Here is a 72,089-nt window from a genome sequence, read left to right as displayed (position 1 = left end):
GTGTAGACGCAGTGATCCGAGTTGCATCTTGTGAATCCATGATCCAACATCCATCGATCAAACTTCAAGTACCATTGTCTTGATGCTTGCTTTAAACCATACAAGCTCTTCTTTAATCTGCAAACCATTTTCTCCTTACCTTTTACTTCATACCCCTTTGGTTGAAGCATGTAGATTTCCTCCTCTAAGTCACCGTGAGGGAATGCCGTATTTACATCCATTTGCTCGAGATTTAGATCATGAGCAGCCACAAGGCTTAAGACAAGCCTAATTGAGTTCATTTTTACAACAGGAGAAAATATTTCATTGAAGTCAATACCTTTCTTTCGAGAAAAACCTTTTACCACAAGCCTAGACTTGTACCTTTTCTTCCCACCTTCTTCTTCCTTTAGCTTGTACACCCATTTGTTTTGAAGTGCCCGCTTACCTTTAGGCAACTCAACCAACTCTCATGTTTGGTTGCGATGTAGTGAGTCCATCTCCACTTGCATGCTCTTCGTTTATTCTTCTTTGGATTCATGTTGCATAGCTTCTTCATATGATTCCGTCTCTCCAGAATCTGAGATCAAGAGATGGTTGAAGGAAGGAACAAACCTTTCTGGAGGTCTACTTGCTCTTGTAGATCTTCGGGGAATAGGTTGAGGCTCCTCATTTGGTTGACGTTGTTGCACATTGTCACCGTTTGCAGTCCTTGAGTCTTCACCGTCCTCAAGCTCCATGTACTCATCACCTGTTTCTTTTGTTTGTTTTCTTTCCACGTAATCTTTGTACATATTTTGTTCGTTAAAAATTACATCCCTACTCCTTAAGATTTTACCATCTTCAGGATTCCATAGGCGATACCCAAAGTCTCCTTCTCCATAGCCAATGAAGAAACACTTTTTGGACTTTGCATCTAACTTTGATCTTAGGCTTCTATCTATGTCCATGAAAGCCTCACACCCAAACACTTTGAGAAATGCATAATTCACCGGTTTACCTGTCCATGCCTCTTCTGGAACTCCCCCATCCAATGCCGTTGAGGGTGACCGATTGATTAAGTACACAGACCTACTTACAGCTTCCGCACAAAGCTCAAGCAGTAGGCCTGCATGTAGCCGCATGCTTCGTGCTCGTTCCATGATTGTCCTGTTCATCCTTTCCGAAATCCCATTTTGTTGAGGTGTCCTTGGGGTTGTCTCTTGCCTCCGAATGCCATTGCTAGCACAAAAGCTTTCAAAAGCTTGGCTGCAATATTCGCCTCCATTGTCGGACCTGAGGCATTTAACCTTGGTACCTGTTTCATTCTGCACAAAGGCTTTCCACCTTTGAAATATGGAAAATACATCGGATTTATTCTTCATGACATAAATACATGTTTTTCTAGTCGCATCGTCTATGAATGTTACATAGTACAATGAGCCACCAAGTGATGCTGTACTTGCAGGACCCCAAACATCAGAATGAACCAACTCAAGTTTTTTTTTTTTTTTTCATTTCCTGATTTTTGAAATTTTACCCTCTTTTGTTTACCATAAACACAATCTTCACAGAACTCTAAGTCTACTTCTTTCAAACCTGGTAGAAGCTTCTTTGTTTGAAGGATTTGCATTCCTTTGGCACTCATATGCCCAAGTCGGTAGTGCCACACCGCACTGTCAACTTCTGTAGTTGCTGCAGAAGCTGAAGGTTGCGTGCTAATAGTACACAAGTAAAGTGTACCAACTTTTTCACCCTTGGCAACCACCAAAGATCCCTTTGAGATCTTCCACCGTTTGTTTCCGAATGAAATGTTGTGACCTTCATCGTCCAATTGTCCTGTAGAGATCAAATTTTTGCGAAGAGAAGGAACATGCCTAACATCTTTAAGCTTCCATTCATTTCCGTGAGCAGTTTTGACAGAAACTGTACCTTTGCCGACAATCTCACAAGCTTCATCATCTCCCAAGTATACATACCCAAAATTACCTTTGGTGTAGTCTTGGAAATGTTGCTTGTGTGGTGTCGCATTGAATGAAGCCCCGGAATCTACTATCCAGGAATTAGACACATTGTCTAATGAGAGAATTAGAGCATCTTGCTCTACTTTACCTGCCACATTGGCCTCCGATGTTGGCTTGTTGTCTTGAGACTCTGTCTCCTTCTTCTTCTTGGACCAGCAATCCTTCTTGACGTGGCCCTTCTTGCCACAGTTCCAACATTCAAGAACTGACTTTGTGCGTGACTTGCTCCACCTTGAGCGATCACGACCCTTTTGGTTTTTGAACCTCTCCTTAAGCCTTCCTCTTGTTTCCACTGATAGTGCAGTACTTGATGATTCTCCTGTGCTTCTCCTTCGCATTTCCTCGCTTAGGAGAACACCCACAACATCATCAAACTTAAGAGTATTTGTGCCAGAGATAGAATTACTTACAGCCATCACAAGGCTATCCCAACTATCCGGTAGAGATGATAGTATAAGGAGAGCTCGCACTTCATCATCGAAATCTATTTTCACTGATCGAAGTTGACTTATGTTTGTGTTAAAGTCATTTAGGTGTTCTTCAACTGAACCATTCTCTGCCATCTTTAGATTGAACAAGCGCTTCATAAGAAATACCTTATTGGATGCCGATGGTTTCTCGTAGAAGTCGTCAAGTGACTTCATCAAGTCCTCCGTGGTCTATATCTCCGAAACATTGAAGGCCACCGTTGACGCCAAGCTTAAACGGATTGTTCCCAGTGCCTTTCGATCAAGGAAAATCCATGCTTTATCTGCCATTGTTGCGGGCTTCTTCGCAAGACCGCCTAGTGGCAAATAGAGGTCCTTCTGGTAGAGATAGTCTTCAATCTGCATCTTCCAATGTTGGTAGTTTTTTCTGTTGAACTTCTCAATCTTGAGCTTCCCTTCCTCCGCCATAACTCCCACTCAATTCAAGGAATCCTTTCCTTGAGATAATTTAGCTACGAGCATACCTTTCTCTGATACCAGTTGTTAGGAAATAAGACGTAGCTAAATAGATAATTGAGTAGATTACTTAATGGAGAGAGACATATTTATATACACGAGATTATAGAGTAGAGAGAGAGAGAGAGTACACACGATATACGTGGTTCACCCAATGTAGGCTACGTCCACGGGAAAACAGCCACTCAATGGCTTTAGTACTTCAAAACAAGAAGTAGTTTACAAAGGGATTATACCCTTAATGGATCTCCCGCCTTGCTTCACTCTCACCACCTCACACTCACCTTGTTGCATCAACTTCACACTATGAAATGTGTGTCGAAATGGCCTCCTTTTATAGGCCAAAAGGGCTACCCTCTCTTATGAGAGACAGCCATGTGTAGCCGCCCTTGTGCGCATAAGTCCAAATCGGACCCTCCAATCCGCCCATGTGTGGCCGCCCTTGAAAAGACAAGTCCGCTTTTGAATTCGGCCACCGGCCATTGAATGCGGCCACCGGCTTTAGGGTAGCCATGTGTAGCCGCCCTTATGCGAATAAGTCCAAATCGGACCCTCCAATCCGCCCATGTGTGGCCGCCCATGAGAAGACAAGTCTGTTTTTGAATTCGGCCACCGGCCATTGACTTCCGACCACCGACCACCGGCCATTGACTTCCGACCACCGGCCAACCGACCGGTTGTTTTCCGACCACTTTCCGGCCGCCGTCCGGCCATAATATTCCGGCAAAAAAGTATATTCCGGCAAAAAAAAAGTCTCGAGGGCCTCCGCCCTCGAGGCCTTTAAAGTTGCCCCTGATTCTTGTCCATGAAAATTTTGGTTTCAGGTGAGTGATTTTCCTTCACGCACGATGGTTTCTCCTCATAATGGGGGCCTTACAAATGTGCGCTTTTACCACTGAAAATTACAAGGGTAAATCAGGCTCCATACTTAACAGATAGTGCCCCTAGGTGTCCTAGACCTCCTCCTAAAGTTTCGTTGCATTTTGAGTCCGTTCGAGTACCAAAATGGCGTGATGACCTAGAGCTGTGAGAAAGGACGTAGGCAGATTTCCCCGATCACTGAGTGTTAGTTTGCTTGTAGAGTTGTTGTATTTACTTGTTAAAGGTTCACTTCTTGAGATTGAAAATCTCAAAAAGTCTCCATGCCCCATCCAAGTCACTTCCCTGAGTATTGACATTATGCTAGTGCTCGATAGCTATGCTATAGACGTCTGTCGCGGCGACCCGCAAACATTGGCGTCGCTGTCAGGGACATGATCCTTAGATGATGAGTGACCTAGTGCATATTTAGAGTCTTCTTTTTCAAAGATTTCTCTCTCCATTCCATTTACACTTTAGCAGTGAAGCAGTTAGACACGGTGCTTAGTGCTTGGTAGAGTCTAGAGGTCGAGGACTTGCTAGATCTATTCTAGAAAGGTAAAGAGGGTTGTGAGTTAGATAGCCAAAAGAATTTCATCCTCCAATTTTCTCTATTCTTTCAAAGTGTTGTTGTGTTTTTTGTTTCGACTGTATTTTGTACCATTCATTTTGTTTTTGTTTCATGTTTCATTTCAGTACTTAGGAGTAGGATAAGTAGAAACTACCACCATCAAATTTGGGCTAAAAGATTGAGGAAAAAAATAGGGTGAAAACCATATTTTGGTGAAAATGGCCATAACGCTGAAATTCTGAAAATTTGATGGTAGAGAACTCAAAAGTGATCCAAATTCAAAAAGTTGTGGATCAAGGGCATCAACAGACTCTCTAGAAGCAATCTAGAAAGTCTGGCTAGATTCTATGGAGGAACATGGATCGCAATCTGTGTCAATTTTGCAAAAAAGTGATTAGTGACATTGTGCATCAGTGGGATATTTCTTTGATCAAGTTTTCTTGAAAGAAAAACTCAAAAATCATATCAAAATTGAGTGTGAGGGCAAAAACAGCAAAAAAGGCATTTCAGACACAAAATTTGAGATTTTTCAACGTTTGGGGATCCAAATGGATTGCAATCCATGTACCTTATGACATTTGGGGCTGATATTTGACAAGTATATCCCTGATATCATTTGGAGCAACTTTTCCAAAAGGGAGTATAGCAAAAAATTGAAAAAAATTGGTCAAAATAGCCAAATATAGAAACTAGTCAAAAACCGCAAAGTAGACAGAAAAACTCACTATTGACTAGGAAAAAATTGTCCAAATTCGAAAAGAAGTGGTGGAATAGACTATTGACACTGCAGGTAATCATCAAGCCAAATTTGGTGTTCAGTAGTGATGGAACATGGATCACGATCCATGTACCTCATGAAAAAATTTTGAAAAGTTTTTGGCTGAAATTTGAGCAGTAGGTAGCTGAGACATAGAAAAACATTTTTCCCAAAAGAACCAAATGCAAAACATATGTAAAAAGTGGTCAAAAGAGCAAAAAAAGTTCATTGTCAAAATTGTCACAGCAGACTATAGAAGTCAGCTGTGGTTGGGCAAAACTGATCCAAATCCATGAATTATTTGTGGAGCAAGCTACAAAGATCATAAGCTATCAGCACACCAAAAATTCAGATCCAAAAGTGATGGAACATGGATCGCGATCCATGTACCCCTGAGAAAGTTTTGGACAGAAACTTTTCCAGCCTAGCAGAGACCATTATGAACAAAAGTCTCCAAAGGAGGTTTGTCAAAAAAGTTCAAAAAGTGGGTAAAAAGGGTCAAAAGTGACACACAAAAAATCGATGTGCAGACCTTGTATTGGCATTTTGACCTATGAAAACAAGTCCAAATCCAAAAAGATTTGAGATATATCTTATGGACATAGTCACGAACAGACTCCTAAGAGATCAAGTCCATATGTGATTGAACATGGATCGCGATCCATGTACCTCAATCTCAGAATTTGATGAACATTGATACAGAGCCTACATATGACCTTGTCTAGACACATACAGTCAAAATCTATAAAAATTTGGAGAAAAATCTTTGATAGAGGAACATGGATCGCGATCCATGTACCTCAGTATAGTGGGGGTATCTGACTTGGTGATCTTGTAAACATACTTGAGAACATCCCAAATCTCAAGTTTGAGAAAAAAATACCTTTGGGAGGCCAAGATACAAGCCAGAGTTCTTGTGTTTTGGCTCTAACTTTTGATAGACAACTCCAAATTGAGTCAGGTATAGCAAGGAAGAAAGATTGTGGGCAATAAGACACACCAAATTGAATTTTTAGAGTTGAATTCTTCTAGGTTTCCTAATTCCAAACTTTTAGGGTACCCAGAACTAGTTTTCAGAAACCAAAAGAGTCAAAGGTTGTGTCCAAAGGTCAACCCTAGGGAAAATTGGATGCTTTGTGTGTGCCCTAAAAGTCTTTGCACATCCCTACATGGGAGGGGGCTCCTGACTTTTGAGAGACCTGATCAAGGGCAAAAAGGGATAAGTTGCACTAAGACAAAGTGGTATTGTCAACAAGGACTACTTTGAGAGTTTTGAGTGAGCCTTAACCATGATAAATCATCCACCACCACGGTTTTCAAGTCCACTCAAAGACATGAAAAACGCAAGAAACGCTGCAATGCCTTCAACAAAGGGATTGAGAGAATACACAGAGGAGAGGCATCCTCTGATCAACAAACCAAACATGAGATTCATTAGAACCAAAGCCATGCGGTTTCTTACAAATTACACTTATGAGGGCTTATATAGATTCACAAACGAGGATCAATATATCTTCTACAAGTGTGTAGAACCCTATGCTGGAGAGATGCCAATCCATAAGAACCTGTATGCATTCGCGTATACAGATGCCCATGAAGTGCAAGTTTTGATGGTAGATAAGTATGAACGTGAATACAAACTTGTCAATCCAATTGACTTAAAACAATACACATACAAGGGTACTCCGATCTCTACTCACTTTCAGCCAAAAACAATGCCAGAGTACACATCAAAGAGGATTCCACCAACAACAATGATTAAGACCATATCAAGTGGCCCAATGTGTCAAAACAAAGTACAATGGGTCAAGGGATCCATATGCTCATGTTTCACTCTTCAAACAAGTTTTGAGAGCTGAACAAATTGCAGATTTCCATACTCGGTATGAAGGATTTGGATTGACATTAGAAGGAATGGCTTTTTTTGACTTGGTTCCAACCATTGAATAGAGATGATTATCCCAACATAGCACAACTCTTGCAAGAATTTACGGAGGAGTTCTCAAAAAGGGGAATGGAGTACAACACAGTGTCACAGAACTATGCATTTAAACAAAAAGCAAACGAAAGAGTGAAGGAAGCTTTGCTTCGCTTCAAACAGGACATAGACAGATGTCCCGTGAGAGAGCTACTGCAAGATGAGAGATTATATGTTCTCTTCATAGAGGGCTTGAGGAATGAAACTCTCAAAAAGGACCTTTATTTGAAAGGGTGCATGAAGTTTGAGCAAGTCACTAGAGAAGCTCTATATTGAGTTGACAATTGTAAGGCCTACAGAGAGGTGATTGAAGATACAGATAACACGACTAGTAGTGCTTCATCTCCAAAGAGCGAATCAACAATAAAGAGAGATGTTCAAACTCCTTGGGAACCAGTCATTGAACAAGTAGTTGAGGGGGTAATCAGAAGAATAAACCAAGGTTACAAACAAAACCTGGATGTACGACAATCTCAATTGAGGAGATGTTATACTTGTGGAGGGGATCATCCCACTCCATGGTGTAACACTCAACCAAAGATGCAACAAATGCGAGGGTAGCAACCGCATCTTCTAAATGATGGTAGAGTAGTAGTCAACTACACTCAACCAACACATGTGCCACAACCTACAAGAAATCAGTACTCCATGGATGCAAATACACTCATGTTCATAGCCAATCATGAGTATGATTCAAAGAACATTCGAATTAGGCAAGAACAACCATTGGTTGTATCACCAGCCATGAAACAAGGAGGTCCATGCTATGAATGTGGAGGTGACCATTGGGCAAGAGGTTGTCCAAACAAGGGTCCACAAATAGAATTATTTGTATTCTGTGAACGTTGTGGAAGAGACCATCTACGCCAACACTATGCTAAAAATCCAAACTACAGGGGGAAAGCAGCAATGAATGTTGTAGGCATGATGCCTTCTTCAAGCGGATCTCAGATAGAACCCGCCATTCCTTTAAAGGTGATGACTCAAGCTCAAGCTCAAGAAGTGGCCAAAATTGCAATCTTTGAGGAGGAAGTCACATTGCCTGTTCAAACAGAAATCAAAAACTTATCGAGATGAGAACAGGAAGAAAATCATGGAAATCCAAATGAGACAAAATGAAAGCGAAGAGGCTGCAAGAGAAAGATGCTTTAGAAACTAAACTAAATCAAACAAGAGAACAGCTTAGACAAGAGCAAGAAATCAAGAAAAACTCAAAGGGACGTAAAGAGGCAAAGACTAACTCGGGAGGTTCAGTCTTGGTGGACAAAGTCTTTGAACCTTTAGATGCAATTTTCAAGGCCTATGAAGCTAGGCTAAAACCCAAGAGGGTAGATGGCTAATATATCCTTATCTAGGATATGAAAAAGAGAGGTTGCAAATGTGTAAGGAGCTCATCTGGGAGGCCCAAGCTCTTATGGAACCACATGTTCCAGATGCTTCAAAAATGGAGGTGCTAATCCGCAAAAAAATCCAGGATTTGGAAATTCATGGTATTGTAAACAGAGAGGAAGATCCAGGACTTGAGACACCTTTAGATACAAGGGAAGTAGCCATTACCATAGATGGGGTAGACTCACAAGCAATGATGCCTATTCCAGAGGTAGAAGAACCATGGCCACAATCCTTATGGGAATCGATCAGAAACCAAAAAGATGGTAGTGCTACTTTACAATCAGAACCTATCCCTGAGATAAACATGGATCAAGAATTTTCCTCAGGGGATATAAGATCTTTATATGGGGATGAAGAGAGCAAACCACGCTCTCTATACAAACTTTGTCATCTTTCATAGGAGAATTCGAAACAAAATTGGAGGTTAAAATGGTACCTTCTTGGTGGAAAGCCACACCAAAAATGATGGATACCAAGAGCTTGCATGAACTAATCTCTTCTCATATACAATGCATACTTTATCTCTCAGAGCTACTAAAAATTAGACCGCATCTATGGGACCAAATGGGCAAAAACCTGGAAAACATGGGGTTGAAAATCCCTTCACATGACCAACTTGCGAACAAAAACATGGATGACACCTTCCCTAAAAGCCAAGACAAAGCCAGTACCAGTAAATAAGGTGGGTGACTACTGTGAAGGAGAAGAAGGAAACACCACCTTACCACTTGAGTAGAAAGGAGTAAAGACGATTGCTATATTAAATAGTGGGGCAGGAATTTCCATTGCAACCAAAGAAATATGGAAAAAATGAGGAAAGCCTTCTCTTACAAAAACTCGACTCAAATTGCAATTAGCGGATGGATACGTGGAGAAACCGATAGGAATATCAGGACAAATCATTGTATCCTCGTCTAGCATAGAGTATGAGCACACCTTTGTCATAATGAATTTTGACAAGAGCAAAAACTTTGAGATCATATTGGGTAGACCATTCATGCGTCAGCTCAAAATGGTACAAGACTGGGGCTATGACTATATCTACTTGAGACACAAAGAGGTCACAACGAAAATCAGTGTCAAAGATCATAGTTATAGAGATGTAGAGTGAACCCCAGGGAAAGAATTACACTCCACAACTGAAGAGGAAAACGAGGTACCTACTTGGTTGCAAAGCAAAACGCATATTTGGATGTGCAAAGCATCAGGATGCCGGAGTCTTAAAAAGGAAGATTGCATCCTAGAGCGTTCAATAGAAGATGAAACTTACATTAAGGAACCATTCCTAGAGGAGTTATTTGAACCCTTTGGATGGGATCAAATTCTTGCCACTCTTGATGTTTGCGTAAATGAGGTGACCAACACCAAACTTTGCAATAAAGATGGCTATGATATAACTCCCTTGTTTACGATAAAGATGTTGCAGGAAGCTTGTGAGTGTGAAAGCAAAAAGGTGAGACGGATGCCTACGTCTTGGAACATGATACCAAAGTGCAAATGAAGGAAGCGGAGCAACCACAAGAACATGTCATCATTGACATACCTGAAGAATTGACAAAATCTATTTCAAAGAATCCGATTCTATAAAGAGCGCAATCTCAAATGCTCAACAAACACAAGATCAAGACAAGAACAGGAATAAGGAAGAAGATCAAATGTCTCCTACGACGATCAAATTCAGCATATGTGGAGAAAAAAGACTCGAAATCACATTTTTTAGCTATGATAGATCCAAAAGCAGCAAAGAATCTAATGACTTATGGAACGTGGATCATGATGGGAAAGCCACCAATCAAAGAGCTAGAGGAGATAGTGTATACAAGTTCAAAAATACCGATTCCTAGCTTTGGCATGGTAGAAGCCATACTCAAGTTGAGTAATTGCGAGTACAAGGATACTTTCCACATAATTGTTGGAATTAGGGTTGCAAAGAAACACACACAGCTTGGAGAAGACAAAGGAAGCTCAAGGCACACAATAGAGAGTGTGTTACTTAGTGTGCAATGGAAAGATAGATAGCCCTAGAGCGATGGGCGTATATACAATGCACGGGGGAAAAAACCTCCTAAAGAGGGAAAAAATGCCTCGGCGGTCCTAGTGTGTTCACACACATCACTACCACATGTATATGGTAACAAATCCCCCCTGGAGTGATGCGGTGAACGAGAGCTGGCACATGAGTAAAGGGAAGTACCATGCCCTGAGGACAGGATCAGTCCACAAAGGGGAGTAAGCCCAAAGCTTTGCGGAAAGCTTCAAGATTATCATGAGACAATGCCTTTGTGAAAAGATATGCAAGGTTGTCCTGTGTTGGCACATAAGCCAAGCTGATCTCTCCTGCTGAGAGCCTCTCCCTGACATAGTGGTAATGCACCTCAATGTGCTTTGTGCGAGCATGAAAAACTGGGTTCCTCACAACTGCCAATGCGCTCTGACTGTCAGTGTAGATAGTGTTGGCAGTGTCCTGTCCAACACCCAAATCAGCCATAAGGCGTCTGAGCCATACACACTCAACCGTAGCTGTGAAGACTGCCCTGTACTCAACCTCACAACTCGAAGTGGCCACAATAGGTTGCTTCTTGCTCAACCATGATATACATGAACTGCCAAGCATGAAACAAAAACCACTTGTGGACACTCGCGTGTCAAAACAACCAGCCCAATCTAAGTGCGAAAAAGCATGTAAGTCTGGCGGCAATGATCCCCCCTTGGGATAAAACAAGCCAAGATGTAAAGTGCCACTAAGGTAGCGGAAAATCCTCTTGACAGCCTGCCAATGCTTAGACCCTGGGCTATGCATAAATCTGCTGACCTGTGAGACTGCAAACTGAATATCCGGCCTCGTGTTGCATACATAAATGAGGCAGCCAATAGCAGTTTGGTAAAGAGTGACATCAGCAGGATCGCCAGCATCATGTAGACTCAACTTCAAACCTGTTTCCATGGGAGTGGCAATAGGTTTGCAATCCTCAAGTCCAAACTTACATAGCAATGTCTCTATGTAACTTTTCTGAAACAAGGCAATACCACCATCACACTGCTTAAACTGTATACCCAAGTAATGATGCAACAGCCCCAAATCTTTCATCTTGAAAGTAGCATTCAAATCAGCCTTAAATTCAGCAATATGTCTCTCATTTGGTCCAGAGATGAGAAAATCATCAACATAAAGAACCACGATGAGAAATACATCACCCTCACGCTTTACATACAATGTGCTTTCTGCTGGACTGTTACGAAAGCCTTGTTTGACCAAATGAGTGTCAGCTTTCACATACCAAGCACGAGGAGATTGCTTCAACCCATGCAAAGCCTTGTTACATTTGCACACTTTGTCCTCTTGTCCTTTTATGACAAAACCGTGAGGCTGCGTTACATAAACTTCCTCAAATATGTCACCATTCAAGAAAGCAGTAACAATGTCTGATTGATGTACATCCCAACCAAAATGAGCTACCAATGCACATAGAAAACGCACAGTAGTCATACGACAAGTGGCAGCAAAAGTCTCTTCATAATCTATGCCTTTTTGTTGTGCATAACCCTTTGCAACAAGTCGAGCCTTATGGCAATCGATCTCACCATCCGGTTTGCGTTTCAACTTGTAAACCCATTTTGTACCAATGTCCTTTTTGCCAGGAGGCAAATCACATAAATTCCATGTGTCATTTTCTATAAGTGCATCATATTCTGATTGCATGGCAGCCATCCAATTTTCTGAATTCTGTGCTTCATCAAAAGACAGAGGCTCCTCAACATCATGTAAACTAGACAAAGCCAAAGCATGACAATCTGATGCATAAGATGCATGGCGAGAGCCTGAACGAGCACGACTAGACAAAGGTGCATCCAATTTACTGTCACGCAAAGTGTGCACCAGCCATTTTGGCATACCTCTAGCCTGCTCATTTTCAGCCCTTTCCTCATCAAGTACATCATGTACATCTGCATCAGTAATAGGCTGATCTAAAACATTTTCAGAAACCCCCATAGGCTGTACATTTCCCTCATTGGAACTTACATTCGTATTTCCACCACTAAAAAGAGGCAACAAAGTGTCATAAATGTCATGTGAGCTTACATTACTGTCTCTAGTACATGACAGCAAGGGCTGAACAGAATCTTCCACAAACACTACATCCCGAGAAACCAGAATACGTTTTGTTTGCGGATGATACAACCTATAACCTTTGCTTTCAAATCTATAACCAACAAAAATACATTTGACAGCCTTATCATCCAATTTTCTGCGCTACACTTGTGGCACCAAAGCATATGCCAAACAGCCAAAAACACACATGTGCTCTATAGAAGGTTTTCTATCATGCCATGCTTCATATGGAGTAATAGACTGCAAAGCTTTCGTAGGACACCTGTTAAGTACATAAGTGGCACACATGATGGCCTCAAGCCAAAAAGAATGCGGTAAAGCTTGACTTTTGACCATACATCGTGCCATTTCCGTCAGTGACCTATTTTTCCTCTCAGCATGCTGATTTTGCTGAGGTGTATAAGGCACTGTACATTGGTGTTTTATCCCACGACTAGCCAGAAATGCATTAAATTCATGAGACATATACTCCCCCCCTCGATCTAAACGGAGGGTGCCCATAGTACATTTCGAGACATTTTCAGCCATAGCCAGAAATTGTTTGAAGCACATAAAGACTTCGGACTTCGCTTTAAGCGGAAATACCCATGAAAGTCACGAAGTACAGGTAATTGCCCAAGGACGGAGCTTGCATGGGCCCACAAACATCACTATGCACGAGCTGCAACCTGCATGTGGCCCTAACTGAACCATCCTTTGGAAACTTAGAACGCTGCATCTTACCCAAAATACAGCCTTCACAAACATGTTTGACAGGTGCTTCAAGAGGCGGCAAAGAAGCAACCATATCAGATTTCTGCAAACGCAGCAAACTGGCAAAATTCAGATGAACAACACGTGCATGCCAAAGTTTTGCATCTGAAATAGCCCTTGAATCTGCAACAGCACTTGCATAATTTTGTCCACACTTGTCATACACAGTGAGCTTATACAGCCCACGGCACAGAAGCCCAGATGCAACAATTTCATCACCAAAACTGATATCATGAACTGTACATCTGTCATCCACAAATTTGACTACAAGTCCAAGTCTAGCAAGTGCGGATACAGATAAGAGATTCTTCTTGATCCCAGGTACATAAAGTGCATCAACAAGTGTGAAGGAACTGCCATTAGTAGCAGTGAGCACAATCTTTCCAACTCCCTGAACTGGATAAGAGGCGTTGTTGGCACAAGTGACTGAATTCCCATGAGGGACAGACTCGAGAGAGGTAAACAATTCACGATGTGAGGTAATGTGCTTTGTAGCACCACTGTCGAAATACCACACATGTGAATCTGCAGCAACTGACAAGTATGCATCATGGACAGCAGGATTGTAAGTGCACTCTATGCTAAAAGCCCATTCTGCATCAAAATTAGCAACACAGTCTCCTTTCACAGAAGACTCAACAATGGTTGCATTTGTAGTGGAACCAGCATTTGCAGTGGAACCACCCTCTTTCTTCTTAGCCTCTTTGGCCTTCAACTTAGGACACGACTTGCTCAAGTGATCATTGGCTTTACAATAATGGCAACGCATCTTCTTTTTTCCCTTATCACCAGAATTGCCAGACGAAGTACTGCCAGCAGAAGCATTAGGAACATAATTTTTTCCACTCGCAGCAGAACCATAAGAAGTGGCTGCATTACTGTTACCACCCTTTCTTTGAGAAGCAATAAAGGCCTGTTCAACTGCACGCTACCTAGTCCTGTTTTTTCTAGAAAGTGACTCTTGCAACAGCAATGTGCATAATGCATCAAACTTGACAACTTCAGGATTTCCTCGGGTCATCAGTCTCCAAGTACTAGCAAATGTCTGGTAGGAATCTGGTAAGGCATCAAGAACCGTCTGCACAAGGGAACTGTCTGAAAAGACTTCACCTGCAGAAATAAGCTGCTCATTGATATCCTTGACACTAGCAAGGAAGGTGTCCATATCATCTTCCTCATGCATAATCTTCGACTCCAGTTCTTTACGCAGCAAAGCAATTTTAGCCTCATTGCGGCTTGCATAAAGACCTGCTAGAATATCCCAAGCCTGTTTTGCAGATTTTGCAGAACGGATGTGAGGAACAATGGTGCGCTTCACAGACAACGCAATCAATGCATGAGCCTGCGCATCCTTGACATCCCAACGAGCTTGTTCTGCCGTAGGCAAAACAACTCTAACAGCTGCAATCCTTGCAGCAAGACCTGCAACATCCTCAACATCGCCTACATCCTCAGAACCAGGACGTACATCAATGCCCTGCACAATGTTCCAGACACCCTTTGACACAACAACAGGTTGCATCATATAAGCCCACATAGGGTAGTTGTCCCCATCCAACCTGTCCTCAGCAGCAAACATCTTGAACACATCTGTGTTGTTGTTGTCAGCCATGGTAAATGCTGCACCTGATGTGAAAACTGCCCAAAAATAGGAGAAACGGAGCGGGAACAACCTGTGCTATATAGCACAACCGTAGAAGACTGTAAGGCACCTGTTATGCAGAAAACGGCACTGACAAAAATTCTGCACAAAATGACGAAATAGCTTGTGCAGTACTGCCTGTAGTGGAAACGGAGGACGAAATGAGCCCAAATCAAAATTCTGAGCAAACCTAGCTCTTCGAGTTGTCCCAAAATTTTTGTCGACCTACAAACACTCGCCAAAGCTCACTGAAATCGGAGAAGGTGAGCAGGCGTGTGCTGGAGTAGCTGGCGACTAAGCCCGGGAGGACGTGTCCTGCTCTGATACCAATTGTTGGAACTAGGGTTGCAGAGAAACACACACAGCTTGGAGAAGACAAAGGAAGCTCAAGGCACACAATAGAGAGTGTGTTACTTAGTGTGCAATGGAAAGATAGATAGCCCTAGAGTGATGGGCGTATATACAATGCACGGGGGAAAAAACCTCCTAAAGAGGGAAAAAATGCCCCGGCGGTCCTAGTGTGTTCACACACATCACTACCACATGTATATGGTAACAATAATTGAATCCCATCATATCAAAGAGAGTCTGATCCTGACAGAAAGCTGGAGGAACATCTTCTTTCAACAACAATCAAAAGCCTCAACAACGACAACGGTAAGACTCCATGAAGCTTCTTAAATCCATGTAGAGAAGAAATCGCTAACCATCGTGGAAAAAGGTACAGCAAAGGTAACATTGAAGTATATCAATCTCGCAAAACAACTTTACCTTCAATGAGCCTCCATCAAACTTCTCGCAAAGACTCTATATCGAGAGCCAAACCATCAACAATGCAATGGATACTGAAACAAAAAGTCTATCAACAGAAGTTTCCATCACATCAAAGCATTAGGAAGAAGCCAAAGAAGGTCAACCAAGTGTTGGTATCCAAAGAGTACATCAAAATCAAAAACCTAGTTTGGATACATGAAGCTCAAGTTCAAACCTCAACAACAAAAAGTGACACGATGGGTAGCATCAAATGAGTCAATCACTGCTTAGAACTACTTCTAAGGAAACGATAATTTTTGGGCCAAAAAGCCTAAAGTAACAGCTTGGATCTACTCGCCTCAACCAAAGAGTTCTACAAAGAGCAAGACGAGCTATAAAAGCAAGACAAACAACTCAACCAGGAGAAAGAACTACCACAAAACGCAAAAGCAAAAATCAAAGCAGCAAGAAAAGCGACAAGTTTGGGTACCAAAGTTGGAGATCGGCCAAGCTACCCAACACAAACAAGTGAAGCAATGGATGATACCAGTCAAGCTACTCAAAGCACAAAAATTTTATGAAGGTAACACACAAATATGGTTCCAAAAATTCTAGCTCAACCTAGAAAAATGAAGATCAATTAGGAAACACAAGTCTCCACCCAAAGGCACACAATCAATAGGCAGAGCCAACAACCAGCTACCACTAAGGGTGCTAAGACCTCTAGATGGATACTTCGTCTTCAACTACAAAAGCAAGGCTTTTACAATGAAAATCATCAAGTCTCGATATCGAAGCCTAGTGTCCATCAAATTATACAAAAAGGAGCAAATACAAACGACGGTCACACACGGACCAAAGACAAGGTGGGTTCCAAAATTGCTCGTGGAAAATCAATCACAGAGAACCCACACATCTCGACAACCACTTCTCATGCAAGATAAAGAAAAGGCTATATCATTCCCTACAAGAGATGAAGGACTTGTTTCACAAGGCAGTGTGAACCTACGACAAGTAAGTCAACATGAGCCAAAGTATGCCAGCCTAATCGACAAAATGGTGGCATCCAATGACCAACACAATGGAAGAGGCCTACATTTCCAGAACTTATGGAATTGGGTTTCTGGCCTTGAACAGGTAAGTCCAAGTTGCCATTAAAAATACATGGCATAAAAGTCAGAGTCGAGCAGCTAAACCACTAAATGAGCGAGATGTTAGTTCCAAACCTTCATGTAATATTCTCTGTGGTCTAAGCGTCTTAGCTATTTTAGGTACTACTCAAGCTGGAAGATTTGAGCATAATTACATTGTGTCGTTCATGCTGGTATAGGTGAGCATAAGAGTCGAAGTCATTGTAGTATAGTGGTGAAGTAAAGGAGGAAGTCCAAAAGACACTCACACACTCAACACAGTGAGGTATTAATGGACAAGCTTCTACATCGAGAACCCTTCCATGAAACGTGGAAGCTCTCGAGACATTTTTTGATGTCATATGTGCTACATTTGTTCCTTTAAGCACCCATCAACTCCATCTCTTACATTACATGCTTTTGTTTGACATATTTCTCATATGCATATGGAGTGTCCCATAGTTGGCACTTGCATTAGGAATTCTCTCTTTGTTTCCCCCAAGCACTCACCTTGCATGACAGGTATGTCAAGTCTACATGCTCAGCTCCAATAAGAGTGTATACCAAAGGCACTTTTATTCCACTGGGGTTTTTCCCTTTGGTCATCCAAGCTTTAAGACCCTAATCTAGAAACCCTCATCACCTTGTATATATTCCTTCGATATCAACAATAGAAAAAATGCTACCCAAATCAATCGATAACGACTTGGAGCTACATCTGTAGATCCATTGTACTTATCAAGAGCATATCTTACATTCAAGAAAACAATAAATCTTCAGCAACCACTGGAAAAATAAAGAATAACAAGCGATGGAAAATTCAGCAAAAGCGAGCTATACACAACAACCATATGTAGCACACACTATGCTTTTAAATTGGCTACTTATTGTAGAAAGCTCAAATTGCAATGGACCTTGAAAGCAAATCAATTGGCAACAAAGAGGTGAATGCACAATAAAAGAAAATATGCATCAAAAATCAAAGGTCAAATCACGTATCCACAACATGGCAGATATGAATCACTCAAGGAAGGGGGGAGCGTCATCAATGACAACGCACTTCCCAAGATGAAGACCAGCCTTGAAGACAAACAACTCAACCAGGAGAAACAACTACCACCAAAGGCAAAAGCAAAAATCAAAGCAGCAAGAAAATTGACAAGTTTGGGTACCAAAGTTGGACATCAGCCAAGCTACCCAACACAAACAAATGAAGCAATGGATGATACCATTCAAGCTACTCAAAGCACAAGGATTTTATGAAGGTAACACACAAATATGGTAGCTCAACCTAGAGAAATTGTAGCTCAACCTAGAAAAATGAAGATCAATCAGGAAACACAAGTCTCCACCCAAAGGCACACAATCGATAGGCAGAGCCAACAACCAGCCACCACTAAGGGTGCTAAGACCTCCAGATAGATACCTCGTCTTCAACAACAAAAGCAAGGCTTTTACAACGAAAATCATCAAGTCTGGATATCGAAGTCTAGTGTCCATCAAATTATAGAAAAAGGAGCAAATACAAAAGACGGTCACACATGGACCAAAGACAAAGTGGGTTCCACATTGCTCGAGCAAACTCAATCACAGAGAACCCACATATCTCAACAACCGCTTCTCATGCAAGATAAAGCAAAGGCTACATCATTCCCTACAAGAGCTGAAGGACTTGTTTCACAAGGCAGTGTGAACCTACGACAAGTAAGTCAACAGGAGCAATAGTATGCCAGCCTAATCGACAAAATGGTGGCATTCAACGACCAACACAAGGGAAGAGGCCTGCATTTCTAGAACTTATGGAATTGGGTTTCTTTCCTTGAACAGGTCAGTCTAAGTTGCCATTAAAAATACATCGCACAAAAGTTAGAGTCGAGCAGCTAAGCCACTAAATGAGCAAGGCGTTAGTTCCAAACCTTCATGTAATATTCTCTGTGGTCTAAGCATCTTAGTTATTCTGAAACTCCTCAAGCTGGAAGATTTGAGCATAATTACATTGTGTCGTTCATGCTGGTATTGGTCAGCATAAGAGTCGAAGTCATTGTAGTATAGTGGTGAAGTGAGGGAGGAAGTCCAAAAGACACTCACACACTCAACACAGTGAGGTATGAGTGGAAAAGCTTCTACATCGAGAACCCTTCTTGGAAACGTGCAAGCTCTTGAGACGTTTTTTGATTTCACATGTGCTACATTTGTTCCTTGAAGCACCCATCAACTCCATCCCTTACATTACATGATTTTGTTTGAAATATTTCTCGTATGCATATAGAGTGTCCCATAGTTGGCACTTGCATTAGGCATTCTCTCTTTGTTTCCCCCAAGCACTCACCTTGCATGACAGGTACTTCAAATCTACATGCTCAGCTCCAATAAGAGCGTATACCAAAGGCACTTTTTTTCCACCGGGGTTTTTTCCCTTTGGTCATCCAAGCTTTAAGACCCTAATCTAGAAACCCTCATCACCTTGTATATATTCCTTCTACATCAACAATAGAAAAATGGCTACCCAAATCAATCGATAACGACTTGGAACTACATTTGCAGATCCATTGTACATTTCAAGAGCATATCTTACATTCAAGCAAACAACAAATCTTCAGCAAGCAATGGAAAAATGAAGAATAACAAGCGATGGAAAATTCAGCAAAAGCGAGCTATACACAACAACCATATGTAGCACACACTATGCTTTTAAATTGGCTACCTATTGTAGAAATCTCAAATTGCAGTGGACCTTGAAAGAAAATCAATTGACAACAAAGAGGTGAATGCACAATAAAAAGAAAATATGCCTCAGAAATCAGAGGTCAAATCATGTATCAACAACATGGCGGATATGAATCACTCAAGGAAGGGGGGACCTTCATCAACGACAACGCACTTCCCAAGATAAAGACCAGCCTTGAAGAAAAACAACTCAATGAGGAGAAACAACTACCACAAAAGGCAAAAGCAAAAATCAAAGCAGTAAGAAAATTGACAAGTTCGGGTACCAAAGTTGGACATCGGCCAAGCTACCCAACACAAACAAATGAAGCAATGGATGATACTAGTCAAGCTACTCAAAGCACAAAAATTTTATGAAGGTAACACACAAAATTGATTCCAAAAATTGTAGCTCAACCTAGAAAAATGAAGATCAATCAGGAAACACTTGTCTCCACCCTAAGGCACACAATCGATAGGCAGAGCCAACAACCATCCACCACTAAGGGTGCTAAGACCTCTAGATGCATACCTCGTCTTCAACTACAAAAGCAAGGCTTTTACAACAAAAATCATCAGGTCTGGATATCGAAGCCTAGTGTCCATCAAATTATAGAAAAAGGAGCAAATACAAAAGACGATCACACACGGACCAAAGACAAGGTGGGTTCCAAAATTGCTCGTGGAAAATCAATCACAGAGAACCCACACATCTCAACAACCACTTCTCATGCAAGATAAAGCAAAGGCTACATCATTCCCTACAAGAGCTGAAGGACTTGTTTCACAAGGCAGTGTGAACCTAGACAAGTAAGTCAACAGGAGCCAAAGTATGCCAGCCTAATCGACAAAATGGTGGCATCCGATGACCAACACAGTGGAAGAGGCATACGTTTCCAGAACTTATGGAATTGGGTTTCTGGCCTTGAACAGGTAAGTCCAAGTTGCAATTAAAAATACATTGCATAAAAGTCAGAGTCAAGCAGCTAAGCCACTAAATGAGCGAGATGTTAGTTCCAATCCTTCATGTAATATTCTCTGTGGTCTAAGCGTCTTAGCTATTCTAGGTACTGCTCAAGCTGGAAGAGTTGAGCATAATTACATTGTGTCGTTCATGCTGGTATAGGTGAGCATAAGAGTCGAAGTCATTGTAGTATAGTGGTGAATTGAAGGAGGAAGATACTCACATACTCAGCACAGTGAGGTATGAGTGGACAAGCTTCTACATCGAAAACCCTTCTTGGAAACGTGGAAGCTCTTGAGATGTTTTTTGATGTCACATGTGCTACATTTGTTCCTTGAAGCACCCATCAACTCCATCTCTTACATTAGATGATTTTGTTTGAAATATTTTTTGTATGCATATAGAGTGTCCCATAATTAGCACTTGCATTAGGCATTCTCTCTTTGTTTCTCCCAAGCACTCACCTTGCATCACAGGTACTTCAAGTCTACATGCTCACCTCCAATAAGAGCGTATACCAAAGGCACTTTTTTTCCACCGGGTTTTTTCCCTTTGGTCATCCAAGCTTTAAGACCCTAATCTAGAAACCCTCATCATCTTGTATATATTCCTTCTATATCAACAATAGAAAAATGGCTACCCAAATCAATCGTTCACGACTTGGAGCTACATCTGCATATCCATTGTACTTATCAAGAGCGTATCTTACATTCAAGCAAACAATAAATCTTCAGCAAGCAATGGAAAAATGAAGAATAACAAGCGATGGAAAATTCAGCAAAAGCGAGCTATACACAACAACCATATGTAGCACACACTATGCTTTTAAATTGGCTAACTATTGTAGAAAACTCAAATTGCACTGGACCTTGAGAGCAAATCAATTGGCAACAAAGAGGTGAATGCACAATAAGAAGAAAATCTGCCTCAAAAATCAAAGGTCAAATCACGTATGAACAATATGGCAGATATGAATCACTCAAGGAAGGGGGGAGCGTCATCAACGACAACGCACTTTCCAAGATGAAGACCAGCCTTGAAGACAAACAACTCAACCTGGAAAAACAACTACCACCAAAGGCAAAAGAAACAATCAAAGCAGCAAGAAAATTGACAAGTTTGGGTACCAAAGTTGGACATCGGCCAAGCTACCCAACACAAACAAATGAAGCAATGGATGATACCAGTCAAGCTACTCAAAGCACAAGGATTTTATGAAGGTAACACACAAATATGGTAGCTCAACCTAGAGAAATTGTAGCTCAACCTAGAAAAATGAAGATCAATCAGGAAACACAAGTCTCCACCCAAAGGCACACAATCGATAGGCAGAGCCAACAACCATCCACCACTAAGGGTGCTAAGACCTCTAGATGTATACCTCATCTTCAACTACAAAAGCAAGGCTTTTACAACGAGAATCATCAAGTCTAGATATAGAAGTCTAGTGTCCATCAAATTATAGAAAAAGGAGCAAATACAAAAGACGGTCACACATGGACCAAAGACAAGGTGGGTTCCACATTGCTCGTGCAAACTCAATCACAGAGAACTCACATGTCTCGACAGCCGCTTCTCATGCAAGATAAAGCAAAGGCTACATCATTCCCTACAAGAGCTGAAGGACTTGTTTCACAAGGCAGTGTGAACCTACGACAAGTAAGTCAACAGGAGCAATAGTATGCCAACCTAATCGACAAAATGGTGGCATCCAATGACCAACACAATGGAAGAGGCCTACATTTCTAGAACTTATGGAATTGGGTTTCTTTCCTTGAACAGGTCAGTCCAAGTTGCCATTAAAAATACATGGCATAAAAGCTAGAGTCGAGCAGCTAAGCCACTAAATGAGCGAGGCGTTAGTTCCAAACCTTCATGTAATATTCTCTGTGGTCTAAGCGTCTTAGTTATTCTGAAACTCCTCAAGCTGGAAGATTTGAGCATAATTACATTGTGTTGTTCATGCTGGTATAGGTGAGCATAAGAGTCGAAGTCATTGTAGTATAGTTGTGAAGTGAAGGAGGAAGTCCAAAAGACACTCAGCACAGTGAGGTATGAGTGGACAAGCTTCTACATCAAAAATCCTTCTTGGAAACGTGGAAGCTCTTGAGACGTTTTTTGATGTCACATGAGCTACATTTGTTCCTTGAAGCACCCATCAACTACATCTCTTACATTACATGCTTTTGTTTGACATATTTCTCGTATGCATATAGAGTGTCCCATAATTGGCACTTGCATTAGGCATTCTCTCTTTGTTTCTCCCAAGCACTCACCTTGCATCACAGGTACTTCAAGTCTACATGCTCAGCTCCAATAAGAGCGTATACCAAAGGCACTTTTTTTCCACCGGGTTTTTTCCCTTTGTTCATCCAAGCTTTAAGACCCTAATCTAGAAACCCTCATCATCTTGTATATATTCCTTCTACATCAACAATAGAAAAATGGCTACCCAAATCAATCGTTAACGACTTGGAGCTACATCTGCATATACATTGTACTTATCAAGAGCATATCTTACATTCAAGCAAACAATAAATCTTCAGCAAGCAATGGAAAAATGAAGAATGACAAGCGATGGAAAATTCAGCAAGCGAGCTATACACAACAACCATATGTAGCACACACTATGCTTTTAAATTGGCTACCTATTGTAGAAAGCTCCAATTGCAGTGGACCTTGAAAGAAAATCAATTGGCAACAAAGAGGTGAATGCACAATAAAAAGAAAATCTACCTCAGAAATCAAAGGTGAAATCACGTATCAACAACATGGCGGATATGAATCACTCAAGGAAGGGGGGAGCGTCATCAACGACAATGCGCTTCCCAAGATGAAGCTCAGCCTTGAAGACAAACAACTCAACCAAGAGAAACAACTACCACAAAAGGCAAAAGCAAAACTCAATGCAGTAAGAAAATGGACAAGTTTGGGTACCAAAGTTGGACATCGGCCAAGCTACCCAACACAAACAAATGAAGCAATGGATGATACCAGTCAAGCTACTCAAAGCACAAAAATTTTATGAAGGTAACACACAAATATGGTTCCAAAAATTGTAGCTCAACCTAGAAAAATGAAGATCAATCAGGAAACACAAGTCTCCACCCAAAGGCACACAATCGATAGGCAGAGCCAACAACCATCCACCACTAAGGGTGCTAAGACCTCTAGATGGATACCTCGTCTTCAACTACAAAAGCAAGGCTTTTACAAAAAAAATCATCAAGTCTGGATATCGAAGCCTAGTGTCCATCAAATTATAGAAAAAGGAGCAAATACAAAAGACGATCACACACGGACCAAAGACAAGGTGGGTTCCAAAATTGCTCGTGGAAAATCAATCACAGAGAACCCACACATCTCAACAACCCCTTCTCATGCAAGATAAAGCAAAGGTTACATCATTCCGTACAAGAGCTGAAGGACTTGTTTCACAAGGCACTGTGAACCTACGACAAGTAAGTCAACAGGAGCCAAAGTATGCCAGCCTAATCGACAAAATGGTGGCATTCAATGACCAACACAATGGAAGAGGCATACGTTTACAGAACTTATGGAATTGGGTTTCTGGCCTTGAACAGGTAAGTCCAAGTTCCCATTAAAAATACATGGCATAAAAGTCAGAGTCGAGCAGCTAAGCCACTAAATGAGCGAGGCGTTAGTTCCAAACCTTCATGTACTATTCTTTGTTGTCTAAGCGTCTTAGTTATTCTAGGTACTACTCAAGCTGGAAGAGTTGAGCATAATTACGTTGTGTCGTTCATGCTGGTATAGGTGAGCATAAGAGTCGAAGTCATTGTAGTATAGTGGTGAAGTGAAGGAGGAAGTCCAAAAGAAACTCACATACTCCAGCACAGTGAGGTATGAGTGGACAAGCTTCTACATCAAAAATCCTTCTTGGAAACGTGGAAGCTCTTGAGACGTTTTTTGATGTCACATGAGCTACATTTGTTCCTTGAAGCACCCATCAACTACATCTCTTACATTACATGCTTTTGTTTGACATATTTCTCGTATGCATATAGAGTGTCCCATAATTGGCACTTGCATTAGGCATTCTCTCTTTGTTTCTCCCAAGCACTCACCTTGCATCACAGGTACTTCAAGTCTACATGCTCAGCTCCAATAAGAGCATATACCAAAGGCACTTTTTTTCCACCGGGTTTTTTCCCTTTGGTCATCCAAGCTTTAAGACCCTAATCTAGAAACCCTCATCATCTTGTATATATTCCTTCTACATCAACAATAGAAAAATGGCTACCCAAATCAATCGTTAATGACTTGGAGCTACATCTGCATATACATTGTACTTATCAAGAGCATATCTTACATTCAAGCAAACAATAAATCTTCAGCAAGCAATGGAAAAATGAAGAATGACAAGCGATGGAAAATTCAGCAAGCGAGCTATACACAACAACCATATGTAGCACACACTATGCTTTTAAATTGGCTACCTATTGTAGAAAACTCAAATTGCAGTGGACCTTGAAAGCAAATCAATTGGCAACAAAGAGGTGAATGCACAATAAGAAGAAAATCTGCCTCAAAAATCAATGGTCAAATCACGTATCAACAACATGGCAGATATGAATCACTCAAGGAACGGGGCAGCGTCATCAACGACAACGCACTTCCCAAGATGAAGACCAACCTTGCAAACAAAGATGAAGACAACCCTATGAAAAGACCGCACAAGGTCGTGTCAAGGGACGACACGATTTAGGAAGGGGGGAATTTTATGAGACAAACCGAACGAGCGTCCACCTGGCCGGACACATAGCTGAACACCACATTTTTAGTTTGTTATTTTGTCGAGCTAGTGTAGTGTTACTCTCTATGTAAATCTTGATTCTAAAGTAGCAGGTCAATTCCCTGAGTTGTAATTCTGTCATGACAATTGTAAAGGTTTATGTGAGTCAACCACTGGCCATTTAGAATACCCTAGGTATAATGGTCAATAACCTTAATGTGAAAGGAGGCTTATCTTTAGAGAGAAGAAAGAGCTCTGTTGTACGTACGCTTGAGCTACGAAGCTACTCTGACTTGTAATCAACTTTTCTAATGATTGGGTAATCAGATTTCAATTTTTAAACTTGCATTGTGTTCCTCTCTCTTTGCTCTCTCAATTTGTGTGTGCATTGTCAGTTTTGTTGTGGTTCGTGACTACGTGTCTATGAGCCTAATCTTCAAATTTGAGTGCTTCAATCATTGCTTTTAGTCATTTTGACCGTACAAGAGTGTTCCTAGACCATCGGGCGACATTTCTAGATAGTTCTATTGCAGTTCTCAAGACCTTTTTCATGATGGATTGTGATTTTGGTACCTTGTTGGATTGCAACCAGACTTGCTAGGATAGTGCCCCTAGGTGTCCTAGACCTCCTTTTAAAGTTTTGTTGCATTTCGAGTCCGTTTGAGTGCCAAAATGGCGTGATGACCTAGAGCTGTGAGAAAGGACATAAGCAGATTTCCCTGGTCACTGAGTGTTGGTTTGCTTGTATAGTTGTTGTGTTTGCTAGTTAAGGTTCACTTCTTGAGATTGACAATCTCAAAGAGTCTTCGTGCCCCATCCGAGTCACTTCCCTGAGTATTGACATTATGTTAGTGCCCGATACCTATGCTATAGGCGTTTGTCACGGCGACCTGCAAATAGTGCATTTAATCAGTTTTGCCCAAGAACCATAAACACAACAACATGGATCGTAACTGAACAAGAGTGGATGCTCGATAACCAACCAGAGTCACAGCAACCTTAGTATAATCTCCACAGTGACCTTACCAGACCATACAGGCCGATGTCTTACACCCCACAAGTGGGTTACCCCCACTCTAAAGGGTCATATCCCAATCAGCCCCTCTATATAGGAATAGTAAAATAGCCATTGTGGCCACAATCAATCATAACCCAGTACACAACCACCCATTCATGGCTAAGTGAGCAAATGTTAAAGCTCTATATCCACACCATTAAAATAGTATAGACCAAAATTGAGCGGTGATGGTAAGCTCGATAACAAATTTAGAGGCACAAGATTAGTATTGTACCAATCATGCCAGCCATAACAGAGTAAACTAGGTCATATGATTACCCCAAAAGAAGCCAACCCTATCATATAGGGCCATTCACCAAGAGCTTATGTCATTATATTTAGCTACAAAAGCAAATCAAGGCAACATTTATCCAGTGTATGCAAGATGAAACCACCTTTTAAAGTTACTGTAAAAACATTCTTAAAAAAGCCCGTAGATATGCATTGCCAGGTATCCCTAACCTCAAAGGGAATTTCAAAGCCGCAAACAAAAGGATGCACATATATATGCCAATGATAAGTTAATCATAAATTGAAAGCCTTTCCTAAACTCGTACGGTGAAACAAACCAGTGTCGTAAATGTTACAGTAGTAGTTGCCGTTCATGTATATTCCGGTATAATCATGAAGAATATAACCATAACAACAACTGAATCATATTACATCAAACAGCACGAACAGTAGTCCATATCAATGCCATAGGTCACCTGAGATTGAGTCAGAGCAGCCAGCTCCACAAAAAATCATGCTTATCCTTGCCTTTTGCCATAGAGCCAACAATGTTAACACTACACCTCTTGCAGGTAACACCCTCACAATCCCAATGTACAGATAACAACTGTCAAGTACACACATTCACCAAAAAAGCATACACTACCAATGCTAAGTGAGCATGGGAGCTCACCTTTTATAGTGTTTGGAGCACGTGGCCACATTCCTCCAACATAGTAAGGCGGGCCCATCATCAAGAGGTAGAGGTAAACAACAATGCTGCCTAGTACAGAGAAGAGAGAGAGAGAGAGAGAGAGAGAGAGAGAGAGATAGCACTTAGTGGTGCAGTAGCGCAGACTCGTTAGGAGAGAGCCACCATGAAGTTAAGCGAATATTGGTAGGGTTTACAAAGCCAAGAGCCCAGCCAAATGATCATAACCCCTTTAGCTACAAGGGTTAGGTACCATTAAGGTACCTCCCTCTAGAATCCTTTTTAGATTTATTTGGTGAATTCAAGTCATTATTCACCCAAGGCTTCCAAACCTAGCCAATTATACCAAGGATATAGCAAGGCAATGCATCCTCCCCACTTTAACCCAATTAACAACCAAGGGTTAGATATCATTAAGGTATCACTTACTATAAAAAAATTTGAATTCAAGCCGGTTATACACCAAGGGCACCCCCGGCCAACAATCGCAGCAAAATATACCAAGGAAATAGTAACATGCTAGAACTAGCCATGTGTGTGTGTGTGTGTGTGTGTGTGTGTGTGTGTGTGTGTGTGTGTGTGTGTGTGTGTGTGTGTGTGTGTGTGTGTGTGTGTGTGTGTGTGTGTGTGTGTGTGTGTGTGTGTGCCCGCCCTAAGCCAGGCACCATACTTAATGAATTGGCAATATGCCATTGAGTATGGACCTACTATCTCATCAAGCTTATGAGAATAGAATAGTCAAGTCTAAAGCCAAAGAGCTATATAATATAAGAAAATACATGAGTCTCATCGGAGAAATAAGTGACACTGTTAACAGAGAGGATTATACTCCAGTCGAAGTTTAAAGGCTTTGTTAGGCAGTAGAGAATAGTATGGATGTTTTTAATAGTTAGTTGTAGAAGTTTTCCATGCTTTAACCAGTTTCTATGGATAGTCCTCAAACAAACCATCCATCCAAGGGTAGCTCGTTTATAGGAAAAATGTTCTTGAAATCATAAGAATCAAAATAATTACACAAGGGTAAGTAATTTTGGATTAACCTCCAATTTTAAACCAGTAGAGTCAAAGACTACTATGAGAAGGAATCTAATCTATAGACAAGGAAAGACCACCTCTAACACATGTCAACCTAACAAGGAATTATAGACAGTGGGTCCATCAAAGCCTATAGACAAAAATCTCCAAAGCCAATGTCCTAGTTTTCCAGCTTTCTAGGCAAAACTTGTGTTTAGGATATGTGTGTTTCTATTTTTAGACTTATACTTATACACAAAAGAACATAATAGTTCAAAAGATAGTTGGCTTTAGACAAAGGACAATGATTAGCACAAAAACAACTCAGTCTTTGATTCATTTTTGTACATCATAGTGAGAATGAGGTATCATTCTATTGTTTTGTATATAGGATAGTGAAGAACAACTTGTTCTAAAGTGAAAGAGGCTAGGTTTGACAATGATGGACAACAGCTAAGCCAAAAAGATCCTAAGTAAAGATAGAGTCCTCACCTACATCCATATAAACAAGACAACATATTTGTTAGCCTTGAACATGTATTACAGGTGTCAACAAACATATCAATTGTTATCCATGTCCTACTTAAAACCTTGTTAACGTATACCTACCATCCATGTAGTGTTAAATATCAGCAACAAGTATCCATTCTTAGAAGAGTAAGCCATAGATAAAAAGTGATGTGTGTGTGTGTGTACACGTGCGCACACGCACGCCCGTCCTAACCCAGGCACCATACTCAATGAGTCGGTAGTAGGCTCATTAACTATGGGCCTACTGCCTCATCAAGTTGATGAGAATAGAATAGTCAAGTCTGAAGCCAAAGAGTTGTATCATATCAGATAATCCATGAGTCTCATCGGAGCAATAAGTGACAATGTTAACAGAGAGGATTATACTTCTGTCAGAGTTTTAAGGCTTTGTTAGCCCATTAGAGAATAGTATGGATGTTGTTCATAGTCAGTCGTAGAATTTGTCCATGCTTTAACAAATTTCTATGGATAGTCCTTGAACGAACCGTCCTTCCAAGAGTAGTTATAGGTCAAATGTTCCTAAAATCATAAGAATCCAAATAATTACACAATACGAAAGTAACTTTTTATTAACTTGCAACCTAAACGAGTAGAGTCAAAGACTACAATAGCTGTGAGAACGAATCTAATCTATAGACAAGGAAAGACCACCTCTAACACCTATCAACGTAACAAGGAATTATAGGCAGTGGGTCCATCAAAGCCTATAGACAAAAATCTCCAAAGCCAGGGTCTTGGTTTCCCACCTTTCTAGGAGAAGCTTATGTTTAGGACATATGTGTTATTGTTTTTAGACTTATACTTATACACAAAAGAACTAACACTTCAAAAGACTACTGGCTTTAGACAAAATTGTATTTAAGATGGTCAAGAATAACTTATTTTGAGGTTAAAGAGGCCAGGTTCGTCGACAATATGGACATCATCTAAGCCAAAAAGATCGTAAGTAAAGATAGAGTCCTCACCTGCATCCATATAAACAAGACAACATATTTTTTAGTCTTGAATACATATTATAGGTGTCAACAAACCTATCATTTGTTATCCATGTCCTACTTATACCTACCATCCATGTAGTGTTAAATATCAGCAAGTATCCATTCTTAGAACAGTAAGCCACAAATAAAAGTGACATGTGTGTGTGTGTGTGTGTGTGTGTGCACGCGTGCACGTGTGCATGTGCACATGCTCTTACCCTTACCCAAGCACCATACTCAATGTTAAGGCAATAGGCCCAATGAGTATGGGCCTACTGCCTCATCAGTCGATGAGAGTAAAAAAGTCAAGTATGAAGTCAAAAGAGTTGTAACACTTCAAAAATCCATGAAGATAGTAAAGAATATATTATGCTTACGATTCTCACGAAAACAGTATCCAATATTTTCTTCAGAGAAAGATATACAAAAGGGAGTGATATTATGGCTTTGTCGGCCAAAAGAAAATAGTGTGGATGTCTTTCATAATTTCTATCTGAAAAAGCTTGGGTGCATGCATATAGTTGACTAAACTTCATATTCAAAAGTGGTTAAACATGGATCACGATCGATGACCCTCTTGATCATCTAGAGCTGAGATTTGAGCAGCGAGTAGCTGACAACATTTGGGACAACTTTTGTAAAGGTCCTCATAGCAAAAAATAACAAGAAGTTGACCAAATCACCAAAAGACCAGTTGCAAGTCAAAAAAATCACAAAGAAGATAGAAGCATTTACTTTTGATCAACAAAAAGTTTTCCAAATCCAAAAACAAGTGGAGGCGTAGACTTCTTAGATTACAAGTAATCACCACGCAAAGTTTGGGGTTTAGATCTAATGGAACATGGATCGCGATCCATGATCCCCTATTAATTTTTTGAACAGAGACCATACAGCCTTATAGCACAGACCAATACAAACAAATTGTCCAAAAGGAAGGGTGTCAAAAAACTTTAAGAAGTGGGTCAAAATAGGGCAAGCGTCATTCAAGGCCAAAAACTGCCAAACAAACCTAGGAATTCACTTTTGGGTGACCTAAATAGATCGATACTTGACGAGGAAGGAAACATGTATTTAGTTGTGCACAATCTCTTTATTGTGGACAAGTGGGGATTGATAGGCACGAAGGAAAAGGTTGATGTTGAGCCTAAGGAGAAGCCACTGAAGTTGGACATTATGAGTGCAAAGATTAGGCAAGTGAATGTGGCTACTCGAGTCAACACTGACAACACACATATAGGCTTGTATAAGTACAATAAGAGAGAGCAAATGCTCTATTACAATGTCATGTGAGAGAGTTGACAAAGCAAAGATGCCTGTATGTGTTCACATACAAAGTGGAGAGAGATACTGAGGTGATCATGCTAGATAAGTATGGTCCGAGATACTCCACAGTAAATCTCAAAGAGCTTGAGGGATATACATACTTTGGGGGACCAGTCCATCAACACCATGTCACCCCCAACACAGATAGACCAATTATTTATGAAACGATGCCAAAAACTACAAGAGTGAGTCCGTTGAGAGCCCAAGTGAAAGATTCTTTTCATGGGCCACATTTTTCCAAACCTAGACCAATGGGATCCTTGAGTTCAAGGGTTCATATGTTCATGCATTGAGGTAGTGATATTCCAGACATGATTTTTATACTAGCACGAAGTTACAGACATGAAACTCGAGGAGAGAGTAACTGACCAAACTTCCTCCAAAGCACCTATCAGTGGATATGAAACAAGAGATGTTATGGTTGGAGAGCCTAGATGGACCAATGCCAAGATTGATGACCAAAATGCAGTATTGCTCGTGGGAGCGGATGACTATGTCCGAGACAAAATCACTAGAAACCCTTGAAATTGACAACTTTTGAGAAAATTCAAAGAAGCAAAGCAAAAGAAAACCAAGGATGCCACGGAAGCATCAACCAAAATGACCAAAAGTGAACGCAAAAGTGAATATCAAAAATCAAAAATGACAACCAAAGAAATTTGGACAACTGAAATGGAGAGTGAGGGGACTCTGACACAAAAAAGTTTGATGCACCCTCTCACTACAAAAAAAACACCCTTCAGCACTGATGTATTGTGATTGAACAACTAATGCAAGAACCTAAAGAACCAGGAACATCGTATAATGGGCTAAGAATGCAAATAGAATTGATCTTTCCAAACCAGGGGAAGAACCAAGACCAGCTTACATAGCCATGGATCTCACCACAGAGAAAGAGCAACTTTTGATAGCTACTCTCAAGCACTATAGAGATGTGTTTGCTTGGTCGTACAAGGACCTTAAATAAGTTGATCCGAGCATATGTCAACATACGATACCCCTTAAGAGTGATGCTAAGACGCACGGACAACATCCCTATACATACAATGAAACATTTACAAAGAAAATCAAAGAGGAGATAGACAAACTTAAGGAAGCAGAGTTTATCTACTATGAAATCAAACACATGGAGTGGGTGTCGCCAACTGTGGTAGTACCCAAAAATAATGATAAATTACAAGTGTACATAAATCTTAAACAAGTGAATGTTGCCAGATCCGAGATAACTACTATGCCTTACTCATCACAAATCATGTGATTGAGAGAGTCACAAGCAAGGAAGCTTACAGCTTTCTTGATGGCTTTTTGGGCTAAAACCAGCTTGCTATAAAGCCGAATGATCAACACAAAATGGCCTTTGCCACAAAGTGCGACATATTTGCTTATCGAGTGATGCCATTTGGCTTAACCAATGCACCTACCACATTCCAAAGGCTCATGAGTCACGCATTCAAGGAGTGTCTAAGAGAATTTTTATAGATCTATATGGATGACTTGTGTGTGAATTCTCTACAAAGATACGAACATGTCAAATACCTATAAAGGGTCTTTAAGAAGTGTAGAACTTATTTTATTTGCTTAAACCTTGAAAAATTTGTCTTCATGGTAAGACAAGGTAAGATTTTAGGGCATTTTGTGTCCAAAAATGGCATTTCTACAGATCTTTGTTGCTCTTCCAAGACCCACCAAAGTTAGGGAGGTATAAGCCATTATGGGCCATTGCAGCTATTATCAGAGGTTTATTTACATGTATACGATTGTTGCAAAACCTCTCTATGCTCTAATCACAAAATTCAAAAGTAATGAAGAGTGCGAGAAAGTGTTTCAACAATTGAAGCAGAGACTGGTTTTTGCTCCAATTTTGAAATCTATTGATTGGAACAAGATCTTCCACATTCGTATAGATGTGTCAGCTTACGCTATTGGCTACATCTTAGCACAGCCTAGAGAGAACAATATGGATTTTCCAATTTGTTACTCCCAATAGTGCGGAGAGAAATTGCACTACCACAGAAAGAGAAGGCTTGCGGATTACCTTTGCACTTAAAAATTTTAGACATTACCTTTTTGCAAACAAATTTGTATTTTTTTGTGGATCACCAAACACTTTTGTACTTAGTGAACAAACCATGCAATATTGGCCGCATAGTTCAATGGTTCATTATATTGCTAGAGCTTGATTTTACTGTAGTGGTCAAGAAGGGGACTACATATCAAAGGGTGGATGATTTATCATGATTGATACATGGGGAAGCACCTATCGGAGTGGATGATGACTTGCCAAATTAGAACCTTTTCAACATACATATGGTACCGAGGTGGACCAAACATCTAATACCATTGCATACCATTAGTTCTCTGGAGATTGAATGCCAACCATCAATTATTGAGCAATCATGATCACTAGTGCTAATAGCCGGATGGCTATATAAGCAAGGCAAGGACAAAATACTTAGACTATGTATAGAGCCATCCGGGAAAGAATTGTACTTGAGACAAGCTCACATACAAACGATAGGGTTTCATAACGCAACAACGCAGACATACCAGACACTGATGAGACTTAGAATATATTGGCCTAATATGCAAAAAAGTATCCATGACTATGTTAGTTCATGACTGCAAAAAAGTATCCATGACTATGTTAGTTCATGCAAAACTTGCACCATCGAGAAGTCAATAAAACATGCTACACTATTCAGGATAATAGCACCAAAATGAGAAAAATACATCGTGAATTACATAGAACAAGGAGTCTTGCCAATCAACATGAGCAGATCTAGAGTACGCTCAATCCAGAGAGAAGCAAAAACTATGTAATCTTTGAAACTAACCTCTATCAGAGAGAGGGATAGATGACAATTTGAGAATCTGTGCCACAAAAATTGAGTACTTATTGATTCTAGAGCAAGCACATGTAGATCGACGGGAGGTCACTTTTTGATCGACAAAACTGCAAAAGTGATACTCCTTGCAGGAATCTGGTGGCCTAAGGCTATACGTGGATGCATAACACTATGTCAAATGATGTGATGATTGCCAACAAACAAAATTACCGATGCCACGTGATAAAATATCGTTATGACCAATGATGGGAGCAAGGGATTTTTGCAAATAGGGGATAGACTTTGTTGGACATATCTCACCACCGGCATATCAAACACATGTTTGATACATCATAATGGCCATAGATTATTTGAGCAAATGGGTGGAAGCCAAGGTGACACAAAAGAACGATGCCAGAACAACATCGCAGTTCTTGTATGAGAACATTTTCACTAGATATGGACTTCCAATCGAGATAGTGAGTGATCGAGGGACTCATTTCCTCAATGATATGGTTAACTTCCTATTGCAAGAATTTATGGTGATTCATTCAAAGTCAGCACCATACCACTCTCTAGAAAACGGGCAAGCTTAGAGCACAAACAAAGTTCTATGCATGATGCTCACAAAAATTGACAGCAAATCAAGAGTAGACTGGGAACAAAATCTACACTCAGCTTTATGGGCATAAAGGGTAGCTTACAAAATTCCACAAAACATAACAACTTTCAATTTGGAATTTGGGATATGCCATACTGTCCATGGAATTCTTGATTCCTAAACTCTATGTGTACAAGAATTAGGATGGATTGGACACGAGTTGTTTCAGACTAGAACAGCTAACCCAATTAGGTGAGTTGAGATTCAAGGATGTTGCAGCCATTTACGCACAGAAACAAAAAATGAAAGAATTTCATGACCAACATGTGAGAAGCGACAAGTTTCAGAAGGGCAACTATGTATTATTCTACACCTTGAAGCAACACTCCAACAAATTGAAAAGGCAAAGTAATAGCCCATTTCTTATCAACAATGACGTATCAGCCAGTGGTGTTGTACAACTTGCAACATTAGAGGGAGAGGTGATGTCTAAGTGGATCAATGGTTGCAAAGTTAAGAAATATCATCAAACTTTCACTGGAAAAGATTCACAAAGCAAAGAAAAGGAAGCAGAAAGCCCAAGAAATTCAAGAACATGCAAAGGAGGAAGCTCGGTTGCTGATTTTAAAGCGCAAAGAACAACAAAATCCAACTCCCCTTTGACAAGTGGAAGCAACTTCTCCTCTTGTTGGAGCAGTCCAAACATGCAAAGTTGGCTTGAAGGTATGGATGTATGCATCAATGTTCAACTCATCGAAGGAACGACAGAAAGAGCACTGGTAGTTACTAGAGCGCGCGTTAATGCTATGCAGTATTCTACATACTTCAAACTATTCAACTCCAACAATGGTTAGTTTGGGACAAGCCAACATCGATGGTAATGACTGTCCACATCAATTTCACATCATGGCAAATATGGATCTCAATGAAGAAATCATCTTAGGAGTTTCATGGATGCGCACTTACAAAGCAGTACCAGATTGACAGGATGACACTCTAAAGTACAACCTCAAGGATACATCGTATGTCACATTCTTGGCACAAACAGATCATATTTGGAAAAAACCACTAAAAAACTAGTTCGGTACCCACATCTTGCACAACATAGTGCATCTCTTCCATAAGCATGATAGGGACACATTTCACGACCTTGCATAGACTGTTTGCACCCATGCACATTGCAATATCCCTTGTTCCAAGATGACTCAGAATGGGAAAGGGGGAGTAACTATAGCTGGAGTAGCATGTTGCAAGATCTTAAGCTGCAAGATAATGAGAGAGTATGTGTACAGTGTATAAAGTGTGTTTTGATGCTTAAATATTTGCTTTTTTATTGACTTTTTAGCAGAGTTTTTCACTTATCATGCATAGTATTGAGCCATATTGACAAATATTGACAGGCAAGATGCCTAGAGTGAGAGTATGTACATATGAGTGTGAAGAATAATCTTGGCAAAAATTTTGACCAATTAGTAATAATTTTCAATAATTTTCTTCCTTTTTAACCTAATAATGATAGAAAATAAATAAACGGAGCCAAGAAATTTGGATTCAAATTTTGAAAGCAAGTGCCGAAACTACAAAGCAAGAGCTTTGAGCATGTTCAATATGGAAAGATTTGGCACATGTCAAAATTTGGGCCAACTTAAAACGGACTAGAATTACAAAATTGCAACCAATTAATAAGCAAGTGTCCAATTGGTGAGTTGTCGGAGCCGCAGGTGGTATGACATGAAAATTATGGGCAAGCACAAGGGACATTGCACTTGGGACAAGCCAAGCACATATAGACAAAAATGGAAAAATCAAGCCTCATTTGCAGTTAGACACTTTCTCTCTCTCTCTCTCTCTCTCTCTCTCTCTCTCTCTCTCTCTCTCTCTCTCTCTCTCTCTCTCACACACACACACACACACACACACACACATGTTTTTGGACCTAGACTCCCCACCATATTTAGCTTGCTATAGCCACCCAGGACCCTCAAACTACACCATATTTCACAAGTATGATCCTTATCAATGCATGAAAAGTTATGTATGGCCAAATTTGGACAAAAACACTCACAACAACAGAATCAATCAAATCTAAGACGGGATTTTGGGAAACTATGAGAGAACTTTTGGGAGGGTTCACTAGGCCTAAATTCAAAAACAACTTCCTAAGAATGTCCCAAATTTAAAGCAGAATCGGGCCATACCATTAAAGTTTGGGAATGGGGTGGAACATGGATCACCATGATCCCCCACCTCAAATTGCAAAATTGTGTAGTGCATAATGCTACTAGAGAAAGCACATGTCCACTGCTACCATCACTATTAAAAATTGTTGCATAACATGAATCGTGATCCATGACCCACAACTTGCCCAAACATAGAATTTTTTGTCCGGCCAGTTTGTACATGCCTTGGAGAGTGTGCCTTGTAGATTTGGTGTCAAATGGACATGAGAACCACCAAAAACCAAGTAAAATTGGGCTTTCAATCACCAAATTGTCATTTTGATCCATAGATGGAAAAATTAATCCAAACCTAGAAAAAGGTGCACAAGTGTCTTGGAAAACGTGCCAAGAAATTTCCCTTGAAATTTTGTCCAATTTGGGTTCTAAACATGGATTGCCATCCATGATCCCTGGATGCAGATTTGTCAGAAATTGGTTGCAAAGTGTGTGTACATACTAGAAAGTGTGTAATGTGCCAAAACTTTAGTCTTTGGCCATATCAATTGCTTCATTTGTCAAAGCTCAACATTGTCAGAGTGTTAGAGACAGGAATTGTGTTTTTAATCAAAGTGCAAAGTCAAGAGTACTTGTGAACTTATGGTAACTCAAGAAATGCTAGAGAAAGTGGTCCAAACTTGCCAGGGAGACTAGAGGATTCAAACAGACACCAATGGATATGAAAACTAACAAACAAGTAGGGTCTAAGCCCTTCCTCAACTGCAAATCGTAAGAAGGGGAAAATGCCAAACATATTGATCACCATCCAGGATCAAAGTTTCCAACCAGAACCAAATATGGCAAAGTCGAACCAAATTGTTCCATAACTTGGGAAATTGGGGAAACTTGCAAAACATTTGTCCAAATTTGAAAATAACTTACCAGTATGTTAGGATATGCTATAGTAATAAGTACCCCAAGTCTCACCCCAAAAGGATGCAGAACATGGATCGTGATCCATGAACCCCTGTGAGCTTTCAAGATCAAATTCATGCCATCAGGTCCCAAAAGCCAAGAATGACCTAACCCTAGAGTTTCAAGGCATTTGAACTTCAAAACCCTTGCCAAAATGCCAAAATTCTAGTCTAAGAAAATTTTCAAAAAGTGACAAAAATTCCCAACCACTAATCCAACTCAAAAAGAAGTGAATCATAGCATCCCCAAAGCATGCTTTATTAGATGGTATCACCAGATTTCCTAGATGTGTTCCAACATGGATCGCAATCCATGACCCGTTGAGACAAAATTAACCTATAACCATATGACCTAGTGTTTGTAGTTGTGTTAGATGCATTGGTGAAATTTGGTCAAGTTTGGACTTGTTTTGATCAAGTATACTCATTTTTCATTTTATGGTCAAGTTTGCATTATTTTTACTTTTTCGACAACTTCTTGGCCAACTTCAGGAGCTAATTGAATGGTTCTTTTATGACTAAATGCCTTGCAGAAGACCACAAAAGTAGCCAAGTGGTGGAGATCTCATCCAACGAGAAGGCTCACATCTTGGAGGAGGATCTAGCAAAGATCCTTGCCCACATCTGTATTGGAAGGTTTTAAGCGGCGGATGGCACAAAGGTCAAGACAACCATAATTCCCAAAGAGCTCTAGACTTTGCACCAGCAAAGAGAAGTCATCAAGGGGTCCATATGCTTGCAAATGGACACATTCTTTAGGTTACTGCCATGGGGTGCAGACTTCCAAAGAGCCCACGAGCTGATGAGCTCTATTCAATACAATGGCGAGGCTACCCTAACTAACAAAGATGGGGAGATAGATAAGGTTTGGATCACTACCAACCTTATCAACCATCCCATCCCCTCCATGTACCACCTGGTAATTGTTGGCAAATCGATGGATCAACTCCTTTGAGGTCTTTGTAGGACCATGCAAACACATATACTTCTTGAGAATTTGTGTTAGCCGTTCTTCTTCTTCAGACTCTAAATCAGTTGCGATATAGACCGGCTGAGGCTTTTCTCCTGGTTCAGTGAGGTCTATCCGTTTTGCATTTTCCGGCCCATCGTAAGATTCCTGGTTCTTTCCCTGATTCGTGGTTTCATTATGATTTTTCTGTCCTGGATGGTGAATTTCTGATAGTGTGATGGTACATTCATGTCCTCCTTACGATCACTTTCTCCCTTCGTAGTCCATACCTCTCGTAAGGACCGTTGTAGTTCTTGGTATTTCTTTTTACGCTCCAGTTTGGTCCACTCTAGGTCTTTTGTTGTTTCTTGTTTTGATTTGTGAGATTTTTGTGATTTTGTTTCTGTTTCAGCTTTCCGTATTTGTTTTCTTTCCTCTTTCGTTCGTTCCCTTCGCACTCTCGAGAATCTTCCTGATATTTGGTCTTTTACACAATCCTCTTCTTTGACAAGCATTAGATAGTGAGTTTTATCTTTTATCATGGGCATCAGGTTCTCTCTCTTTTTGTTTTTTGCTCGTTTTCTCCTATAGCGTTCCTGGCGTCTAGGGTGCTGATTGGCAAAATCATAAAACTTGATATTTGTTGTTTTCTCCCCACACTCGCTTGAGCTGTCCGAACACTCGTTATCTGCATCGTTATTAACGTCCAGATGCTCAGAGGAGTTATAAAACTCTTCTTGCTCTGTTGGTTTTACATTCTCATCTCCTCCTGGTATAAGGCTTACCATGTAATAGGGTAGCACATCATAGCCATCCTTATCGCAAAATTTTATCGTTGGGCTATCTGTAATGGTACAGACATCCAATGTTGCTAGTATGTGTTCCCATTCTAAAGGTTCCAAGGCATCTTCAGGAAAAGGCTCCAGGATATAATCCTTGTCCTCAATCGCTCTTTCTAAGACGCATTCCTCTCTTTTTAAGCTCCCACAATGTGAAGCTCCGCACATCCATAGCTCTTTTTGTTGCCCTGACCATGCTGAGAGTTCGGACCCTGCTAGTGTAGCTGAATCAAATTCTTTCACTGGTGTCTGGTTCACATCCTTGTAACTATGGTCTTTTAGGTGTATTTTGGTTGTAGTCTCACCATGTCTGAGGTATATGTGGTCGTAACCCCAATCCTGGACCATCTTTAATTGTCTCATGAATGGTCTTCCCAAGATGATCTCATAATTGTTCTTTTTGTCGAAATCAACTATTGCAAATGTATGCTCATACTCGATTCCGCACGAAGTGACAATTACTTTTTGTAAGAGTCCTAGAGGCTTTTCCATGAACCCGTCTGCTAATTGCAATTTCATTCTGGTAGCTCTCAAAGCCGGTTTTCCCCATTTTTTCCAGATTTCCTTGGTGGCAATAGCGACTCCTACTCCACTGTCAAGAATAGCTTTGGAAACTACTCCTTGGAATTCTACTGGTAGCGTGGTGTTTCCATCTTCTCCCTCACAATATTCTTCAACCTTGTTTAAAGGTACTGGCCTAGTGTTTAGTTGAGGCATATCCAATTCTCTGATCCCTTCCTGAAGCTTCGAGGTAGGGTCTTTCACTCCAAATTTTTCTAAGCATTTGCCAACTGTGGTCCACATGTTTGGACGTAACCTCAAGAGTTCGGCTAATGTGATTGTGCATGCCACCGGGGTGGGTAGCAACTCAATCAATCCTTGTGAATCCATCACTCTGTTAGAAGAAAGTCTTTGAGACGGGATTGCTCTCACCTCAGACTTGGCTTCATACTCTCTTAGGTAAGAGGGTGGAGTTTTCAGCGAGTCTGGTCGGTTGTGCCCAGAACTATTGATCCCTGGTCTCCCCCTTGTGAATGCATATCAAAGTTCATTTGTGATCTTGCCTCAATTTCTTCAATAGGAGGTAAGATCTCATTTTTCTCTTTTCTTGTGCTATTCATGTGGTAACTTACCCTGTTAGCTTCGTTGGCATCACGAATTTGCTTCCACATGTCATCTAGACCATTACAATCCTTCCCCATTTCTACCAATGTTTTAGGTTGGAACCCCTCACTTGTATCATCTGTTGTATTTGGCACTATGATAGGCTCTCTCCTAGACTCAGAGGCATTCGTGAGTCTTTCCTTCGTGTCTACTTGTTTCTCCAAAGTTGGTTTGATAGGGGTTGGAGCTGGTACTTCATGCCAACTTGCAGGTTTACCAAGCGGGTTTTCTATCAAAGATTGAGCTGTTTCAATCATCTTTCTACACATTTCCAACCTCTGTTTTTCTATTTCAGCATATGGATAAGTCATCCATCTTTACTCTTGGGTTTGGTTGTTTTTAAGTCTGGCTTCGTAGGCTTTTAACAGTGCATCTAACCGCTCATTTACCTTTTCTGCTAATACAGATCCTCCTAATCCTGCACTTTTGGATTCTGCTATTTCCTTGGGTGCTATGGTTGTCGCAATGTGTGAGCTTAGACTAGCTAGATCCTGTAACCGCTCTAATCTATCCTTTGTGTGTTTCAACTCCTCGGATAGAGCCGTTTGCTCTCGTTCTTTCTTGGCTTTCATACGCGCCTTTCTAGATTTCCAATTGCTTCTCTGATTTTTCGCTTCTGAACTTGGGGTATCGGTTTTTGGCTCTTCAATTATGGGTTCATTCGTCATTCTTTGAGCTTGGGCTCATGTCACTGCCTGAATAGGTATTATTGTCTCGTTTTCTGACCCTCCACTAGAAGGCACTGCTTCCAGCATGTTCAAGGTAGTTTTTGCTCCTTTGCTCGGGTTCTTAGGGCAATCAGGAATCAAATGAGTAACTCCACATTCGGTGCAATATGCGTTGACTCTAATGATTTCATCATGAGGATAGTCTCTTAGCCAATGGTCTCCACCACACTCGTAGCAGGGTCCCTTAGGCTGTTGAGGTGCTCCTTGAGCTCCTCTTTGTTGGTATGCATGTCTCTGCCCACCCATGCCTCCATTGGCTATGAACAACAATGTTCGTTCATCCAAGCTATATCTTCCTTCTCCTGCTACCAGTGCAGCTGTTGGTGGTCCTACAGCTCCCATCATGCTCCACGGTTTTGGTGTTGAGGGTTCTTTCGGTGGATAATAGACAGGATTTGCAGCATATCCATTGGGATCTTCGTAATATGCATGCATAGGCACCAAAGCCTTCTCTTTTGGTTCAGTTATGGTTGGTGTGTATCTTATGCTGACTGGTCGTAATCCTGGTAGGGGTGGTTGTTGTCCCAACACTGGTTGTGGTCTTTCTACACCTATAGGTCCTGGTAGGTTTCCTGCTTGATACCTAGGCACCGGTGGAAGTTGAGGAGATGCTACCTGAGCTTGGGGAGAATAAGGTCGTTCTCGCACATACCCCTTGTTATAATAACATTCCTTCGTCCCATGGTTTGTCCATTTTTGTTCAATAGCACACCACTTGGGCTGTTTAGCCTGAGGTTTGACGTACAGGTTAATCTTTTTTAGCACTTCCTCTATAAGGTGCTCCTGGTTCACAGCTACTTCTCCTTTCGGTGTTGTCTTAGCAGACTTTCTTCCACTTTGTTGTGAGGATCAATCGTCGTCAAGATCCTTGAATTCACCCTCCTTGTAGACCGCACAATTGTCTACAAGGTAAAGAGCCTCCTTAGTCAACTCATTTAACGTCGTGCTCCTCTTCATATGTAAGTCCTTCTGGAGATCTGTATTCCTTAGTCCTTGAATAAATATGAGCATAAGTCTGGACTGAGTTGGCAGTTCTTCCACAGGGCAGAACTTAGCATATCTTTTTAGTCATAGGGCTGCCTTTCGCACAAATTCCCCGTCTTTCTATTTGAATTTATGGATTTGTGAGACTGTATTATGAGCTATCCCCCTTTGTGAGAATTCCTCGATAAACTCGTCAAACACCTCCTCCATAAACTCAAAGTCTCTACGCTCCACAGAGTCAAACCAAGTAGCTGCACCATCCTCTAGGGTTAGTCCAAACCCTGCAAATTGGGTAGGGAAGTCTAACACCTCTTCAGTTCTAATTACACACACAAAGGCTGCTACATGATCTCTAGGATCTCTGTTTCCCGTCTATTTCTTGTTTACCCATTTTTGCACTTGAGAAGGTATAATTCTACGATGGTCTACCAATCTCATCATTGGATCTCCTCGTCCCAATCTATATATCTCCTCTGGCCTTCAGTAGTGGCCGGGTTCCTCTCCCAGTGGTGCTCCTAAGCCATAATTTCTAATAGTACTTGTAAGAGATGGTTCATCTCTTCGAACTCGCTCTATAGGTGGTCTTCCAGGCTCTGTTAACCCTTGAGTTTTTGGCTACGATGGTCTACCAATCTCATCATTGGATCTCCTCGTCCCAATCTATATATCTCCTCTGGCCTTCAGTAGTGGTCGGGTTCCTCTCCCAGTGGTGCTCCTAAGCCATAATTTCTAATAGTACTTGTAAGAGATGGTTCATCTCTTCGAACTCGCTCTATAGGTGGTCTTCCAGGCTCTGTTAACCCTTGAGTTTTTGGCTTACTCTCGCCTTGATACCTTGAATAGAGTGGTGGTTCTTGTAAATCCCTTAGCCCTCGTGTGGCTTGATAACCATCTCGGTTTCGGTCTTTTTCTAATGTTGCACTCTATCGAAACCATGCCTGCAATGATGGTTAGGTTGCTGGTTGGTTTTGGTTGTTGAATGTCTGTGGTCGGGTAGAATGTGAGGTTGCGTCATACACTTCTGAAAATGGATTTGTCAATTTGCTAGGGGTGTAGGTGGCTCGTGGCACTTCTTCGGGGGCATATGTTGATTCTCCTGGAACTGTTGCCTTTTCTACCTCCTCTGGGAGAATCCGTTGGTATTCTTGCCCGTACCTATCAACAAAAACGATATCCTTCCTTTTAACAATTTCATAAGAGAATAAGTAAAGAACCTTGTCTTTGCTTAATTCGTTTGGATAGGGTTCTTGCAACGGAAATAAGAGACTATTCCCTCGCTCTCATGCTTGTAAATTCCCACATTCTCATTATAGGTTGAGACCCTGGTTGTTTTCTTATCATACATAAAAAGTGCTCCAAGTGGATCAATATTTGGTGGCAGTTCTTGAGTTTCTGAAACCATTTTCCCTTTTGCCACGTTATCTCCATATCTATTGTAATCCTCAGGGTTACTAACTATCAGATAGTGGTTCTCGTTTTCGTTTCGGAATCTATCTCCATCATCATAGACTCGAATTACTTCCAGTCTCTGAGCCGGTCTTTCTTCAATACAAATACACTTGCGTCCTCGATAATCAGAATAAACTAAGGCTCCCCTCGAGTTTGTTCCTTCTAAGAAGCTTACAGTGAACTTGGAATCGTTCAAAGGATTTAGGGAGGTGCTTCCTCCTGGCATTGGTCCTTCATAGGAGAAACCTCATGGCTGTTGACTACCCATCATGAAGAAGGACTTATCGGATGAAATGTCTGTATCACTACCCTCCTCAATAATCGGTGCTAATGGATCTAGCCTTGCCTGAGTTACACTCTCTTCGGTGGACACTAAGCTACCCTGATCACCTACCCCCTTCTGGTCTCTAAAAATGTATCTTCCTGATCTTAAATTCATTAAACTTAGCAATGCAACTTACACAAATCCAACCACTCACCTAGCAACGGATCAGTTTCCACACAACTTCTTGCTTTGCTGCTGAATATACCTATACACAAGCGTTTAATTTCGGCAATTGAATCAAAGCATTTAATCGCTAGAGGTGATTTTAGTAATGATTGGTATAACTAGAGAGTTAACCTCAACCACTAATGTATTTTATACACTTCTGATGGTCTGGATTAGGTCTCCTAATCTGGAACTGTACTTCCCTCGGATGTTGGTCAATTTACCTGAAAAGTCTTAATTCCGTCTTTGCTCCATCAAAAGGTCAAACAAGGTCCAAATTCACTTCTGAAAGAAGTTCTGGAACTCTTAAGTCAAATGGAACATCACTGTATAACCTCATTCAAATTTTCTCTTCACCAAGCTCCAGTAGACATCCTACGCGTAGGATGTCTCCTGCTCTGTTTTGCCTGGATTTTTGCACTATGGATTCCCCTTGATTTGCTGAGTCCCCAGCTGTTTTACTTTTTTATTTGGACACCTATAAGCTGGTCAATGGATCAGAAATCTGTTCCGATAGCCTGATGTTGGTCTGACCAGTCAAATCAACTCCAACTTGGACCAAAATTGACTAGGAGGCTTGCCTTAGGCTATACAACACTGCTATGCCTACAGTCAGTTTCTGGCTTCAATTTCATGCATTAGACATTCTACGTGTAGCATGTCTTTTTGCTCAAAATGGCTTCAATTGCAAAGCACAGACTCCCCTTAAGGTGCTGATCACTTTAGTATGCTCAAATTAGGGTTTGGAGTTCCAGATCACCCAAAACACATCCTACGTGTAGGATGTCTTTTTGGCCCGTTTGACCCCAGCTTGACCCACAGCTTCCCCTTGATGTCAGCAACTCAGTGCTATGCTTAGATTTTGGTTTGGATTTCAAAAGACCCCAATTTTAGCTGTTCTAGCCTTTTTCAGTCACAAGTGCTAAAGTCTGCTTAGAACCCAATTTTCTCACCCAAATGAGATGAAACCTCTCTCAGTCTCTCAATATATCATGTAGATCATGCTCATGCAGCCATCCTATGGTTTTGGTCTTAAAATAATACCTTGGCACAATTTGGGTAGGATGTCTGGCAATTTCAGTCTATCTGGCCTTACCCTATCAAGATATGGTCAAATTTCCACTTTCCAGTTGAAAATAGGGTAAACCCTACCTTCTGAACACACTGGTCAACTCAAACTTTCAAAATTCTCACCAAATTACCTTGTAGACATCCTACGCGTAGGATGTCTCCTGGATTAAAATGTAATTTTTTTTTGACAGAAATGCTCCTGATGCTCTGCAGCTCTATCAAAAACACTCTCAACAACTTTTGAACTTCTCTTCAGCTTTCAAATACTCTTTTGCGTCTTTTACAACCTTGTGATGAACCTAACAACAAGTATAACATGCATGAAGTGCTCTAGATCATAAATCATGATGTCCTACTTACCCTACTCTTACTCATCATGTGAAATGGTGATAATGGTGTTTTGGTTGCTTCCTGGCCTCTTCGGACTCTCAAGCTCTCCTTTCACCGCTTCTAACACTCAAACTCTACTCTCTACACCACAACTCAACTAAAACTAAAAACTATCTAAGTCTACCTAAGTCGAAGGATCTAGGCCAGACACACGCTCCCTAGACTCTCTCTAAGACCTAGAGAGTCCTCCGCCCTCTGATCCTATCTAAATGTAAAATGAAACTCTTGGCAAGCCAAAGAATCCCTATCCTCAAGGACTAGTCTCGGTCACCTACCTAGGGTTTTCGTCCCCGGCAGCGGCGCCAATGTTGGACGGATACGCCGCGACGGACGTCAGCACAGCGAGAACTCACCTAACAAGATTTGTCAACTAAGGACGAAGCTCGACCCACAGGCACGTGGAAGCAAGCATAGGGTGTCAATCTACACTCGACCGACTCTTGACTAATTCCTACAAAGGTCTCTACCCAATGTCTAAGCTACAGCCTTCAGGAGTGCATAAGAGGAGATTTCCTACAATGCTTTCTAGAGCCGAATACCCATCAAACGGTCTCGAAACGCCACAAAACTTGAAGGAGACCCTACTAACATCAATAGGTCGCTCTCCCTAAGATCCATGAACCAAAATCTCGACCCAAAACACCCGGTGCAAAATCACGTAGGATGTCTGGCCAAAATTTTCAGGTCGTCGTTTTCGAAAACTAAAGTGCCGAATGTATAGCTCTACTCAATACGAGTGTGTGGATATGCTGCAATGCAAAAACAGACAACGTATGCTCACCGAATTACCAGATGAAGCTCTTAGGTTGAGCTCGCAAAACCGAACCGTATGCGCGCAATGTAGGTATTGGCGTGTAGCTCTCGTCAGGGGCAACACGTTGCACTTCTCCGCACTCGATTCCGACCACCGGTGCGCGCGTAGCGTCAAGATGAAACTCTCACTCTCTCTCGTACACAGTACGCTCACTGAGAGAGACCAAACTTTTTTTTTAAATGACAGGTTTTTTCATTAAGGTCAAAAAGTGGTATAAATACCTTACAATCTCAAACCCTAATGTTCCAATTTAACCATCTACTCAAATCTAAATGTCAAAACTATGATACAATCTAGAAACTTCTGTAAGCCCCAATATTTACAAAGGTGAGTGTGAGGTGGTGAGAGTGAAGCAAGGCGGGAGCTCCATTAAGGGTATAATCCCTTTGTAAACTACTTCTTGTTTTGAAGTACTAAAGCCATTGAGTGGCTGCTTTCCGGTGGAGGTAGCCCACATTGGGTGAACCACGTATATCGTGTGTACACTCTCTCTCTCTCTCTCTCTCTCTCTCTCTCTCTCTCTCTCTCTCTCTCTCTCTCTCTCTACCTACTCTATAACCTCTTGTGTGTGAAATTATCTCTCTCCATTAAGTAATCTACTCAAATATCTATTTAGCTATGTCATATTTCCTAGCAAAGCAAGCCTTAGTGCATGTGCATATGTTATTACAAAGAGCCAAGTGAATATGGGGCTAGTTCAACATATTATCCACCCGAAGAGCCAAAAGGACATGAACCTTGGAGCATGATTGGGAGTGTTGGACCACCAACAATATCTCAGGCTTAGGAGAAGGTAGATACAATTTGGATGAATGCACATTATTGTTCATAGCCAATGGGGGGCTAACAGGACCAAGACAAAGAGCGGCACCAAGAGTGCCTCGCCAACCCTTAGGACCGTGTTACAAATGTGGTGGTGACCACCTTATGAAGGAATGTCCTCACACAGAGATCATCAGAGTGAATGTGTATTGTCCAGATTGCGGCATTACGCATTTGATCAATGAGTATCCCAAAAACCCAAATAAGACAGTGAAAACTAAATTAAACATAGTGGGCACGATCCCATCGGGTAGCGGTTCAAAAACTAAAATAGTGATACCCATACAGGTCATCACAAGAGTGCAAGCTCAGAAAGGAAGGGAAGAATCGATAATTGAGGAACCTAAAATGGATGGACCTGGTTATGAACAAAAAAATCAGTGAAACACCTCGAAAGCCAGGAAGACACGTATGAAATCTAGAAAGGACGTGAACAGAGAGCCCTAGCAAAGGAGTTAAAACAAACCAAGGTTATATTAGAGGGATTAGAGAGTTGAACTAACCTTAAGTTGGAACTCCCTGAGACCAGAGATCCTAATGAGACAAAGATACCAAAGAGTGCAAGTTCTGGAGGATTAGTACTAGTTGAAAAAGTGAATGAACCTCTACACACCCTTATGAAAGCCTACGAAGCGCAACTTTAGATTAAGCAAAACCAAGAGCAAAAAATGGATGACATATCCTTATGCTAGGTTAGAAAAGAAAAGCTAGAGCCACCTGCAAGTAAGCCAAAGAGTTGGATCGAAGTCCGGCTCCGACACCGATAGTCTCGTCAAGGCATGAAACTAAAGGGACCATTGGGAAATCCACAACTAAAACCGGAAAGCCAAGAGTAGTGATGAATACCACAGATCAGGCATCTGAGGGTCTCCACTCTATGATACCATAAGTTTACAGAGAGGATGATGGCCTAGATGAGCTTTGGAGACAAATACGATAAGCAAACAATGTGAAAGAGTTGAGTCAGAGAGTCAACCAAATCAATACAGGAAGGGATGTATTTCTTCCACGTATTGAAGAATTTGAGCAGGATCTCAAACTAATCTAGACCTTCTCTCATACTGGGAGATAAGGGGTTAGTACGCTCTTTAGAAAGTCAACCTCGATCATTCAAAACCTTAACCCTCCTACATGGGAGAGTATGAAGCCAAATCAAATGTAAGGACAGTGCCATCACAAATGCTCTTGTTGAAAAAGGCTATGGACTCTAAGGGGTTGATAGATATATTGTCTATGCCTGTGACTTGTACTATTATGCTAGCAGAGCTCCTCTGGATAAGACCAAACATGTGGGCGGCTGTTGGAAAATGCTTGGAGAAATTTGGGGTAAAAGATCAACGTCACAGATTCAAGAAGGGATCTGAGAATTGGAAAAACCTCAATTGAACACAAGACATGTACCATTAAACAAGGTTGGTGAGTATTGCGAGGGTGAAGATGGAAACACTACGCTTCCAATAGAATTCCAAGGTGTAACAAACATGGAAATTTTTTATAGTGGAGCTGGTGTTGCTATCGCCACCAAGGAAATTTGGAAAAAATGGGGAAAATCTACCTTGAGGGCTACTAAAATGAGATTGCAACTAGCAAATGAGTACACAAAAAAACCCCTGGGACTTTTAGAGAAAATAATTGTTACTTCTTGTGGCATTCAATATGAGCATACCTTTGCCATAGTTGACTTTGACAAAAGGAACAATATGACATCATACTTGGATGGCCATTTATGAGACAACTTAAAATGGTTCAAGACTTGGGATATGATCGTATATACCTCAGACACATGGAAACCACAACGCGCATAAACCTTAAAGATCATAGCTACAAAGACGTGAACCAAACCCCAATGGAGGAGTTTGATTTAGCTACGATAGTAGGATCGGAGCTTCCATCTTGGTTAGGCAAACCCAAAGAGCTATGGATGTGCAGTGCATCACAATGTGGGAGTTTGAAATGAGAAGAGTGTATCCTAGAAAGGGTGCTTGAAGATAAGAAATATGTTCCTGAACCTTTTCCTAAAGAAGCTCTTGAGCCATTAAAATGGACTCATATCCTAGAAACCCTAGCTGTGTGTGCTAATTTCAGATGGCCCCAGAAAACAAAATTTTGTGATAAAAGACGGTTACAAAGTGGTTCCATACTATATGGTTAGTAAAGTAACTACGAGCGATGAGACGCTAGCCCTAGAGGGACCCAAAGGTGAGACTCTAGCCCTAGAGGGACCTATACGTCAAGAACGCTACAAGAAAAAGAGAGCTAAAAACAAATCAAGAGGCAAAGCATAGTTTCTGATGCTTGTAAACGAAGAAGATTGTGTTTAAAAACAAGATATTCGGAAGGTTCTCTAAAGCTCAGGATCCCAAGACAAAAGAGAGCATAAAGGACATGCAAAAGCAAACCAGAAAGTCAAAATCTGAAACAAAATCCAAACAAACAAAAGAATCAGCATTAAATGAGTTTGGAGAAACTAAATGGACCAAGATGGAGAGAAAGAACAAGTACCACAAGCTTAACAAGACTCTTAGGGAGGTGTGGACAACGGAAGTAGAAAGTGGGGAGGGATGTGAAGGTTTAGCTCACAAGAAGACAAATCCCACCTTCAAAGACCTAGAGGATCCGAGGGTTGCAAAAATCTGCAAGCTTTACGACCAATATTTTCATGTTTGCAGTAAACGACCACAAAAGTACACCACACCATCCCATGCACTAGCCACCACGATCACATGGGCACTAAAAAGTAGTGTTCCCAAAGACGTAAAGTTTGTCCAATATTTGCATGAACAAGTGGTTGGAATGGGAACACATAAGCCAAAGTACATTGGTGGGACATAAGTTCTCGCAAGGATTGCCTATGAAGCAATTGAAGCAAGAGGACTCTGGCCAAAACAACCCACACAGAACGAGTGGTTGAGATTGAAAGAGGATGTTGAGGAAGAGGCTCTAGCTTCAGTAGCCCCACCTGTCCCTACACGGCTCACCCTACACGGCTCAGGCAAAAGCTCAAGACCGTGTAGGAGGATACAAAAGAGGAACCATCAAACAAAAAGGGGAAAACAACCATGATCAAAGAAGAGCGACTGAAAGAGACGGCAAGCCAAAAAGTTGTCTGGATTGAACACCTTATAGAACAGTTGAAGGCTAAGCGAGCTCTAGAAGGAGACTTTGAAGAGTACTGGGTGCCACATCCTACAAAGATCGGGGGAAGCTACTCAAGACCACTAGAAGATCAGTTCAGTCACTGCATTCAAGCCTATGAATAATCCGAAAGAGTGATCGAACAGCAGGATTTAGAGCCTTTTACAGTCAAAGAAATCCAAGATGTAACATTTAATGGTCTAGTAACTTGTGTATAACATAAAATAGCATGAACACAGTGAGCATTTCAATAGAATAGATTCCTAATGAGAATAACAAGAGTGCTTGGGTGGAGAGAGCAACAAAAAGTATAACACCTAGTTAGATAGCATGAACAATACATCAAAAGAGAGATAAATTAAGCAATTGACAACAGATCTTCTTTGTCTTCACCATCACTTTCATAAGAGGAAGAGGATGAAGAAGATGGAGAAGAGGGTGTCCTCTTTCTCGCCTTTTTCTTCTCTTGCTTTTTGTCATCCCTCTTTGAAGTATGGTGTGGAGAAGTATGCAATGGTCTTCTCCATTTTGGAGGTGATGGAGAGGTTTAGCCCGCCATCTTCGTGGAGCCATCTCCATCAAGGTGGCAGGAGACTCACTTCTTTCTCGTTCCTTCGGTGGGGAACTCTTGAATTCTCCTTTGAGAAGGAGATCCGTCCTCAAGGAGCAAATTTTTGAGCCCTTCATATGGATCCTCCTCTTCTTCCCGAATCGGAGAGAGGCCTCTTTTGGAAGTCTCGCAAGGAGGCTTTTTAGGTGCTCTCTCATCATGGTGGGGAGCTTGGAGAATCCCATGAGCACGAAGCTGCCATTGCACTGCACTTTGGAGGGATGGATTGTCCATGGCTTGTTGAAGCCTAGAAACAAGATAGTTAACAAGCATCAGGGCATCATTAGTAGCCTGCTCATAGAAAAATCAAAGTTATCAGCATTAATTTCACTCTCTTTACTATTGTCAGCCATTCTAACAACTTTTAGGTGTACTTTGGCACTTCAAGCCCTAGTTGCTACTTCTCTTTACCCCTTTCGAAAAAGCACTCAAGATACTATAGTCGTGGCTCGAATAACATTAATTGCAAGGGATAGAAGAGAGGGTTGTTCAACACCAAAATAGCACCAGCTCCTATCAAGCTTCTAATAGCTCAATAGTGGTTAATCCATAGGCAAGCCCCGTAGGACTCCACTATTAAGACCATAGCTCTCGACGGTGATGCCCCGTTAACTGCACAAAGGCAGGCGCACTGCAAGGCTAAAAAATCCCTATTCTACTTACTCACATGCAATTAATAATACCAACCATTTATAGCTAGCTTGAGGACCTCCCTTCTTGAGCAAGAAAAGAGAAACCTTGTGCTCTGATACCAATGTAACATCTAATGGCCTAGTAACTTGTGTGTAGCGGAAAATAGCATGAACATAGTGAGCATTTCATTAGAATAGATTCCTAATAAGAATAACAAGAGTGCTTGGGTGAAGAAAGCAACAAAAAAGTATAACGCCTAGTTAGATAGCATGAACAATACTTCAAAAGAGAGAGAAATTAAGCAATTGACAACAGTTGAGGACCGGATTTGCATGGAGCCGATCCCCCCTCCAAAAGGCTTTGTATTATGGTTTCTCCCATCAAGAGAGACATTTTACAATACAATTCTTTGTGTTCGTTCAATACTAGCTAGTGCAATGAAGATGGGAACTTCAAGCACTAAGCAAAACACTTATCAAAAACAACATCAATTCCCTCACAGTCTCAGACCCAAGACCTCACATACCTTCGAAGATGGTGAGAGCTAGTGGGGTATGAGAGTAGATTGAGAGGAAGAAGGAGTAGTCTTACGAGAAAGATGTACATCTCCTCACATAATCACTCATATTAGCATAGCTTAGCTTAATAATTAGCATGGTAGAGGAGATGAGCATGCATTGAAGCTTGGCTCTTGGTTGGATTTGCATCACAAAGCCAAGATTCGTTGGTGTAGGCCTCCCTTCTCACAAGCTTGGAGTAGGGTATAAGCTTTCCATTAAAGCTTGAGAAGAGAGAGAGAGTCTTCTTACTCTACACATGACTTGTGTGAGTGTGTGTGGATAATTGCCTTTGAAAAATCAGCCCCCCTCTCTCTCTTGGTCGACCCCTCTTGCTATTTTCTCTTTCTAGCACCTCATTGGACCCCCCCAGGCTTAGCCAATAGGATTTGAGGAGCATAAGTGATAGCCCTCTGACATGTGTCCCCCTTTCCCCTTTTGTGAGAGCTTTAGGTAATTGATAAATGCAATTAAATTCTCATTGGATCCCTTTGTCTCTTGGCCAATAGGAATCAGGCAAGCCATTGGGCTGTTGAATGCTCATTGGACCCCTTGGGAGACTATCCAGTAGTCTTCTAGAGAGCTTAATTCCTATTGGTTCTTTTATTAAGTGTTTTTAAATTAATGAAACTAGATTTACTCTAGCTTAATTCTTATTGGTCCACTCCATGGCCATCCAATAGGATTTAAGTACACCTTGTGGGCATCTGACCTAGGGAGCTGACATGTGTCCTTCTTTCCCCTTGTGTAATTGAAGCTTGTGAGTGTGTGTGGGTGTTTCTCTCTCATCCCCTACTTCTTGGGCTCACCCCGTCCTATGTAGGGACTTGTGAAGACTTTTGTACACACACACAAAGCATCCAAATTTCCTAAGCTTTGACCTTTGGACACAACCTTTGAATTTTGGAACCTTAGCATTTTGGAAGTCTTAATGGGCTAAACCTTAGGGTCTTTTAAGCCCATTGTTGCACATAGCTCTTTTGCAGATGGACCCCCCTTTGGATCCCTATTTTCCCTCGTTTGGATCCCTACTATGGCCAGTCTTCCAGCTTAACCAATATTCTAGCTTTTTCTCCCTTGGCACTTCCCCATATTAAATGATCAAACTAACATGAGAAAATCATTTAGGAGAATTAGATATTAGTTATTTTGACACCATGGATAGACTTAGGCAATCCAAAGATAAAATTCATGGATATGCTCTCCCATGGGTGAATGAGGGATTGGCAAAGGTTGAAGCAATCCAGGTTTCTTCCCTCTATCAAACTTCGGCTTTTGGCATACCACACATTTAGAAACATACTCTTGTATGTTTGCTTTCATGGTAGGCCAATAGAAATATGTTTCAATCCCCTTTAGGGTAGATTGAATCCCTCTATGCCCCGCATAAGGAGGAGCATGAGATTCATACATTACTTTCTCACGGAGTGAGTTAGTAATGCATAGTCTATTGCCATAGAGAAGATAACCATCATGTAAAGTAAATGGTTCCTCTTTCTTCCCTAGTGTAAGGGCTGAAATCACATCTCTAAAATCAGGATCAATAGCATACTCATCTATCATAGAAATAGATCATTGTGAATTGCTATGGAAACTGCATTCACTCTCGGCCGTCTTGAGAGTGCATCGGCTACTTGATTATGCTTGCCAGCAATGTGAGCAATATGAAAATAAAATTGTGAAAGGAAACTTTTCCACCTCATTTGTTTGTCGGAGAGCTTGGTCTGTGTCATGAAGTACTTAAGACTTTGGTGATCCGCTCGTAGAATGAAAGGAGTCCCCATTAAATAGTGCTTCCATGAGTCTAAGGCATGTAGAACTGCGAGGAGTTCCTTTTCATATATACCTAGAGCTTGCTCAACAGGGTCGAGACTTCGACTTTCATAGCCTATGGTGTGCCCTTCTTGGAGCAAAACAAATCCAAGGCAATCACCACAAGCATCACATTGGACCTCAAATGGCTTTGAGAGATCCGGCAATGTAAGCACAGGTTGAGAAATAAGCTTTTCTTTAAGCTTTTTGAAAGCATTGTTCTCCTTGGCAGACCATGTATACCTAACGTTTTTCTTTGTTAGGTCATGTAATGGTCCTGCTATTAGTGAGAACATTTCTATGAAGCGTCTATAGTATGCACACATACCTATAAAGCTTCTTAGTTCATGAAGATTCCTTGGTTTAGGCCATCCTTTTATTACCTCTAATTGTGATGGGTCAATTTGGATGCCATCTTGAGAGATAATGTGACCTAAATACTGAATTTATTGTAAGAAAAATTCACTTTTCTTTCGATTCACATAAAGTTTATTCTCTCTTAAAACTTGAAATATTACCTGGAGGTGTTGCTTGTGTTCGTCTAATGAATTAGAGTAGATGATGATATCATCAAAGAACACTCCAGTAAAGGTTTGGTGAGGCCTGAATAGCTTCTCCATCAAGCGGTTCAATGTGGCGGTGCATTGGTCAAGCCAAAAGGCATGACAATGTATTCGTAAAGACCAAACGTAGTGCAAAATGCAGTCTTTACAATGTCTTGATCAACTATCCTTATTTGATGATAGCCACTTTTTAGGTCAATCCTACTGAAGTAGGTGGACCCTTGTAGCTTATCAAATAGGTCTTCTACCTGTGGAACGGGAAACCAATTCTTGATGGTGATCCTATTTAGTGCTCTATAGTGGACACACATACGATATGTGCCGTCTTTCTTTTGCACTAGTAGCACAGGAGAACAAAATGGAGATGAGCTAGGCCTAACCATGCCCTTCTCAACTAGCTCATGCACTTGCCGTATAATCTCCTCTTGTTGATCTTGAGAAACTCTATAAGGAGGTTTGTTAGGCGGTGAACTTCCTGGAAGAAGTTCAATGGCATGGTCATCATTGCCTCGTTTAGGAGGTAGCTCACAAGGGATGTCGTCAATAAAGACATCTTGAAACCCCTTGAGAAAATTGGATAACTCTAATTCCTTTTGATTGTGTATATTTTCTTTTGCTAAAACATTAGGTTCATTTTGAGAGTCTTTAACAAAAATCATGTACACGGAAATAGAGCTTTTTATTGACCTATTGAAAGGTTGCGTATGTACAATGGGTATGGTGTTAACCATTTCCTTAGCATCTATGTACATATCTTTTTCCCTGAACCTAAAGGAGATTCTCCTTTCAGGGAATTTAACATTGGCAGCCATGTGATCAAACCATGGTGCCCCTAGGATTACATCCTCATGCTTGAGAGGAGAGGTAAAGAAGTCCTCTTTGTCCACATAGCTTTGGACATGGAGCCTCAATTTCTCGATGAAGGGAGTGACTGAAGATTCTTGCCTTTCGAAAGCACCGTCTACAGGTAGGACAGCTCCCATCTCGTAAGCTTGTATGCCTAGCTTGGTGGCCAACTCTGTGGATATGAAATTGTGAGTAGAACCAGGGTCAAAGAGAATAAAAGCATCATGTTCTCTTACCTTTCCCCAAGCATGACATAGAGGAGATCCTTCGTGGTGAGTTTCCTCCTCTTGGATTTCAACCAAGGTAGCTTTAGGAGGCTCATGGCGGGTGTTCTTCTGGCGGTATGCATGCCCTTGCTCGCCGCACTTGAAACAGAGGTTATCCTTGCGATAACGCTCAAGATCTTCAGGAGAGAGTTTATTTTTGCCTTTATAAACTCCCTTTTCTTTAGCTTTGTTGGAATTGCCCTTAGGAGACTTTTGGACATTGTCCTTCCCCTTAGGCTCATTGGAACCCTTGTTTTTTGTGGGCTTAAAATCTCTTTTAGCCCCTATTTGGAAATTGATTTGAGAGGCCACCATAGTATGGTGTATAACCGCCGATATGGTGTGTGGCCTTTGGGAGTTGACATACTCCACCATTTCTTCAGTTAAGCCTGCACAAAAATTTTGCTTTTGCTCTCCAAAATCCAACTTCTTGAAGGCATTGGCTTCAAGTTGTAAGTGCCAAAACTTGTCTACATCTTTGTGAATGGATTTGTAGGGAGAGAGCTTCAAGCTTCGCCATTCGGTGAGTACTTTGTCTTTGGCATCGGTGGCCAAAAACTGCTTCATAATGGAAGCTCTTAAAGCTTTCCATGTTTTTGGAGCTTCATTGTTGGCCCATAGTCCACCATTGCCTAGCGGAATTTTGAAAGTCAATAGCTACATGGTGTAGCTTAGAGGACTCCGTGAAGCCCTCATCTCCAAACGCCACATTGAACTGTTGGATAAAGGCCAATACTTTGTCCGTAGCACGAAAAATGCCATCGTAGGTAAGGAAAGAGATGCTCTTCCCTCCCTCTTTGAACTTCTTGAGCTTGGATGACCTCTTCCACGCGGCATAGGATTTCCTATGGCCTCTTGTTTTTGATGGTTCAAAGGTTTCACCATTACTTTCTTCAGAAGGTGAAGAATTTGAGGAAGATGGAGAAGAGGGTGACCTCTTTCTCACCTTTTTCTTGCCTTGATCTTCTTTGTCTTCACCATCACTTTCATAAGAGGAAGAGGATGAAGAAGGTGGAGAAGAGGGTGTCCTCTTTCTCGCCTTTTTCTTCTCTTGCTTTTTGTCATCCCTCTTGAAGTATGGTGTGGAGAAGTATTCGATGGTCTTCTCCGTTTTGGAGGTGATGGAGAGCGTTTAGCCCGCCGTCTTCGTGGAGCCATCTCCGCCAAGGTGGCAGGAGACTCACTTCTTTCTTGTTCCTTTGGTGGGGGCTCTTCAATTCTCTTTCTTGTTCCTTCGGTGGATCCTCTTCTTCTTCCCAAATCGGAGAGAGGCCTCTTTTGGAAGTCTCGCAAGGAGGCTTCCTAGGTGCTCTCTTATCATGGAGGGGATCTTGCAGAATCCCATGAGGACGAAGCTCCCGTTTCACTTCACTTTGGAGGATGGTTTCCCATGGCTTGTTGAACCCTAGAAACAAGATAGTTAACAAGCATCGGGGCATCATTAGTAGCCTGCTCATTAGCAAAATCAAAGTTATCAACATTAATTTCACTCTCTTTACTATTGTCATCCATTCTTTTAGGTGTACTTTGGCACTTCGAGCCCTAGTTGCTACTTCTCTTTACCCCTTTAGAAAAAGCACTCAAGCTCCTGTAGCCGTGGCTCGAATATCATTAATTGCAAGGAATAGAAGAGATGTTGTTCAACACCAAAACAACACCGGCTCCTGTCAAGCTTCTAATAGCTCAATAGTGGTTAATCCATAGGCAAGCCCCGTAGGACTCCACTATTAAGACCATAGCTCTCGACGGTGATGCCCCGTTAACTGCACAAAGGCAGGTGCACTGCAAGGCTGAAAAATCCCTATTCTACTTAATCACATGCAATTAATAATACCAACCATTTATAGCTAGCTTGAAGACCTCCCTTCTTGAGCAAGAAAAGAGAAACCTTGTGCTCTGATACCAATGTAACAACTAATGGTCTAGTAACTTGTGTGTAGCGGAAAATAGCATGAACATAGTGAGCATTTCATTAGAATAGATTCCTAATGAGAATAACAAGAGTGCTTGGGTGGATAGAGCAACAAAAAGTATAACACCTATTTAGATAGCATGAACAATACTTCAAAAGAGAGAGAAATTAAGCAATTGACAACAGTTGAGGACCGGATTTGCTTGGATCCGGTCCCCCCTCCAAAAGGCTTTGTATTATGGTTTCTCCCATCAAGAGAGACATTTTACAATACAATTCTCTATGTTCTTTCAATACTAGCTAGTGCAATGACGATGGAAACTTCAAGCACTAAACAAAACACTTATCAAACACGACATCAATTCCCTCACGGTCTCAGACCCAAGACCTCACATACCTTCGAAGATGGTGAGAGCTAGCGGGGTATGAGAGTAGATTGAGAGGAAGAAGGAGTAGTCTTACGAGAAAGATGTACATCTCCTCACATAATCACTCATATTAGCATAGCTTAGCTTAATAATTAGCATGGTAGAGGAGATGAGCATGCATTGAAGATTGGCTCTTGGTTGGATTTGCATCACAAAGCCAAGATTCGTTGGTGTAGGCCTCCCTTCTCACAAGCTTGGAGTAGGTTATAAGCTTTCCATTAAAGCTTGAGAAGAGAGAGAGAGTCTTCTTACTCTACACATGACTTGTATGAGTGTGTGTGGATAATTTCCTTTGAAAAATCAGCCCCCCTCTCTCTCTTGGTCGACCCCTCTTGCTATTTGCTCTTGCTAGCACCTCATTGGACCCCCCCAGGCTTAGCCAATAGGATTTGAGGAGCATAAGTGATATCCCTCTGACATGTGTCCCCATTTCCCCTTTTGTGAGAGCTTTAGGTAATTGATAAATGCAATTAAACTCTCATTGGACCCCTTTGTCTCTTGGCCAATAGGAATCAGGCAAGCCATTGGGCTGTTGAATGCTCATTGGACCCCTTGGGAGACTGTCCAGTAGTCTTCTAGAGAGCTTAATTCCTATTGGTTCTTTTATTAAGCGTTTTTAAATTAATTAAACTAGATTTACTCTAGCTTAATACTTATTGGTCCACCTCCATGGCCATCCAATAAGATTTGAGTACACCTTGTGGGCATCTGGCCTAGGGAGCTGACATGTTTCCCCTTGTGTACAAATGAAGCTTGTGAGTGTGTGTGGGTGTTTCTCTATCATCCCCTTCTTCTTGGGCTCGGCACCTCCTATGTAGGGACTTGTGAAGACTTTTGTACACATACACAAAGCATCCAAATTTCCTAAGCTTTGCCCTTTGGACACAACCTTTGAATTTTGGAACCTTAGCATTTTGGAAGTCTTAATGGGCTAAACCTTAGGGTCTTTTAAGCCCATTGTTGCACATAGCTATTTTGCAGATGGCCCCCCCTTTGGATCCCTATTTTCCCTCCTTTGGATCCCTACTATGGCCGGTCTGCCAGCTTAACCCATATTCTAGCTTTTTCTCCCCTGGCACTTTCCCATATTAAATGATCAGTTTAACATGAGAAAATCACTTAGGAGAATTAGATATTAGTTATTATGACACAAGATATCAAAAAGGAGTTGAAAGAGATGCCCAAAACACAATGGAAGGGTGATTAAGAGAGTGAGCAAGAAGTGAATACTTTGCCACCTGAACCTTCCCCGGGAACTACCTCTCTACCTCCAAGACCTGAACCATCGACACCTCAACAAAAGAACTTACCAAAGAAGAAAACAGAGGCTAAGTTGATGCCAGGACAAAAAGAAAGAGCATAACGATGCACCTATTAAGACCTCCTTAAAGCTAGATACGTCTGCTGATGTGTGTGTATGCCACCTCTATACCACCATGGGAAGCAAAAGATAAAAAGAATGATGAAGGAAAGGTTAAGGACCAAGACACACAAAGGAGTCCATCAATAGTGCAATCACTGGAACTTGAAGTACCAGGGCTGGTAGAAATTCCACCTGTACAGCAACAGAGACCGATGGAGCAACCTTAGAGACCTCCTCCGGTAGGAGTAATGCTAAGCATGGGACACCATGTTCCATTTTCAGGTCCACTCCCCAGGCCATCAGCAAGCAACATGGTAGCACATAACAAAGAAGATTCAAGAGATGCTCATCAAATAATAGACAGAATCTAAATGTGATCTCTTACACTCGCAGAAGAGAATAGCATGCTACACACCAGGGAGGGATGTATGCAAGAAGAGTATGAGAGCATCACAAGGACTCTCCAAATAGCAAGTCAAAGAGCTGAGATGGCAAAAAGAAGAGCTTGAAACTCTCATTAAAACACTAAAAGATGTTGAGAGCAAACGAGACATTCTTACACTGCAGATGGCAAAGGTCTCAGGCGAAGTCAAGAGTTTGCATGAAGGGAAGGAAAAGATGGAGGATGACCTAGAGGCAGCCAAAGATGAGGTACTGGATGTAAAAGCCAAATTAGAGCTCCAAAATGTGACAATCCAAAGTCTTAGAGCAACCCGAAGGGTTGCACGAGCAAGTGCAGGAGCAGACAGCGAGGCAATACAAGCCTTGGAGGCCCAGGTTGCAAGACTTTAGAGGGAATTACGGCTAGAACAACATCAAAGACTGCACATGGCAAAAGGTTCCCTAGTCACTGGGCCCCTCAACAAGACCTACAAAAAGAAAATGAACATATCCAATTGCAGCTAGAGCATCTGCAAGATCTGTTAGTTGATCAAGCAGAGGAGGCCACAAGAAGGGATAGCCTTGCACAGCAACAATTGTCGCAGCTTCAATAAGAAAAAGAAGAGACAAGAACATAAGAGGTAGAGCAAGGGCCTAAAAATTTGGGCATCAATGCACAAAGTGAGCCCATGGAGATCCCTGAAGGTGCAGAAGACCTACATCACCTTGAAGAACAGTTACACTCACAAGAAGGAGAACGGCCACATACGGCAAAAGAAGAGGAATGCCTCCAAACCTTAATCGAACAATCCATCAATGGAGGACCAAAAGGGAGCCTTGGAATGGGAAAGGAGAATGATTCACTCCATTGAAGTCCAAGGCCTGGCCACATATGTACTTATGGAAGAATGGATGCAACCATCCCTCGCCTACCCTCTCCTGAAATATGAAGTTATGGCAATAAATAAGAGAGTGGAAGGAGAAACATCAGAGCCAGTATACGAAGGGGATCTCAAGGACCCAAAGGCTACCAAGAAGATAGTGAATTCCCAACCAAATGGAGAAAAGGGTGGCTCCTCAAGTACCCAAGATTTTTGGACTACTTGGTGGAAGCCCCAAAGAACATAAGGGATGAAACTTTATTTTGCATGGTACCTTGCGTATGCACTTGGGGAAACCATGCTAGGACACTGAAGAAACACCCTACCATGCTATATTACGCATCAATGCCACCACCTAAGGAAGGAGAGAGAATAGGTGTTTCTATATGGTGAAAACCCTAAAGGACACCATTAAGACTTTCACTGGCTCTCCGGACTGGTACCTCGTGTATGCACTTGGGGAAACCATGCTAGGCTATTGAAGAAACACCCTACCATGCTATATGGCTCCTCACGTATGCACTTGGGTAAACCATGTTAGCCTATTGAAGAAACACCCTAACATGCTATATTACCCATCAATGCCACCGCCTAAGGAAGGAGAGAGAATAGGTGTTTCTATATGGTGAAAACCCTAAAGGACACCATTAAGACTTTCACTGGCTCTCCGGACTTAATGTGTGTGATGATTTGGAAGATATGCAAGACCCTCCTTGCTTGCCTTGAAGTGTTCACCCCATCAAAAGCAATGAATTCCACATTACTATTGATGGGCGACATTGTAACCAGGATGACATATGACTTGTCAAAGCAACCATCCGCGAAGGTTCTACACTTGTTTTACCAAAGGCTAATGTTCCTACCGAGCTATCATATGCAAGCCTTTGAGGAAGCCTTCTACACCGGCTTCTTCACTTATAACAGCAGGATCTTCGGCCCGACAAACACCTTGGGCAACATAAGGTATGAGTCATACTTAAAGCTGTTGAAGCCTCAAGGGTTCCATTGACACCAATGCCTCAAAGTTTGCAAGTGACCTCTTGCTACGCGGGGACAAGGACGAAGGAAGAGCATTGTGTGCAGGGGGGCTTGGGAAGGAAGAGCTCGCGGGGCCAAGGTGGTGATTGCCTTGGAGCTGTTTTGCTCCAAGAAGGGCACACCACAGGCTATGAAAGTCAAAGGCTCGACCCTGTTGAGCAAGCTCTAGGCATATATGAAAAGGAACTCCTTGCAGTTCTACATGCCTTAGACTAATGGAAGCACTATTTATTGGGGACTCCTTTCTTTCTGCGAGCGGATCACCAAAGTCTTAAGTACTTCATGACGCAGACCAAGCTCTCCGACAAACAAATGAGGTGGGCAAATTTTCTTTCACAATTTCATTTTCATATATTGCTCACATTCTTGGCAAGCATAATCAAGTAGCCAATGCACTCTCAAGATAGCCGAGAGTGAATGCGGTTTCCATAGCAACTCACAATGATCTATCTTCTATGATAGATGAGTATGCTATTGATCCCGATTTTAGAGATGTGATTTCAGCCCTTGCACTAGGGAAGAAAGAAGAACCATTTACTTTACAAGATGGTTATCTTCTCTATGGCAATAGACTATGCGTTACTAACTCACTTCGTGAGAAAGTAATGTATGAATCTCATGCTCCTCCTTAGGCGGGGCATAGAGGGATTCAATCTACCCTAAGGGGGTTTGAAACATATTTCTATTGGCCTACCATGAAAGCAAACATACAAGAGTATGTTTCTAAATGCGTGGTATGCCAAAAGACAAAGTTTGATAGAGGGAAGCAACCTGGATTGCTTTAACCTTTGCCAATCCCTAATTCACCATGGGAGAGAATATCCATGGATTTTATCTTTGGATTGCCTAAGTCTATCCATGGGAATACGGGAATATGGACGATAGTAGACAGGTTCAGTAAACAAGCTCATTTTATACCTGTCAAAAAGACTATCAAAGCCCATCAAATGGCAATCCTCTTCATTTCACAAATCTTCAAGTACCATGGCTTGCCAATGTCCATAGTGTCGAATAGAGATCCTAGAATGAGCAGTAATTTTTGGAAGGGTCTCTTTGAGAATTTAGGGACAAGGCTAAACTTCTCTTCGGCCTATCACCCACAAACGGATGGCCAAAGTGAAATAACTAACCTAACAATTCTTGATCTACTAAAAGCCTATGTAACGGAAGTAGCTCAAAGGTCCCAATGGGAGAAGTACCTACCCTTAGTGGAGTATGCCTACAACAACACTGTACATACTTCCACGGGAAAAGCACCTTTTGAGGTAATTGAGGGAAGATCAAACAGTCCCCTGCTACTTAAGGTACACGGGAAGATCTTCGCTGCAGATGAGTATAGCCGAGACCTGCAAGAATCTTTCCAAAATATTAAGGATGCTATCTCTATCTCACAGCAAAGGCAAAAGGCTGCTGCTGGCAAGCATAGAAGAGCCCAAGACATTAAAGAAAATGATTGGGTCTTACTCAAATTTCCCAAGGCTTGATTAAGGGGCACAACAGGCAAGAATCCTACGAGACACCAAAAGTACTATGCTAAGTTAGCAAAAAGGTACTATGGTCCCTTCCAGGTTCTTAGGCCAATCAATGAAATGGCCTATCACCTCAAGTTGCCCAACCATTGGCTCATACACAATGCTTTCCATGTGAGCCTACTAAAGCCTTACAAAGGAGAGCCACCTTAAGAACCAACTATTGAAGACCCACCGGAGATCGAGGACCAAGAAGAGGTGTTGCAGCCCGAGTCCATTCTTCGACATGAAGACAAGGTACTAAGAGGCGGTAAGACTATCCGACAATATCTTATTAAGTTTAAGAATTATCCTTTTGAAGATGCTAGATGGATGCAAAGCATACAATTAAAGGATAACATAAACCTTGTCAATGCTTACAATGCTTCCCAAGAGTAAGCAAATGTACAAATGTTAAAAATGAACAAAGTTTTTGTCTTATAAGACTCTCTTTTTATTTATTGTGCACAAAAATGAAATAGTATGCATGCTTAGATCAAGTTTGCGGAGACGACGTCTCCCGACCACCAAGTAGAGCTTGTCACTCTACTATGGAAGATTGACAGGACTAATGTGCAGACATGCTTGCAGCAGCTTAGGCTCTCAAGTGCCAAATGGACTAGTCATCCATTCTGGAACGATGTCGTAGGGTAACATAGGGATCCTCTACCCGCTAGGAAAAGGACTAATGAATATGCTTTATCTTCTCTACCACATAGTCGAGGAGGACTATAATTTCAAGAGAAAGGTAATGTCATAATAACTAATATCTAATTATCCTAAATGATTTTCTCATGTTAAACTGATCATTTAATATGGGGAAGTGCCAGGGGAGAAAAAGCTAGAATATTGGTTAAGCTGGCAGACCGGCCACAGTAGGAATCCAAAGGAGGGAAAATAGGGATCCAAAGGGGGGGGTCATCTGCAAAAGAGCAATGTGCAACAATGGGCTTAAAAGACCCTAAGGTTCATCCCATTAAGACTTTCAAAATGCTAAGGTTCCAAAATTCAAAGGTTGTGTCCAAAGGTCAAAAGCCTAGGGAAATTGGATGCTTTGTGTGTGTCCCAAAAGTCTTTCTCAAGGCCTACAAAGGAGGGGGCGAGCCCAAGAAGTAGGGGATGAGAGAGAAACTCACACACACACACACACACACACACACACACACAAGCTTCCTTTGTACACAAGGGGAAAGAGGGACACATGTCAACTCCCTAGCCCAGATGTCCACAAGGTGTACTCAAATCCTATTGGATGGCCTTGGAGGTGGACCAATGAGAATTAGGCTAGAGTAAGGCTAGTTTAATTAATTTAAAAACACTTAATAAAAGAACCAATAAGAATTAAGCTCTCTAGAAGACTATTGGACAGTCTCCCTAGGGGTCCAATGAGCATTCAACAGCCCAATGGCTTGTCTGATTCCTATTGGCCAGGAGACAAAGGGGTCCAATGAGAGCTTAGTTGCATTAATTAATTAGCAAAAGCTCTCACAAAAGGGGAAAGGGGGACACATGTCAGAAGGCTATCTCTTATGCTGTTTAATTTCCATTGGTTGAGCCTGGGGAGGTCCAATAGGGAGTGAGCATGAGCAAATAGCAAGAGGGGTCGACCAAGAGAGAGAGGGGGCTGATTTTTCAAAGGCGTTATTCACTTACACACTCACACAATCTATGTGTGGAGGAAGAAGACTCTCTCTCCCCTTGTCAAGCTTTAATGGAAAGCTTACCACCTACTCCAAGCTTGTGAGAAGGAAGGCATACACCAACAACCCTTGGCTTTGTGATGCAAATCCAACCAAGAGCCAAGCTTCAATGCATGCTCATCTCCTCTACCATGCTAATTATTAAGCTAAGCTATGCTAATATGAGTGATTATGTGAGAAGATGTACATCTTTCTCGTAAGACTACTCCCTCTTCCTCTCAATCTAATCTCATACCCCGCTAGCTCTCACCATCTTCGAAGGTGTGTGAGGTCTTGGGTCTGAGACCGTGAGGGAATTGATGTTGTGTTTGATAAGTGTTTTGCTTAGTGCTTGAAGTTCCCATCTTCATTGCACTAGCTAGTATTGAAGGAACACAAAGAGTTGTATTGTAAAATGTCTCTCTTGATGGGAGAAACCATAATACAAAGCCTTTTGGAGGGGGGACTGGCTCCATGCAAATCCGGTCCTCAACTGTTGTCAATTGCTTAATTTCTCTCTCTTTTGAAGTATTGTTCATGCTATCTAACTAGGTGTTATACTTTTTTGTTGCTTTCTCCACCCAAGCACTCTTGTTATTCTCATTAGGAATCTATTCTAATGAAATGCTCACTATGTTCATGCCATTTTCCGCTACACACAAGTTACTAGGCCATTAAATGTTACACAAGCTCGGAGCCCAGCATGCAACACACTACTTGACATGGCTCTGTCTTCCTCGTGCGCTACCCGTGCTCAGGCAGGCCAAGAAATCACATGCAAACCTGCAAAAATTTTCTACATAAATTCATTCGAAGTCGTACAATTTGTTGAAAAATACAAAGCCACCAACTTTTAAGGGAGAGGAGACCGCAATAAGGATGCAGTGAATATCTTTCTCAACAAGTGGGATGGAATTCACACCTTACGGTGTATTTCGGATGCAGTCAGAGCACTGCAAACAAGTCTGGCTCTGGAAGGCAAGGCCTATAAATGGTAAATGTCTCTCAAGGAGAATAATATCATACCACAGAGTTGGATAGCCTTTGAGGCTATGTTTCAAAAAGAGTTTCTACCCACAAATGAGGCATATAGAAATTGGACAGCTTGGGACACGTGTTCCATGCGCCAACACCCATCATTGCTTGAATATATCTCTCACTATCGGGATGTTATCCTCAAGTTGGAAGGGCTAGACACCTTTCAACAAGTACATGGGTTTATCCGTGGGCTGATGCCAGAGCTTAAGAAGCACGTCAAGACTCAGGACCCTAAAACCCTTAAGAAGGCCATAGTGAAAGCCCAAATTCATGATGATTTAGATGAAAAGAAGTCACATAATAATCACATGCCTACTAATATACATGGTAATACATGCACACAACATGGGCACAATAAATTAAAAAAATCTAGTAGCCACTTCTGAAGCAGCTAAAAAACCCAAGGTTCTCGTGCACCTCTCTCTTCTGAGGAGTTTGAGAAGGCTAAAAAAGATAAGTTATGCTTTCAATTCTTGGGAAGCGACCATGCCAAAAAGGATTGTCCCAAGGGGCAATCTACTGCTTAATGCAAGGAAAAAGCAGTGCACATGGTGCAACTGGTGCCTCTTGAGTCTTCCTCATGTTTCTCCAAGGTGGAGGTAACACACCCCGAGGTGGTGCATGAATGTTGTATCACAGCTTCCATGTGGCAATAGACCTTTGGTCCTCATGAGTTAGTGTGTATGCACGGATCTCTTCAAGGACACAAGGTGCGTATCTTGGTAGATGACAATGCTACTCACAATTTCATTAAGTAGTCACTGCTAAGAACAAATATCCATTACCACGCGTGGATGAGTTGTTCGACAAGCTCACTCATGCGCGTATTTTTATGAAAATAGACTTGCGGTCGGGCTATCACCAAGTACATATTCGACTTGCTAATATACCCAAAACTACATTTCGAAGAGGGTTTGGACATTACGAGTTTTTGGTTATTCCTTTTGGGTTAACCAATGCACCTGCAACATTCATGACACTCATGGATAGTGTCTTGAGACCGTTCTTGGGAAAATTTGTTGTCGTTTTTCTCAACGACATTCTCGTGTATAGTGCTTCTGAGGAAGAGCACTTGCAACATCTGAGACAGGTGTTTGAATTGTTACGAACAAATAACTTATGTGCCAAAGAATCAAAGTGTGATTTTCTCAAGGAGGAAATTCATTATTTAGGGCATGTTATCTCAGCTACTGGGTTGCACATGGATCGATCCAAAGTGGATGCCATTTGGAGGTGGCCTTCTCCTAAAAAACTGGAAGAGTTATAGATTTTCTTGGGATTTGCAGGTTTTTATCGAAGACTATGCTAATATTGATGTTCCAATGACGGACCAGCTGAAAGGCAAAGGAAAAACATTCCATTGGGGGGCCGCTCAGCAGCACAGTTTTGATACACTCAAGGATGCATTGGCTACAACTCCTATTCTAGCTATTGTGGATCCTTTGAAGCCATCCATCTTGGAAACGAATGCGAGTAACCGTGCTATTGGGACAGTCCTTCTACAGGAGGGGAGGACAATTGCATTTGAAAGCAAGAAGCTTGATTCAGCACAGCAGAATTATTTTGCTTATGAACGTGAACTCTATGCAATAGTGTCTGCGTTAAAGACATCGCGGAATTATTTGTATGGAGCTCAGTTTGAGATTGTGTTTGACCATGAAAGCATAAAATGGTTTACACAACAAACAAACTCGAAGGGGCAAAAAGCTAGGTGGGTTGAGATCCTTCAAGAGTATGATGCAAAGCTTCGGTATCATAAAGGACGATACAATGTGGTGGCTGATGCTCTTAGTCGGATGCCTGAGATCAATTCTCTTTTATTCATGGAACTTCGCAGCGAGTTTTTGGATTCTCTGAAGGGCAAATATAAGCATGATGACGCATACTCCAAAGTGTGGAGCCATGTGCAAATGAGGGATCTTTCTCACTCCAATGCTGGTAGTGTGTCGTTAACCTCCACACTACACATTCCTCCTCCGTCGAGTGATGAACTGCATCGATGGAAGAATTTTTCCATCGATAATGGGTACCTACTCCACAAGGGGAGAGTTTGTGTACCAACGGACACAGACATTCGGTGCCAAATTCTTTATGAAAGTCATGACAGTCCCAATGCAAGGCACTCGGGTATTAAAAAGACTTATGCTCTCGTACGACGACTATTTTACTAGCCATGTTTACATGGCTTTGTTGAAGACTATGTCTTGCATTGCCAAAAATGTCAAGTTAACAAAGCAGAGCGCCTAAAGGAAGAAGGACTCTTACATCCTTTGGAGATTCCCAATGGGAAATGGGAAAGTATCTCTATGGATTTTATTGTAGGTTTACCAACCATAGTATGAGGTCGTGACTCAGTATGGGTGGTCGTAGACCGGTTGACTAAACTATGCAAGTTCATTCCAACCAATTTGACCATAAAGACTCCAAAATTAGCTAAGTTATTTGTGGACAATCTATACAAGTTGTATGGCTTGCCAGTAACATTGTGAGTGATCGTGATCCCAAGTTTAGCAATCATCTTTAGAGGGTTGTGTTTAAACTATTGGGTACACAACTCAACCTCAGTACAACATATCATCCAGTAAGGATGGTCAAACTGAACCAGTTAATCAAGTGCTAGAGGATATGCTACCCGCATACGTTAGCAAGACACAAACAGACTGGGAAGAGTATCTACCTCTTCTTGAGTTTGTTTACAATAGTGCTAAGCATGTCACTACTGGATTTATTCCTTTCATGCTCATGTATGGTTTTCAATCTAGGTCATCCGTTACGGTGGGGTTGGCAACCAAAAAACTCCAGTAGGTTAAGGATTTTCTCCAAGACCATATGGATATGTTGAAACTCGCTCGTCAGAATGTTCGGCAAGCCAGAACATTTGAAAAGTCTGAAAACTGGGCCAACACCTAAAATATCTCCAAGATATTGTGGGCCTTTCAAGATACTCAAGCAAGTTGGTGATCATGCCTACAAACTCTCGTTATCGACACACTCTCGTGTCCATCTGATATTTCATGTAAGCCGTTTACATAAACGATTACATGGGGACAACAATGTCATTGACCAATAGATTCTGGTCGATTTCTTTAAACTTCCTACCCCGTCGCATGAACCTGAGCAAATTCTTGACTATCATGATTTACATACACGTCATCATGTACGTCGTCAAGGTTTAATCAAGTGGAAAGATTGACCTGAAGAAGGTGCCACTTGGTAAAACATTAGTGTTCTTAAGAAGAAGTTTCCCACTTTTGTTTTCGAGGACAAAAACGCCTCTCCAAGGGGTGAGTAATGTCAGGCCAAGGGTATCCCAGGGGGGGTCACGGCGTACCCGGGCCAAGCGGTCGACTACCAATGTGGATTGGGGATTTAACTCAAGGGCTATATATACGGGAGGTTGGGCGGTGAATCCAAGCAAGTAGCTCCCTGGGATTCATAAATGTACTTTGTGTGAGCATGAAAAACTTGGCTCCTCGCAACTGCCAATGTGCTCTGACTGTCAGTGTAGATATCAATGTCATGTCCAACACCCAAATTGGGGCGTCTGATCCATACACACTCAACCGAAGCTGTGAACATTGCGTTGTAATCAGCCTCACAACTAGAAGTGGCCATAGTACGTTGCTTCTTTCTCAACCATGATATGCATGAGCTATCGAGCATGAAACAAAAACCACTCGTGGACACTCATGTGTCAAAACATACAGTCCAATCAGAGTCTAAAAAAGCATGTAAATCTGGCAGCAATGATCCACCCTTGGGATAAAACAAGCCAAGATGTAAAGTGCCACTCAAGTAGCGAAAAATTCTCTGGACAACCTGCCAATGCTTAGACCATGGGCTATGCATAAGTCTACTGACCTGTGAGACTACAAACTGAATATCCGGCCTCGTGTTGCATACATAAGTAAGATAGCCAACAACAGTTCGGTAAAGAGTGACATTGGCAGGATCACCAGCATCATCAAGACAATCTCAAACATGTTTCCATGGGAGTGGCAATATGTTTGCAATCTTCAAGTCCAAACTTACATAGTAATGTCTCTATGTAACTTGTCTAGCACAAGGCAATACCACCATCATGTTGCTTGAACTGTATACCCAACTAATGATGAAACAACCCCAAATCTTTCATCTTGAAAGTAGCATTCAAATCATCCTTAAAATTTAGCAATATGTCTCTCATTTGGTCCAATGATCAGCAAATCATCCATAGAGAATGACAATGAAAAGTACATCACCCTCACGATTTACATACATTGTGTTTTCTGTTGGATTGATATCAAAGCCCCGTTTGACTAAATGAGTATTAGCTTTCTCATACCAAGCACGAGGAGATTGCTTCAACCCATACAAATCTTTCTTACATCTGCACACTTTATCCTCTTGTCCTTTCTTGACAAAACCACGAGGCTACGTTACATAAACTTCCTCAAATATGTCACCATTCAAGAAAGTAGTAACAATGTTTGACTGATGTACATCCCAACCAAAATGAGCTGCCAATGCACATGGAAAATGCACAGTAGTCATACAACAAGTGGGAGCAAATGTCTCTTCATAATATATGCCTTTTTGTTGTGCATAACCCTTTGCAACAAATCAAGCCTTATAGCGATCAATCTCACCATCCAGCTTGTGTTTCAACTTGTAAACCCACTTTGTGTTACCATATACATGTGGTAGTGATGTGTGTGAACACACTAGGACCGCCGAGGCATTTTTTCCCTCTTTAGCAGGTTTTTTCCTCGAGCATTGTATATACGCCCATCACTCTAGGGCTATCCATCTTTCCATTGCACACTAAGTTGTACACTCTCTATTGTGTGCCTTAAGCTTCCTTCATCTTCTCCAAGTTGTGTGTGTTTCTCTGCAACCCTAATTCCAACAATTGGTATCAGAGCAGGTTGCGTCCTCCCGGGCTTAGTCGCTAGCTGCTCAGTACACGCCTGCTCACTTTCTCCGATTTCAGTGAGCTTTGGCGAGCGTTCGCAGGTCAACAAATACTTTGGGTGTGCTCGTCGAGCCCGGTCTGCTCAGATTTTCGATTTGGGCTCATTTCGACCTCCGTTTCCACTACAGGTAGGTCTGCACAGGCAATTTTGTCATTTTGTGCAGAATTTTTGTCAGTGCCATTTTTTGCATAACAGGTGCCCTATAGTCTTCTGCGGTTTGTGTTATATAGCACGTGTTGTTCTCGCTCCATTTCTCCTATTTTCGGGCAGTTTTCACATCAGGTGCAGCATTTACCATGGCTGACAACAACAACACCGATGTGTTCAAGATGTTTGCTGCTGAGGACAGGTTGGATGGGGACAACTACCCTATGTGGGCTTATATGATGCAACATGTTCTTGTGTCAAAGGGCATCTGGAACATTGTGCAGGGCATTGATGTACGTCCTGGTTCTGAGATGTAGGCGATGTTGAGGATGTTGCAGGTCTTACTGCAAGGATTGCTGATGTTAGAGTTGTTTTGCCTACGGCAGAACAAGCTCGTTGGGATGTTAAGGATGTGCAGCCTCATGAATTGATTGCGTTATCTGTGAAGCGCACCATTGTTCCTCACATCCGTTCAGCAAAATCTGCAAAACAGGCTTGGGATATTTTGGATGGTCTTTATGCAAGCCGCAATGAGGCTAAAATTGCTTTGTTGCGTAAAGAGCTGGAGTCGAAGATTATGCATGAGGAAGATGATATGGACACTTTTCTTGCTAGTGTCAAGGATATCAATGACCAGCTTATTTATGCAGGTGAAGTCATTTCAGACAGTTCCATTGTGCAGACTGTTCTTGATGCCTTACCAGATTCTTACCAGACTTTTGCTAGTACTTGGAGACTTATGACCCAAGGAAATCTTGAAGTTGTCAAGTTTGGTGCATTATGCACATTGCTGTTGCAAGAGTCACTTTCTAGAAAAAAACAGGACTAGGCAGTGTCCAATTGAACATGCTTTTATTGATTCTCAAAGAAAGGGTGGTAACAGTAATGCAGCCACTTCTTATGGTTCTGCTGCGAGTGGCAAAAATTCTGTTCCTAATGCTTCTATTGGCAGTAATTTGT

This window comes from Adiantum capillus-veneris, chromosome 11 (genome assembly GCF_014529385.1).
Source record: "Adiantum capillus-veneris isolate H3 chromosome 11, ASM1452938v2, whole genome shotgun sequence".
NCBI classification, from domain to species: domain Eukaryota; kingdom Viridiplantae; phylum Streptophyta; class Polypodiopsida; order Polypodiales; family Pteridaceae; genus Adiantum; species Adiantum capillus-veneris.
The sequence above is the reverse complement of the archived record's forward strand: the minus strand, read 5'-3'. Positions refer to the sequence as shown.